Source organism: Ursus maritimus, unplaced genomic scaffold, assembly GCF_017311325.1.
Source record: "Ursus maritimus isolate PB19 unplaced genomic scaffold, ASM1731132v1 scaffold_37, whole genome shotgun sequence".
NCBI lineage: Eukaryota > Metazoa > Chordata > Mammalia > Carnivora > Ursidae > Ursus > Ursus maritimus.
In genome coordinates, this window is record NW_024426341.1 from 171218 (window position 1) to 243306 (window position 72089).

A 72089-nucleotide genomic window follows, 5' to 3' on the forward strand; every position below is an offset into this window, starting at 1 on the left:
GGGGCACCTGGGTGGCTCAGTTGGTTAAGTATCTGCCTTCAGCTCAGGTCATGATTCCAGGGCCCTGGGATAGAGCCCTACATCAGGCTCTGTGCTCAGCGGGGAGTCTGTTTCTCCCTCTCCTTCTGTCCCCTCCACACTCGTGCGCTCGCTCTCTCTCTAGCTTGCTCTCTTTCTCTCAAGTAAATAAATATAATCTTAAAAAATGGCTAGTATAATGTCTTTATTATTGAAAGGGATTATAGGGTAGGCAGTTGTTCTGATCTCTGCAGGGCTCCTCATGAGTCTGAAGTCAGTTGTGACTCTCTACCTTGTGTTTCTAAGGCTGATCCATGAGGTGTGTGTCTGTAGTGCTCTTCCGTCTTGAAACAGTTTATGTCATTTTATTCCTTTCATATATGCAGGCAATCTAGTTACCAAATAAATAAGTTTATCAAATGTGAATTGTCTTCATTTGATTCCACTATTATAATATTCACATGTGAATCTTTGCTTTTTCACAGTTGGAAGGGAGCTCTCCCATCCCAATAGGTGTGACTCACCTACCTGTGCTCCAGGTCTGACCCTGAGTCATGCCCCATTAGAATTTTTATATTCTAATGAATTTACTGGAGCATTATTGCATGTGATAAACTGTACATATTTAAAGTATACAACTTTGGGAATTGAAAGATTCATTGAAAACTCATGGGTACGTACTGCCTGATTCCATTTCCATGGAGCTCATGAAGGTACACAATAAGCTCTCGCTACTTCATTATGCAATTGTTAGTGTGTAATCCCTCCAGCCTTCATTATCTTCTGAACACAATGTGGAATCATAAACATAACTTCAAGGGATGTTGTGAGGCAAGATTAAATGTGTGAAAATACTTGGTGGGTCCAAAGAATATTCAAGACTAAGGGTGTATGTATGTAAATGGATACCTATTCATGTACATATTTATTTCAAGAAAAGACACTCACATGCATGGATATACAAGGACAAGGCTCATAACCCTCCTTATAACTCATAGTAATTTACCTATTGTGTTGAAAGAAAGCTTTAGAGAAATGTGAAGGGTAAAGAAATGAAAAGAATGAGCACGTGCTTTCATGTGGAATGCTGGAAATGTAGAAATTTAGGGAAAACAATGAGAGAACAGGTGGCCTTAATTTTCATAATAGATCTCTTTTCCTATGTAAGTGCCCAGAGGCCTCAAAGACAGAACCACATTGACATTTATACAAGGAGAACTTCTTTGTACCAGCTCCTAAGGCTGAATATCTCCAAACTGACTAGATTTTTCTACTACTTAAGAAAGGTTTTCAACACAAAATGTTCTTACCTAAGGAAGCTAAGTGAATTATTTGAGAGGCTTAAATTCAGTTTCTTCAAAGAAAATTTTACTAGAAATGTCTCTGTCACATTCTTATTGGTGCTATCACCATTTACCATATGAGGCTTAATAGAAACAAATTTATACTCTTCCAGTCCTGGAGGTCAATGCCAAAAATGAGTCTCTTTGGACTAAAATCAGGCAGAACACAGAGAGTGTGAATTCCTGCCTGGTTACATGATTCTGGGTCACAGTTAATTCTCCACAAAAATGAATGTCCTTCCAAACTCTTCTTGGTACCTGAAAAGGATCATTAGAGTCACTCTTTTTCTTTAAGATTTATTTATTTATTTGAGAGAGAAAGAGAGAGAGCAAGAAATGGGGACAGGGCAGAAGGAGAGGGAGAGAGAACCTCCAGCAGACTCCTAGCTGAGCATGGAACCCAAAGTCGGGCTTCATTCCAGGAGCTGGAGATCATGACCTAAGCTGAAACCAAGAGTTGGAAGCTCAACTGAACCCACCACTCAGATGCCCCTAGGGTCACATTTCAAGTTATTCAAAAAAAGCTTGAAAAACACACGATTATGAATGTTGCTGCATAACAAGCCATCTTGGAAGCAAATGTGTTGCTATAATGTCTTTAGTATCAAATGGAATTGTATGGTGATGAGTTGTTCTAATCTCTGTTCATTTCCTCAAGAGTCTTGAGTCTGCTGTATGTCAGCTAGGGGAGCTCTGCTGATCTCTCCAGGGCATTCTAATATAATTGGGGGCTGGCTAGCTAGTTGTGGCTGATCCAGGGTGGCCTTGGCTTGGACAACTGGGCTCTGCTCCACATGTCCTCACTTCCTTCACCATGTGGTTAGAAGACTGGAACCTTAGTTCCCACCCCTTGACCTCCTGGAATGGGAGAGAGGCTGGAGATGGAGTCTGATCACCAATGGCCAATGATTTAATCAACCATGTCTATATCATGAAGCTTTCATGAAACACAAACAAATAATTCAGAGAGCTTCCAGACTGGTGAACACATGGGGACTGTTACAGTGGCATACTTGAAGAAGGCATGGAAGCTCCATTTCCTTTCCTCATACCTTGTCTTATGCATCTCTTCCATCTGACATCATCCCTACCCTGAGGCAGCAAGGCTTAGAGGGCAATACTCAAGAGGGATGCATAAAACTGAGCACGCACAAGGTCACCTACTGAATCCTCATTTGAGCACTTAAGGTCAGACCTGAGATGAGCATGAGGATTCCTCATAGAGAAGGTTTAAAAACAACCCTACCTGACTCAAACACGGAACCACAGCCTTTGTACTCAAAGATTGGTTCACAGACCAGGACTGTTGGCATCTGTAGCAACCGGGAAACAGCGACAATTACAGGATCTCTAACCCTATGTCCTCCCGAATCAAAATCAGAATTTGAAAGAAAAAAAAAAGAATTTTAACAGGATTCTTAAGTAAGTGATTCAAACACATGTTAATGTTGGAGAAGTTCTGGTTTAGAATAGTGTTTCACAACCTCTCCACTGTTGACATTTGTGCTGGATAATACATTATGGTGGGGATCATCCTGTGCATTGTGGTTTATGGGGCAGCATCCCTGGGCTCAATCTAGTAGGTGCCAGCAACACCTCCCTAGTTATGACAACCAAAGATTTCTCCACATCTTTTCAAGTGCTGTCTGGAGGCAAAATCGCCCTGGTTGAGAATCAATGATCTGGAGCATGAGAACTGGAAATATCATGATCGAGTTTAAGTCAAAGCCCATCCTTCCCTCAGATCATAACTCTGGGGAGATCATTTCACACTTCTGAAACTCACTTTTACAAATGTGGATTAAGGTTCATTACAGCACAAACCTTACAGAGTGGACTCTTATAAAAACGAAATAAAATAATCTGTTTAGGATCCTAGCTCAGTCTACAATGTATAAAACGATCCAATATCTTATAATTAATAAACTTTTTAAAATAGAGCACTAAATGGCAGTTCTGAATTTGTGTCATCAGCATGAATCACATGATTGATTAGTCAAAAGCATCATGAAGACAAGGGCACAATATCCATATGTTTATAGCAAATTAACACACCCCTCTCTCTTGTTGAAGAGGGGAATAGCAATTTTCTAGAGATATCAGGAGACTTTCTGTGCCATAAGACAATGCTTTGGAGGTCCATGAGACCTGTTTAAGGAGGTTCCTCAGTCTTAGATTCAGAGAAAACATGAACTCAAAATTGAGATAAGGTACAAAGAGGTTAGAGTTCTGGAAGGCAGGCAAGATCATGGATAAGAAGTAATAAAAACTAGATTCACCTGATTTCTAATCTGTTCTCCTGGGAACAGAGAATTGGCAGGAAAAAAAATTCCTTCCTGTCCAGACCAGTGGTCCACAGGGAAATAATACACTCAGAGGTCGGAGTAACAATAGAAACAGCACTTTATGACCAGACACAGGGAGCTGTAAATATCTTCTCCACTGCAGTCCCTTACCATGGTGCATCCTTGTGCAGAACAGGACATGGTTGCTGCTTTTGGGTTCCCAAATCTGGCTGGGGACCCATGCTTCACTGCTTCCTGCTGTCCTGTCTGGAAACGGAGCTTTGGTTTCTGGCATCAACAATCCAGGGATGAATTTGGACCTCCATATGGACGCTTTCATCTTACAGACCCCACCCAGGTGAGTCTGAGAGCTCAGCAGGTATTTCAGGAAAGTATCAGAGAGAGTGGAACCTGAGAACCTTTACCTGAGGTCACCTGAGAGCCCAGGCAGGCTATCCCAGAGCCAAGGTTTTACATGTTTGTTTGCTGGGTTGACTACTAGGTTTAAAAATAATTTATTTAACATATTTTATTTTTTGAAGGATTTCTTTAATTGTTTGAGAGAGAGAGAGAGAGAGAGAGAGCTTGATGGAGGGGGAGAGGGAGAAGCAGATTACTCACTGAGCAGGGAGCCCAATGTGGGACTCAATCCCAGGACTCTGTGATCATGACCTAAGCTGAAGGCAGGCGCTTAACCGACTGAGCCACCCAGGTGCCCTACTGAATATATTTTAAAAAGAAGTGTTCGTGGGACTCAGCATTACACAGATCATGTTTACAATACATTGTGGAATGAAAATCCAGTTGGGTGAGACAGAGGAAGGACTAGGGAGCATAAAGTGCTTCCAGTGAAATTAGAACATATTCAATACGTTTTTGCAGCTGAGGGAGTAGGAAAACAGAGTATTAGGCTTGGAGGTGTAAGAAGGGAGCAAGAACATTTTTAAAAACTGTTTCAGATGGGGTATACTTAGCTTGTTCTGTATTTATTAGAAGGATCCAGGCCCAAGGAGGGTAATACTACTTTGTGACAGCTGTTTTTGAGACACAGATTACACAGTATCATGTTTCCCATTTGTATTCACATGGGAAAAAAATGTACCTAATATGCATTAAGGGATATGCCAAGGAGGTTCACTTTGCCACTATTTTTTTTAATTTAAATTCAATTAGCCAAGGGATAGTACATCATCAGTTATTTTTTTCAATTCTTTTCTTATTATGTTTGATTCATGTTCAATGATTCATTGATTGTTCAATGATTCATTAGTTGCGTACAACACCCAGTGCTCATCAACACATGTGTCCTCCTTAATAACCAACAGTGGTTACCCTATCCCTCCACCCGCCTCCCTTCTATAACCCTCAGTTTGTTTTCCAGAGTCCAGAGTCTGTCATGGTTTGTCTCCGCCTCTGATTTCTTCCCATTCAGTTTTCCCTCCCTTCCTGTGTGGTCCTCTGTGCTATTCCTTATGTTCCACGTATGAGTGAAACCATACAATACTTGTCTTTCTCTGCTCGACTTATTTCACTTAGCATAATGCCCTCCAGTTCCATCCATGTCGATGCAAATGGTGGGTATTCATCCTTTCTGATGGCTGAGTCATATTCCATTGTATATATGGACCACATATTCCTGTTGTGTTTTTTTTTTCCAATCTTTCAGCAAATAATTGTTATTTTGCCAGTTTTGCTACTTGCCATTTTTCTTTTTTATGTATGTGTAGATGTATTTATTTAGAATGTGTGAGAGTGTATAAATTTTGTGTAGTAAAGTCTGTGAGTTAGTCATAAAATATTCCTCCCACTGCTTTTTCTAGGTTTTTTTTTCTGAAAGAATTGATCTCTCACCTTAATATTCTTCAGTTGTGAATACCTGCCTTCCAAAAAATGAAAGTGAATATTCTTCTGCATACTTACTGCTCATAAATCACCCTTTATACATATTTCCAAGTGGTTCTCATGTCTCTATATTCCCTATTATTCCTATTGGATCTATTTCTAAAATAGAAATGTCATCACTTGGAAGAGATTCTTCTTGTTATGTTTGACCACGAATCACAATTACCTTCCATAAGCACACTTGTCCCATGTCTCCTTATGTGAGATGAAACTAAAACTTTAGATACGCTTCTCTCCACACTAAAAGACATTTTCAAATTCTTTATTCCTGAGTCCATTATAATGGGACCTAATTCCAGATTCATTCAATACAATGAAAAGAGCATCTACTGTGTGCCAAAAATTTATAATTTTTATAATAATACATTATGTATTATACCCTTTATTTAAGTTCTTGGTAGAATTTTATTATTAATCCGTGTTGATTTTGTGGAATTACTGCTCCTACAGTTCGTGTTTCAGTTAGTTCTTTAAACTCCCTTCAATTTTATTGAATATGGTTGTACTGAAACTGCTTTCTTTAACCTTGCTATAGCTCCTCTGTCATTCTTTGTATTTCATAATGTCTCATTTTCTTGAATTTGTTCCGATATAAGTGAATATACATCCACACCCATAAAGAAAAAGATGAGCAGCTCAGGTGAAGTCCCTGCACCTTTGGTCCTTATGTTGGAGTGACAGACAAGAGCACAATGAGATAAATGTGAGTATGAGATAATGTCCTCAGATAAGTCACATAAAGAGTACCCAGAGTTAGAGGATAGATTGCCATGGGGTGTCTAGGATTTTACAAAGTCTGGGGAGGTCTTTGCATGCGGGACAGGGAATAGAACTGTGAGCAGTTGTGCTCCTGACTCTTGTCAAGAAAGTGACTAAAACCCAAAGCCTAAGAATGACAAATAAGCACAAAAAGATGTCACATAAGAAAAGTGATAAATGGACTCCCCTCATTCTCTATTGGACTAAACAAAAACCAGTCAGTCAAATAAATATGGAAAAGGTACAGGAAAAACAAGTCTTCTGCTTTTTGCTATCTGGTAATAAAAACGCCTAATTTTGTGGAGTGTTGATTATTCTCTACTCATTTTTTTCTTGTGATGTTCAATCTTTAAGGTGTTTCACCACAAAGATGTCACTCCCATTTTCTTTTGGTCAATTTACTTTTACTCTTTTACTTACTTAGCTAGATATAAATGGGATGTAACCAGAACTGGATGCCACCAGCACCAAGGAAGCTTTCCTTCCTTACAGTCTCTCTCAGGACAACTGAGCTCATTAGATCATTTTACTCTTTATATCCATCTCATTTCTCCCTCCCTCCATCTCTCTCTCTGTTTATTGAACACAATTATTTATGTTTCATTAGACACAGAACAAAATGTATCCATTTCAAAATGGAGCCTCAAGACAATTTGACCCTGGGAGACTATGAATAGGAATTTCTGGGTACTATTTCTACAGTTCTTATGGGAAAGGCAATATGATGAGTATGCGTTCGTATCCTAAACAGTGCATTGGAGCAAGCGTGGGGTGGAAGGTGAAAAGACATAGAGTAACACACACCAGGAGGAAATAGTGTACTGTGTTGTGTGTATATGGTATTGTGTGTATGTGTGCATGTGTATGTGTGCGTTCGCATGTGTGCAAGAACACCTTGATGAGTGAGTGCAGTCCTCAGAGCAGGGATACATGGATTCCTCTATTCCAAGGTGACCCTTATAATACACAAGCTAAACTCAGTCAACAGATGATACTGGGGGGGGGTGTCAATGGACAGGACGCTATTGCAACCAGATCATAAAGTGCAAGACGTACATAGTGTGGATGAGGAAGTCCCTGTGTCTTGACATTTAAGCAGCTATGAGGCCACTTGATTCTATGAAATTCACTGCCACCACCTCTCATCTCTCTCTATCTCTCTCTTGTCCATTCCCCTCAACACACTGGCTCCCTTCTGACCCTTGATTTTCTGACAGAAGCACTTCCTCAAGACCTTTTGCCAGTTGTTCCCTCTAACAGGTAGACCTCCCATCATGTACACTCTCTTCCATGAGGTGTTTGTTCAAATGTCACCTTCTTAGCCAACCTTGACTGAACACCCAATATAACACCTGACACATTCTCTCCCTTAACCTGCTTCTGATAGGTTCATATCATCTGTCCTCATTTCATGATTATTTAATCTTTATATATGCTTCTATCCTATCACCATCATTGAATTATAGGGACTATTGCTTTTCAGCACTCTCTACTTTATGACTAGAAATTTCTGAAACATGGTTGACATTCTAGATGTCCTCAAATGCATGAAATAATTTCTTATTAAAACTGTTTAATATCTGACCTGTTGGGGAACATCTTATGCTGTGATGGAAATTCCTAATCAGAGAGGAACTGGGGATCCTCCTAAAGGGCCCAGATCCACTCACAAAATATTGAAATTAATTTCCTGACTGGAAAATATACATTGTAGCATTCAACAATGTGAACAATGCCCATTTCTGTCAAAATTAATCATGTTATTCCCCCCTGTAGTGGTAGTCACCTCCACCAATGGACACAAGAAACAATACAGGAATTTCAAAATTTCTTCTTCTGGGATTTTCAGAGGACCCAGAACTGCAGCCCCTCCTATTTGGGCTTTTCCTCTCCATGTACCTGATCACTGTGTTTGGAAACCTGCTCCTCATCCTGGCCGTCAGCTCTGACTCTCACCTCCACACCCCCATGTACTTCTTCCTGGCCAACCTGTCCTTTGTAGACATCTGTTTCACCTCCACCACCATCCCCAAGATGCTACTGAACATCCAGACTCAGAGCCAAGACATCACTTACAAAGGCTGCCTCAGCCAGATGTATTTTTTCCTACTCTTTTCAGGATTAGATGTCTTTCTCCTGACTGTGATGGCCTATGACCGGTTTGTGGCCATCTGTCACCCCTTGCACTACATGGTCATCATGAACCCCCGGCTGTGTGGACTGCTGGTTCTAGTGACCTGGATCATAAGTCTCCTGCACTCCTTGTTAGAAAGCTTAATGGTGCTGCGGCTGTCCTTCTGTACAGAGATGCAAATCCCCCACTTTTTCTGTGAACTCAATCAGATGATCCAACTTGCCTGTTCCGATACTTTTCTTAATAACATGGTGATGTATTTTGCAGCTGTGTTGCTGGGTGGTGCTCCCCTGTATGGGGTCATTTACTCCTACTCTAAGATAGTTTCCTCCATCCTTGGGATCTCATCAGCTCAGGGCAAGAACAAAGCATTTTCCACCTGTGCATCTCACCTCTCCGTTGTCTCCTTATTTTATTGTACGGGCCTAGGAGTGTACCTTAGCTCTGCTGTTACCCAGAGCTCCTACTCAAGTGCAGTGGCCTCGGTGATGTATACAGTTGTCACCCCCATGCTGAACCCCTTCATCTACAGCCTGAGGAACAAAGACATAAAGGGGGCTCTGATGAGATTCTCTGGGATGACAGTTCTAAAAGGGACAATTGTGCTGAGGCTGAAGAAGTGCCCGTGATTTCAGGTCCCAATACCTTTGAGTCTCAAGTTGTGATTTTTTATGCAGAGTGTAGAAGTAGAGCTTGCTTCCTTAATTTATTTCCTGTAATTTCTGCTTTTTATTTGAATGTCTTATACAATACACATAACTTATCTTATTAAGCTTTGTGATATCTCTGATATCCAAGAGATTTTCCCTTTGTCATTTTCCTACTGTCTTCATGTCGTTCCTAAACATGGGTGTGAAATATGCGGACATTCTCACTTATTCAAAGGACTATATGAATGTGTTAAGAATAATTTCTTCTCAAATAAAATATATCACAGTGACTATTTTTTCTTTTAATTGACTGAATACTACTCCTGTGAAAAATCTACTCTTGGCCGCCACAGCTATTTATGTAAGTTTATAACAGGGAAAAGTCTGAAAGACCTTGCTTAATCATTGTGAACATCATTCCTTTGTATCTCACTACCTTCACTGCTCTTCCTGAGAATGCAGACTTTGATGTACTGGTGGTTATAGCTGACCATGAGGATTTTTCTACACATTAGGATCCTGTTGTTTCACAGCTTGTGTCCACCATGCCTCCCATAGTCACTGGCAAAAATATGATAATAAAATACATGCCTCCAGTGGAATTTACATACAAAGAGAAATATGGAAAAAAGTAGATTGACATAATATGGCCCTAGTTCAAACTTGGCCTAAGGATGTTGAAGCAAAATATGAGATCATACATCTATTGCGATGCAAAATATTCCTCCCTCAGGCACTTCATCTACTCATTGAATCATGGAATATCAGGTCCATTTGTAAGGTGTATTCATTAAGATGAAAGACTGGTGGCATTTTTGGGGTTTTATTACATTATTTTCTGGTTGAAAATTTCCAGTGTTACATGCAAATATGATTCCTTCTGTTTTGTTAAATGAAATATCTCCCAGTATGTGAAATTCTGCCATAACCTTTAAAGAGGCAGCAGATGAACAATATCAGTATCATCCATTATATATGATCCTCATAACCACAGGATGACTCACCAGCAAGCCTGGGCTCCTGTCCAGGTGTGATTCAGAGTCACAAGTTGTGGGCACACATGCATGTCCTTCTGACCTTTCCATGTTACCTCAAAGGGGCCTCAATGGAGATGACTCCATTGTAACACAGTTACGTGAAATAAACTTGAAGAACACAGTAATCATGAACGCTACCTTAAATTATCAGAATAAACCCCTAGAAAAAAATCAGATTATTACAAATGTTGTAAGTTCTGCCTAACTTGATTATTATATCAGTTAGCCATTGCTACATACAAAGTACCCTAAAATAAAATGGCTTAGTATAATGTCTTTATTATTGAAGGGGAGTTTAGGGCAGGGAGTTGTTATGCTCTCTGCAGGGCTCCTCATGAGTCCTAGGTCAAGTGGGAATCTCTACAGTGTGTTACTAAAGCTGATCCATGAGGTGTGTGACTGTAGAGCTCTTCTGTCTTAAAACAATTTATGTCATTTTATTCCTTTTTTATATGTAGGTAATCTTCTAGTTACAAAATAAATGAGTTTATCAAATGTGAATTTTATTAATTTAATTCCACTATTTTAATATCCACCTGTGAACCTTTGCTTCTTCACCGTTGGGCGAGAGCTCTCCCACCCCAATAGGTGTGACTCAGCTACCTGGGCTCCAGATCTGACTCTGAGTCATGCACCACTAGAATTTTTAAATTCTAATTAACTTATTGGAGCATTATTACATGTGATAAACTGTACACATTTGAAGTGTACAACTTTAAGAATTGAAAAAGTCATTAAATCATGAAGATATGATTCCATTTCCATAGAATGCCAGAAGGTGCACAATAAGTTCTAATTGATTTGTTATGCAATTGTTAGGGTGTAATCCCTCCAGCCTTCATTTCCTTCTGAACACAATGTGGAGTCATAAAAATAACTTCATGGAATGTTGTGAGGAAAGATGAAATGTGGGGAATTTCTTTGTGGGACAAAGAATGTTCAAGAGTAGGGGCACTTGGGTGGCTCAGTCGTTAAGCGTCTGCCTTCAGCTCAGCACCTGATCCCAGCATTCTGGGATCGAACCCTTCATCAGGCTCCTCCACTGGGAGCCTGCTTCTTCCTCTCCCACTCCCCCTGCTGTGTTCCCTCTCTAGCTGGCTGTCTCTCTGTGTGTCAAATAAATAAATAAAATCTTTAAAAAGTAAAATAAATGACATACAAGAAACTCAACAGATATAAAATGTGCAATATTCTGTATTAAAGTAATCATGCAAAAATTAAGAGTACATACTGCATGAGTCCATTTATATATAATCAAAAAAGTGCACAAAAGGTTTAAATATTTGTTATATAATTGTTAAAAAATGTAATCAATCTGAAACTTCTGTCTCCTTATCTCTAATGCTGGTGGATGTTGTTAGAAATAAATACAGTGTTGGAAATAGTTGGTGAGTCCAAGAAGTCTTTGCAGTACTCCTTAGTATATGAACATGTATGTATGTGTGCATTACTTCCTACAAATAGATTCTTACACATGCATGTACAATGCAGACTCAATAATCCCATCTCTTATGTCGAAAGGAAATCTGAAAGAAATTTGGAGAGGATACAAATAAAAGAATTAATGTTTGAAATAGCATGAAATTAAAAGAATATAGATATTTAGACTCAAAGACTTAAAGTGGGATGGGCAAACATAAATTTAGTTATGAATTCCCTTTTTAAATCTCAAAACAAAGGGCACGAAGTCAGAATTTATATTTTAAAAAAGAGAATTTAGCGACACCTGGGTGGCTCAGATGGTTAAGCATCTGCCTTTGGTTCATGTCATGATCCCAGGGTCCTGGGATCAAGCCCCATTGGGCTCCCTGCTCAGCGGGGAGTCTGCTCCTCCCTTTCCCTCTGCCTGCTGCTCCCCCTGCTTGTACTCTCTCTGTGTCAAATAAATAAATAAAATCTTTTAAAAAATTAAAAAATAAAGAAAGAGAATTTATATTTAAATCTAAAGTCACAGGTTATCTGGCTGGCTTGGTCAGTGGATCAAGCAACTCTTCTTTTTTTCTTTTAATATTTTATTCTTAAGGGATCTCTACAACAGTGTGGGGCTGAAACCCCCAATCCTGAGATCAAAAGTCACCCACTCCACCAAGGAGCCAGCCAGACAGCCAGACAGCTAGAGCAGGCAACTCTTGATCTTCGGGCCATGAGTTCAAGCCCTTCATTGGGTGTACACATTACCTTATTTTTTTAATAATAATTTTTTATTGTGTTATGTTAGTCACCAAACAGTATATCTTTAGTTTTTGATGTAGTGTTCCATGATTCATTGTTTGCGTATAACACCCAGTGCACCATGCAATATGTGCCCTCCTTAATACCCATCACCAGCCTATCCCATTCCCCCATCCTCTTCCCCTCTGAAGCCCTCAGTTTGTTTCCCAGAGTCCATAGTCTCTCATGATTCAATTTACTTTAAAAATAAATAAAAGGGGCACTTGGTTAGCTCAGTCAGTTAAGGATCCGACCCTTGATTTTGTCCTAGCATGAACTCAGGGCATGGATTCAAGCACCATGTCAGCTCCATGCTCAGTGGTGAGTCTGCTTAAGGATTCTCTCTCCCTCTCCCTCTGCCTTTCCCCTGGCTCACTAATGAGTGCACTCTCTTTCTTTCCTAAGTAAATAAATAAACAAACAAACATTTAATTACATAAGTAAATAAGTAAGTAAGTCACATTTACATTTTAGCAATGGAGAATTCACTTTCCCCATTCCATTTCAGCAACTGAGCAGAAGCTTCGAATTGACTTTTTTTTTTTCCAGTTAAGGAGACATTTCAACACAAAATGCCTTTGCCCAAGAGGAAAGAAATGAATTGAGAAATCAAATTCATTTTCCTCCAAAACAATTATATTGGATAGATGTCTCTATTACACTCCTAATTCTGCATTAACAAATTACCTCACGAGAGGCTTGAAAGAAACAAATTTAGGCTCTTACTGTTTAAGAGGTCAGAAGCCTGAAATAAGTCTCAGTGGGCTAAAATCAAGATGTCTACAGCACCTGGTTGCTTCTGGATGCTCCAGGAGAAAATGTTTTCTTTCTTATTGCAGTTTCTAGTGACAACAATCATTCTTTGGCTCATTGTCCTTTCTCCATCTTGAAAGCCAGAGACTTGGTATCTTCACATCTCTCTGATCCAACTATTCTGCCCTTCTCTCCCACATTCAGAGGATGATGGTGATTATGTTAGTTCCACTTGCATAATCTTGGCCAATCTTAGTTTAACATTAGCTGATTAGCAGCCTTATTCTATTTGCTACCTTAATCTCCCTCTTCCTATAAAAAATAATGTAGTCAAATTTTCTATGTATTATCATGTGAACGACATGAAGAGGCTCTTATTCTGCCTACTAGAAAGTCTTTTCCAAAAGTATTTTTTTGTGCCACTCAAGGGTCCTTATATAAAAGAAACAGGCACAGAATTTATCACAGCCCTTAGAATGTCTCTATACACTAGTCATTCAAAATGTTACGCAAATGTGACCTTTGTGTGTGTGTGTGTGTGTGTGTGTGTGTGTGTGTGTGTGTGTGTGTGTGTGTGTGTGAAGAAAACCTAAAACCACCTGTACCTTACTTGATAGCAGAATGACAGTCTTGCTACTCAAAGAGTGGTCCACAGACCACAACCTGCAGCACCGACATCACTCAGGAGCTTGTTAGAAATGCTGAACTCCTGGGCCCACCAGCATCTTCAAAAGCAGAATCTGCATTTGAGCTAGAATCCTAGGTGATTCACATGCACTTTGAAGTTGGAGAAGTGCTGGTCTAGAGTACATTTTCTCACACTCTCAATATGACCTTTGAGGGAGGGTCATTATCTGTGTTGGGAGCTGTCCTGCTCAGTGGAGGTGTTTAGCAGCATTACTCAAACATTGCCAGATGTGCCCAGGGGAAAAGAACCACCTCTGGTTCTGAGCACTGGCAGAAAGCTTGAAAACTGGTAGCAACATGAGAGAATGCAATCAACACTCATCCCCTTCTGCAATGATAATTTTGAGAAGCTCACTAAATTCTTCAAGTCCCCATTTCTCCATAGGGAATGGAGTTCACAGCAGTGCTTCCTCCATTCTTGGACTTCTTGAAAAATTAAATCAGGCAATTCGTATAAGGTGCTAACCTTCAATCATAGTGCATAAAAACTAATCATATCTCTTACATTTAACAAATATTTATAGTGACATTTTAGGTCATATTCCTGAACTTGTGATAGAAGTGTGAGATTCCTAACTGTTTTGGCAAAACTGTCATGAAGCCAAGGAGTGCAGGGCCCACTGTTTTACATTAAAAGAACGAACTTTTCATTTTTGTTGAAAAAAGGAAAAGTAACTTCTAGAGATATCAGGGGTATCATCCACAAGTCAATGCTTTGAAGGACCCAAGGGACCTAGTCAGGATTGATTCCTCAGTCTTAAACAGAAAAAACATTCACTCAAGAGTGAGATAAGGGGCTGCGAGGTGAAATCTCTGAAAGGCAGAAGAAGATATAGAAAAGGGGTAAGAAAAACTGACTACTGGGTTATCACTTGTCTCCTAGTAACAGAAATTCAAGAGGGAAAATGTCCTTTCTGTCCACACAAGTGTCCCACAGGGAAAGCATGTGCCTACAGGTGGGAGGAACAGGAGGGAAATGATCCTAATGAGCAGAACGAACCAGCTGTAAATACTCTTCTGTTACAGCCCCACAGCACAGGCAACCTCGGACTGGACAAGACCTGATCATCTCTTGTGCAGTCCTGAGTCTGGATGGGGCACTGGAGTCTGACCCATTCCTGCTCTCTTGGCTGGACACAGAGCTTCATCTTCCATCATCTACCAACCAGACAGGTACTTTGATTTCCAAGTAGAGACCTTCCTCCCAGAGACGCCATCTAGATGAGTTTTACTGCCCAGTAGGGACTGCAGGAGAAGATCAAGAGAATGAAAGTCAAGAGCATTTACCTGAGGTCACCAGAGGGCCAGTCCAGCCCAATCCAGAGCTGAGAGTTTGCTGTGGCTGTTTGCTGGCTTCATTAAGAAATTTATGTTTTATCATTTACGTATTTATGATTCTAAATGTAGAAGTGAATATTGTACTCATAAATGCAAGGTTCAGTGTTAACAACTAAACTGTAACAATGGAAACCCAATTAAAGGGGACATGGGAAGCATAAAAGTAGAACATGAGACCAAGGATCTTTGCAATTAACCAGAGTAGAAATGTCAAGTATTAGCTTTTGAGGGATATACAGTGAAGTGAGGACCTGTCTTTTTATGTTTAAGATGGGACATATTAGACTACATTTCCATACTGTGGAGTAAAATCCAGACAAAATAATTCTCCCCGGTGCATCCCTGCAAGAGGAGTACATGAAACCTACATATCACATACCTCCTCTCTCTTCAGTATTCAAATGAAATTTTTTACATGGATTGTGTGAAAAAAGATATGCTAATGAGCTTCCTTTATAATTACCTCAGTACCTGTGAGCCTGATCATGGTCTGGCTTAGCTCGCCACCCACTTTCTCTGTTGAAAATTGGCTGTGGGAGTCCTTGGTGTTTGCATAGTGGGGTCGGAGTGGTTTTATTCCTGGTTTTGCTTGTTTGTTTGTTTGTTTGTTTGTTTTAACAATAATTTTTATTATGTTATGTTAGTCACCATACAGTACATCATTAGCTTTTGATGTAATGTTCCATGATTCATTGTTTGCATGTAACACCCAGTGCACCATGGATTACATGCCCTCCTTAACACCCATCACCAGCCTATCCCATTCTCCCACCCCCCTTCCCTCTGAAGCCCTCAGTTTGTTTCCCAGAGTCCATAGTCTCTCATGGTTCATTCCCCCTTCTTTTTAACCCCCCCTTCATTCTTCCCTTCCTTCTCCTGCCAATCTTCCTGCTATTTCTTATGTTCCATAAATGAGTGAAACTGTATGATAATTGTCTTTCTCTGCTTGCCTTATTTCACTCAGCATAATCTCCTCCAGTCCTGTCCATGTTGCTGCAAATGTTGGGTAATCGTTCTTTCTGATGGCTGAATAATCCATTTTATATATGTTTTTTTTTCTTTGCAATCTTTCAGCAAAGCATTGCTGTTTATTTCACCAATTTAGCTACTTGCTATTTTGCTTTTTTATGTATATGTAGACGTATTTTTTAGCATGTGTGAGAGTGTATAAATTTTGTTTGGAAAAGTCTCTGAAAAAAATGAAAGTCTATGTAGTTTTGCATACTTATTGCTCACAAATCACCTTTCATACATATTTCCAAATAGTGTTCATGTCTCTGTAGTCCTTATCATTCCTTGTGGCCTTTTATTATTGGATCTGTTTCTAAAATAGAAATGCCATCACTTGGAAAGCATTATTTTTATGTTTGACCAAGAATCACCTTTACCTTCCATAAGCATACCTGTTCCATATCTCTTTATGTGACTTGGAACTAAAACTTTAGATACTGCTTCTCCCCACATTAAAAGACATTTTTAAATTCTTTTCTGTTTGAGTCCATATATAATGAGACCTAATTCCTGATTCATTCAACACAGCTAAAAAAGCAACTGTTCTGTGCCCAAAATTTCTTTTTTTTTAAATAGGAAAGCATGTTTATTATATTGAAGATTGCTAAAATGAATCCTGTACCTAAGGGTAGACAAATTTATTCTATAAATACATATATAAAGATACATAGACATGAGTGTCTAAGAACTTTATGTGTTATACTCTTGTATATAAGGTCTCGGGGAATTTTCTTATTCATGCATGTTGATTTTGTGGAATTACTGCTCCTGTAGATCCTGTTTCAGTTAGTTCTCTAAACTGCCTTCAATTTTATTGAATATAGTTGTACCGAAACTTCTCTCTTTAAAACTGTTTTTATCTCCTCTGTCATTCTATGCATTTCATAATGTCTAATTTTCTTGAATTCATTCCTATATAAGTGCATATACAGCCACACCCATAAAGAAAAAGATGAGCAGCTCAGGTGAAGTCCCTGCACCTTTGGTCCTTATGTCAGAGTGACAGACAAGAGAGCAGTGAGATAATGTGAGTCCAAGATAAGGTCCTCAGATAAGTCACATGAAGAGTATTCAGAGTAACAGAATAGACTGCCACGGGGTGTCTAAGATTTTACAGAGTCTGGGGAGGCCTTTGCATGGTGGACAAGGAACAGAACTGTGAGCAGTTGTGCTCCTGGCTCTTGTCAAGAAAGTGACTAAAACCCAAAGCCTAAGAATGACAAACAAACACAAAAAGATGTCACATAAGAAAAGTGATAAAGGGACCCACCTCATTCTCTATTGGACTAAATGAAGACCAGTGGGTCAAATAGATATGGAAAAAGGCACAGGAAAAACAAGTCTTCTGCTTTTTGCAATCTGGTAATAAAAATGCCTAATCTTTGAAGTGTTGGTTTATTCTCTTTACTCATTTTTCTCTTGTGATGTTCAGTCTTTAAGGTGTTTCAAAATAAAGATGTCACTACTGTTGTTTTTTGGACAATTTATTTTTGCTCTTTTATTAATTTTGCTAGATATAAATGGGATGTAACCAGGACTGGATGCCACCAGCACCAAGGAAGATTTCCTTCCTTACAGTCTCTCAGGACAACTGAGCTCATTAGATCATTTTACTCTTTATGTCCATCTCATTTCTCCCTCCCTCCATCTCTCTCTCTCTCTTTATTGAACACAATTATTTATGATTCTTTACACACAGGTCAAAAAGTGTCCATTCCCAAATGGAGCCCAAAGATTATTTGACCCTGAGAGGCTAGAAATAGGAATTTCTGGGTACTATTTCTACATTCCTCATAGGAAAGGTAATATAATGTGTAGGCATTCATATCCTAAGCAGTGTATTAGGGCAGGTGGGGGGTGGGGCAAGAAAGACATAGAATAACACACACTGGGTGGACATGGTGTGCTGTTTTCTGTGTATGTGGCAGTGTGCATGTGTGTGTGTGTGCACATGTGTGCATGTGTGTGGGGGGACCATGAAGAGTGAGAGCATTCCTCAGAGCAGGGATACCTAGGCTCCTCTATTACAAGTTTACCCTTATAATACACAAGCCGAACTAAGTCAACAGATGATACTAAGGAGGGATGTTCAATTGACAGATTCATAAAGTGCAAGAGGTACATAGTGTGGACGAGGAAGTCTCCGTGTCTTAAACTTTAAGCAGCTATGAGGCCACATGGTTCTACAAAATTCACTGCCACCACCTGTCGTCACTCTCTTATGACCAATCCGCTCACCACACTGGCTTCCTCCTGAGCCTTGATTTTCTGAACAGAAACAGGTCCTTGGGTCCTTTGCACTGACTATTCACTCTGACGGGAAAACCTCCTGTCTTCCACCCTCTCTTCCATGAGTTCCCTGTTCAAATGTCACCTTCTTAGCCAGTCTTGACTGAACACCCAACATAACACCCCACCCCCCTACTGTCTCCTTTAACATGCTTCTGTTTTTTTTTTTTCCATGACATCTATCTCCATCTCACGATTATTTAGTCTTTACATTTGCTTCTATCCTATCACCATCATTGAATTTTAGGGACTATTGTTTTTCAGCACCTTCTACGTTATGACTAGAAATTTCTGAAACATGGTTGACACTAGATTTCCTCAAATGCATGAAATAATTTCTTATTAAAACTGTATAATCCTTGACCTGTTGGGGAACATCTTATGTTTGGATGAAAATTCCCAATCAGAGAGGAACTGGGGATCCTCTCAAGAAGCCCAGATCCGTTCACAAAATATTGAAATTAATTTCCTGACTGGAAAATATACATTGTAGCATTCCACAATGTGAGAAATGCCCATTTCTGTCGAAATTAATCATCTTATTCCCCCCTGTAGTGGTAGTCACCTCCACCAATGGAAACAAGAAACAATACAGGAATTTCAAAGTTTCTTCTTCTGGGATTTTCAGAGGACCCAGAACTGCAGCCCCTCCTATTTGGGCTTTTCCTCTCCATGTACCTGATCACTGTGCTTGGAAACCTGCTCCTCATCCTGGCCGTCAGCTCTGACTCCCACCTCCACACCCCCATGTACTTCTTCCTTGCCAACCTGTCCTTTGCAGACATCTGTTTCATCTCCACCACCATCCCTAAGATGCTGTGGAACATCCAGACGCAGAGCAAAGTCATCACTTACGAAGGGTGCCTCAGCCAGATGTATTTTTTCATACTCTTTTCAGGACTAGATGTCTATCTCCTGACTGTGATGGCCTATGACCGCTTCCTGGCCATCTGTCACCCCCTGCACTACACAGTCATCATGAACCCCCAGCTCTGTGGACTGCTAGTTCTAGTGACCTGGATCATAAGTCTCCTTCATTCCTTGTTAGAAAGCTTAATGATGCTGCAGCTGTCCTTCTGTACAGAGGTGGAAATCCCCCACTTTTTCTGTGAACTCAATCAGATGATCCAACTTGCCTGTTCTGATACTTTTCTTAATAACATGGTGATGTATTTTGCAGCTGTGTTGTTGGGTGGTGCTCCCCTGTCTGGGGTCCTTTACTCTTATGCTAAAATAGTTTCCTCCATCCTTGGGATCTCATCAGCTCAGGGCAAGTATAAAGCATTTTCCACCTGTACCTCACACTTGTCGGTTGTCTCCTTATTTTATTGTACGAGCCTAGGAGTGTACCTTAGCTCTGCTGCTACCCAGAGCTCCCATTCAAGTGCAGTGGCCTCGGTGATGTATACAGTTGTCACACCTATGCTGAACCCCTTCATCTACAGCCTTAGGAACAAAGAAATAAAGAGGGCTCTGATGAGATTCTCTGGGATGGCAGCTCTAAAAGGGTGAATCATCCTGGGGCTGAAGAACTGCCCTTGACTGCATGGTCCAAAACCTTTGAGTCAGAAGTTGAGAATTTTTATGCAGAGTGTGGAAGTAGAACTTGTTTCCTTAATTTATTTCCTGCTATTTCTATGTTTTTTATTTTGATGTCTCATACAAAATATGTAACTCATTTTATTAAGCTCTGTGTTAACTCTGATATCCAAGATATTTTCCCTTTGTCATTTTCTTATGTCTCAATATCATTCCTGACTTTGGATGTGAAATATTTGGACATTTTCACTTATTCAAAGGACTACATGAATTTGATAAGAATAATTTCTTCTCAAATAAAATATGTCATAGGGAGTATTTTTTCTTTTGATTGACTGAATACTACTCCTATGGAAAATCTACTTTTGGCCACCACAGATGTTTATGTAAGTTTATAACAGAGAAAAATCTGAGACCATGTGCTTCACTCTGGTGAACATCATTCCTTTGTATCTCACTACCTTCACTGCTCTTCCTGGGAATGCAGACTTCAGCATACTGATGGTTTTAGTTGATCATGCAGAGTTTTCTACACATTAGGATCCTGTTGTTACACAGCTTGTGTCCATCATGCCTCCCACTGGCAAAAAAAAAAAAATGATAATAAAATACATGCCTCCAAGTGGAATCTATACAGAAAGACAAATAAGGGGGGAAAATATTGACATAATATGCCCAAATTTGGCCTAAGGATGATGAAACAAAATATTAAGTTATATATTTATTGCTTTGCAAAATATTTCCCTCTCAGGCACTTCGTCTATTCATTGAATGATGGAATATCAGGTCAATTTGTAAGGTGTATTCATTAAGATGAAAGACTGGTGGCATGTTTAGGGTTTTATTAAATTATGTTCTTTTTTTAATAATAATTTTTATTATAGTATGTTAATCTCCATACAGTACATCCCTAGTTTTTGATGTAAAGTTCCATGATTCATTACTTGCATATAACACCTTATGTTCTGGTGCTATTGTAAATGCAATCAATTCCCTGATTTCTCTTTCTTCAGTCTCATTGTTAGTGTATAGAAATGCAACAGATTTCTGTGCATTGATTTTGTATCCTGCCACATTACTGAATTACTGTATGAGTTCTCATAGTTTGGGGGTGGAGTCTTTTGGGTTTTCCGCATAAATCGGCGAAGAGAGAGTTTCACTTCTTTGCTAATTTAAATACTTTTTATTTCTTTCTGTTGTATGATTGCTGTTGCTAGGACTTCTAGGACTATGTTGAACAATAGTGGTGAGAGTGGGCATCCTTGTTGTGTTCCTGATAAGGGAAAGGCTCTCAGCTTTTTCCCATTGAGAATGATATTAGCTGTGGGCTTTTCATAAATGGTTTTTTTATGAAATTGAGGAATGTACCCTCCTACCCTACACTCTGTTGGGTTTAAATCAGGAAGGAATGCTGTATTTTGTGAAATGTTTTTTTTCTGCATCATTTGAGAGGACCTTATGATTCTTGTTTCTTCTCTAATTAACGTGTTCTATCATACTGATTGATTTGAGAATGTTGAACCACCCTTGCATTCCAGGGATGAATCCCACCTGGTCATAATGAATAATCCTTTTAATGTACTATTGGATCTTATTAGCTAGGATCTTGTTGATAATTTTGCTGTCCATATTCACCAGGGTTATTGGTCTGTAATTCTCCTTTTTGATGGGGTCTTTGCCTGGTTTGGGGATCAAGGTAATGCTGGCCTCATAGAAGGAGTTTAGAAATTTTCCTTCTGTTTCTATTTTTTTGAAACAGCTTCGGGAAAATAGGTATTATTACTTCTTTGAATGTTTGGTAGAATTCCCCAGGGAACCCGTCAGGCCCTGGACTGTTGTTTTTGGGGAGGTTTTCTATCACGGCTTCAATCTTATTACTAGATATTGGCCTATTTAGGTTGTCAGTCTCCTCCTGTTTCAGTCTTGGTAGTTTATAGGTTTCCAGGAAGGCATCCATTTCTTCCAGGTTGCTTAATTTATTGGCATATGGTTGTTGATAGTTTTTAATGATTGTTCCTATTTCCTTGGTGTTAGTCATGATCTCTCTCCTCTCATTCATAATTTTATTAATATGGGTCCTTTCCCTTTTCTTTTGGATAAGTCTGGCTAGCGGTTTATCAATCTTATTAATTATTTCAAGGAACCAGCTTCTAGTTTGGTTGATCTGCTCTACTGTATTTCTGTTTTTTAATCATTGATCTCTGCTCTAATCTTAATTAGTTCACTTTTTGTGTGTGGCTTAGGCCTGTCTTCTGCTCCATTTCCAGTTATTTAAGGTGTGAGTATAAGGTCTGTATTTTAGATTTTTCTATTCTTTTGAGTGAGGCTTGGATGGCTATGTATTTCCCCTTTAAGACTGCATTTGCAGCATCCCATAGGTTTTGGACCAATGTGTTTTCATTCTCATTGGTTTTCATAAATTGCTTAGTTCTTATTTGATTTCCTGGTTTATTCAAACATTCCTAAGCAGGATGGTCTTTAGCTTCTGATTTTTCTCCATTTGTTTTTCTTATCATTGAGTTCCAGTTTCAAAGCATTGTGGTTTTGGAATATGCAGAAAATAATCTCAGTCTTTTGGTATTGGTTGAGATCTGTTTTGTGACCCAGAATGTGGTCTGATCTGGAGAAAGTTCCATGTGCATTCAAAAAGAATGAGTAATCTGTTGTTTTAGGGTAGAATGTTCTTTGAGGTCCATCTGGTCCAGTGTGTCATTCTAAGCTCTTATTTCTTTGTTGATTTTCTGCTTGGATGATCTATTGGTTTCTGGTTGAACATTTCCAGTGCTACATACAAATATTATTCCTTCCATTTCTCTAAACAAAATATCTCCCACCCTTCAAAATTTTGCCATAACCTCTAAAGGGGCAGCGAATGAACAATATCAGTATCATCCACCATATATAATCCTTATTATAGCAGGATGACTCACCAGCAAGCTTGGATTCCTGTCCAGGTTGTTATTCAGGTCACAAGTTTTGGGCACACATACGTGCCATTCCCACCTTTCTATGTTACCTCAAAGGGGCCACAATTGAGTCATTTTTAATACATTTACATGAATTAAACTTGAAGAACAGAGTAATCACAAATGCTACCCTCAATGATCAGAATACATGCCTAGATAAAAAGAATTAGATTATTACAAATGCTGTCAGTTCTGCCTGATTTGATTATTATATCAGTTAGTTATTGTTGCATTCAAAACCCCCTAAAATAAAATGTCTTGTACAATGTCTTTATTATGGAAGGGGATTGCAGGGTAGAGAGTTGTTCTGATCTCTGCAGGGCTCCTCACGAGTCCTTAGTCAGGTGTGAATCCATAGATTGTGTTTCTAAGGCTCATCCATGAGGCGTGTGGTTGTAGTGCTCTTCTGTCTTCAAACAATATATGATATTTAACTCCTTTTACGTATGTAGGTTGATCTTCAAGTTTATGAGAAAAAAAGTTTTATCAAATGTGAATTATCTTAATTTAATTCCATTATTTTAATACCCACATGTGAACCCTCGCTTTTTCACAGTTGGACGAGAGCGCTCCCACCATGATAGGTGTGACCCAGCTACCTGTGCTCCAGATCTGACCCTGAGTCATGCACCATAGAATTTTTAAATTCTATTTATTTTATTGGAGCACTATCACATGCAATACTCTACATATTTAAAGTGTACAACATTAGGAATTGAAAGGGTCATTGAAAAATCACTGCATGATTCCATTTCTATAGAATGCCTGAGGTGCACAATAAGTTCTAACTGCTTTGTTATGCAATTGTTAGGGTATAATCCCTCCAGCCTTCATTTCCTTTTAAACACAATATGGAATGATAAACATAAATTCATGGAATTTTGAAAGGAAAGATGAAAGATGAGGAAATACTCTGTGGGATGAAGAATATTCAAGAGTGAAGGTTTTGGATATAAATGTATTTGTATGTACATTTTTGTTTCAAGGAAACACACTCACATGCATGGATGTACATGCACAAGGCTCAGAACCATCAGTATAACTCATTACAATATACCTATTTTGTTGAAAGAAAGCTTGAGAGAAACTTAGAGGGTAAAGAAATGAATAGAATGAACATTTGCATTCACATGGAATCCTAGGAATGTAGACATTTAGACAAAAAAAAAATTAGAGTAGAACAGATAGGCTTAATGTTCACAATGAATTTATTACCTATCTTAACCCCAGAGGCCTCAAAGACAGAACCACATTGACATTTATACAAGGAGAACTTCTCTGTACCAGCTAATAGGACTGAAAATCTCCAAACTGACTAGATTTTTCTTGTACTTAAGACAGGGTTTCAACACAAAATGCCCTCACCCAAGGAAGCTAAGTGAATGAATTGAGAGGTTTATTTATTTTTTTAAAAGATTTTATTTATTTATTTGACAGAGATAGAGACAGCCAGCGAGAGAGGGAACACAAGCAGGGGGAGCGGGAGAGGAAGAAGCAGGCTCATAGCTGAAGAGCCTGATGTGGGGCTCGATCCCATAACACGGGGATCATGCCCTGAGCCGAAGGCAGGCGCTCAACCTCTGTGCCACCCAGGCGCCCCTGAATTGAGAGGTTTAAATTAGTTTCCTCAAAGAAAATTTTATTGGCAAAATGTCTTTGTCACTTTCTTGTTGCTGCTACGACAAATTACCACACTGAGGGTTTAAAAAAAAAAAATTATACTCTTCCAGTGCTGGAGGTCAAAGCTGAAAATGGGGCTCATTGGTCTAAAATCAAGATGTCTCTGCAGGACACAAAGAGCATAAATTCCTGCCTAGTTACATGACTCTGGGTCACACTTTAATCTCCACCAAAATTCATGCCTTTCCAAACTCTAGTTGGCACCTGAAACAGATACTCATTTGAGTTACTTTTTTTAAATTTAAGATTTATTTATTTATCTATTTATTTATTTACCTGAGAAATAAAGACATACAGAGAAAGAGAGAGAGAGACCAAAGACAGGTGTGGAGGGGCAGAGGGAGAGAGAGAAAGAGAATCTCAAACAGACTCCCTGCTGAGTGTGGACCCCCCCACAATGTGGGGCTTGATCCAACAACCCATAGATCATGACCTGAGCTGAATCAAAGAGTTGGATGCTCAATTGACTGAACCACCCAGGCACCCCTAGAGTCACTTTGTTAGAGTTATCCAAAATAAGCCTGAATAACAGAATGATCATGAATGTTGCTGTGTAGCAAGTTATCCTGAAAGCAAATGGTTTGGTATAATGACTTTAGTAGAAAGTGGAATGCATGATAATGAGTTGTTCTAGTATCTGTTGAACTCTTCAACATTTTTGAGTCAGCTGTGGGTCAGCTTGGGGAGCTCTGCTGATCTCAACAGGGCATTCTAATATAATTGGGTTTGGCTAGCAGTTGTGGCCGACCTAGGTGGCCTTGGCTTGGACAAATGGTCTCTGCTCCACATGTCCTCACTTCCTCTGGCAGCCCACCCAGCTTAATTCACTTTTTGGAGACAGAGTTCCAAGACAAAGCAGCAGAAATACACCAAGGCTCTAAGGTCCACTGTCACTCCCATCATATCCTACTGGCCACAGCACATAAAATACACTGATCTAGCCCATATCCAAGATAGAAGAATATTCTCCACCACCTGATGGAGGGTGCTGCACGCACTGCCAAAGACATGGCTACAGAGAAAGAGAGGGATGTGGGGCCATCACTACAGTCTACCACTGGTGTAAATTTTAGTTTGAAAGTTTTCATGTCCATGTCCACCTTCACTAGTGGAATGATCTCAGAGAAGACAGTGAGACTGAATTATGTGTATGGGGCAGTTATGGAAATTCTACTCCACAGAGTTAGGCTTTCCTTCAATGGTAAATATTTCCTCCCCACCCCTTGCCTATAGATCACCATTCTTAGTCTAAGAAAAGATGAAAGAGGATTGCTTAATCAGACTCAGGTGAGTGTGAACAGGTAGCTAGATGGTGAACATATTTTGAGGGGAATTCAATGCCAACATCTGAAGTATTTGCTATGTTGGATTATGAGCAACTTTGGAGTTAGGAGTAGGGGACCCTTTTCAACTGGTCCCCTGAATTTAGCTGGATATCTACAAAACCATTCTGAACACCCACAAAGTCATCCTGAGATGTAAGAATATACATCTGGATCTCTATAAGCAGAAAAGCACTGCCTGTTGTGAGGTAGGAAGGGTGGAGTTGTTAATCTGCCAGGAGATAACAGAAGATAAACAGAAGAGGGAGGGAGCCTCCATAAGCCGGCTCCTGGAAAGTGATATAACACCGGAGTGCAAAAGTGTCCTATGCAGGGGACTGGGCAAAAACTCTCAGAGCAGTAGTAGCGGAGAAAGGGCTTTAGAGTAGCACGCAGACAGGATCTAGGTGCTGCGGGTGCGTGAGCCCACAGCCACTTGTGGTTTTAGAACCACAAAGAGCAGGGACATGCCTGGGCACCTGGGACAACCTCTAAGAGAGTCCCTGTGGGCACGCACCATGGGAGGCTGCAGTTTTCAGTGGCATATACAGAAATGGAGACTGTTTGTCCAGGAGGGTTTAGTGAAGAGAACAGACTGTTCTCTTCACAGACTGTGAATTCTCTGCTCTGGTTTGGGTGCAGCCATTTTTGCTCAGACCCACGGAAGAGGCAAAACCTCAAAGTCACCAGAGAACAAAACCTCAAAAAACTGGTTTCCAATGAGGCCATCCCGATTGGGGCAGGGTAACTCTGCCCAAAGAGGGTTGCCTGAGAAACAGAATGGATGGAGAGATAAAGAGCTTCCAGAATCTGCAGAATCTGAAAGAATATGTGACCACCAAGCCAGCTCTGCAAGAAATATTAAAGGGGATTCTGTAAGCGAAGAGAGACCCCAAGAGTCACATAGACCATAAATTTACAGAGACAATGTATAGAAACAGGGACTTTACAGGCAATATGATGGCACTAAACGCATATCTTTCAATAGTTACTCTCAAAGTGAATGGCCTAAATGCTCCCATGAAGTGGCACAGGGTTGCAGATAGGACACAAAGACATGACACATTCATATACTGTCTACAAGAGACTAATTTTGAACCTAAAGACACCTACAGGTTGAAAGTGAGGGGACGAAGGACCATTTATCATCCCAACAGACCTCAAAAGAAAGCTGGGATAACAATTCTCATATCAGACAAATTAGATTTTAAGGCAAAGACTATAGTAAGAGACGTAGAGGGACACTATATCATACTTAAAGGGTCTATCCAACAAGAACACCTAACAATTGTAAATATATATGCCCCCAACATGGGAGCATCCAACTACATAATCCACCTGTTATCCAAAATAAAGAATCATATGCTTAGAATGACACATTGGACCAGATGGACTTCATAGATATTTACAGAACATTCCAACCTAAAACAACAGAATACTATTTTTTTCTCAAGTCCGCATGGAACTTTCTCCTGAATAGACCACATACTGAGTCAAAAATCAGGTCCCAACTGATACCAAAAGACTGAAATTATTCCCTGCATGTTATCAGCCCACAATGTTTTGAAACTGGAACTCAACCACAAAAAAAAAAAAAAAAAAAAAAAAAGGAAGGAATTCAAACCTTTGCAAGCTAAAGACCATCCTGCTAAAGAATGATTGGATCAACCAGAAAATTAAAGAAGAACTTAAACAATTCATGGAAACTAATGAGAATGAAAATATGTCTGACCAAATACTATGGGATACTGCTAAGGAGGTTCTAAGGGGGAAATACATAGCCATCCAAGCCTCACTCAAAAAGTGGAAAAATCCCAAATGAATAAGCTAACCTTACACCTAAAGGAACTGGAGAAAGAAAAGGATATAAAACCTAAACCAAGCAGGAGAATAGAAATAATGAAGATTAGAGCAGAGATCAATGAAACAGAAACCAGAAAAACAGTAGAACAGATCAACGAAACTAAAAATTGGTTCTTTGAAAGAATAAATAAGATCAATAAACCTCTGGCCAGACTTATCCAAAAGAAAAGAGAAAGGCTCCAAATCAATAAAATCATGAATGAAATGGAAGAGATCATGACTAACACAAAGAAGATAGAAACAATTAGAAATTATTACCAGCAATATATGCCAACAAATTTAGCAACCTGGAAAAAATGGATGTCTTCATGGAAACTTATAAACTACCAAAACTGAAGTAGGAAGAAGTAGACAATCTGAATAGACCAATAACCAGCAAGGAAATTGAAGCAGTAATCAAAAACCTCCCAAAAAACCCCCCAAGAGTCCAGGGCCAGATGGCTTCCCAGGGGAATTCTACCAAACATTGATTTTTTTAAAAAAAATTTATTATGTTATGTTAATCACCTTCCTAGTTCTTGTGCATAAATGAGTGAAACCATACGATAATTGTCTTTCTCTGCTTGACTTATTTTACTTAGCATAATCTCCTTCAGTCCTGTTCATGTTGCTGCAAATGTTGGGTAATCGTTCTTTCTGATGGCTGAGTAATATTCCATTGTATATATGGACCACATCTTCTTAATCCATTCATCTGTTGAAGGGCATCTTGGCTCCTTCCACAATTTAGCTATTGTGGACAATGCTGCTATGAACATTGGGGTGCATATGGCCCTTCTCTTCACTATGTCTGTATCTTTGGAGTAAATACCCTGTAGTGCAGTTGCTTCTACCAAACATTTAAGGAAGAAATAATACCTGTTCTACTGAAACTTCTTCAAAAAATAGAAGCAGAAGGGAAACTTCTAAACTCTTTCTATGAGGCCAGCATTACCCTGATCCGAAAACCAGACAAAGACCCCATCAAAAAAGGAAAATTATAGAACGATATCCCTATGAATACAGATGTCAAAATACTCATGAAGATCCTAGCCAATGGGATCCAACGGTACATTAAAAGGATTATCCATCATGACCAGGTGGGATTTATTCCTGGGATACAAGGTGGCTCAACATTTGCAAATCAATCAATGTAATAGAGCACATTTACAAAAGAAAAGACAAGAACTGTATGAACCTCTCAATTGGTGCAGAAAAAACTTTTGACAAAATACAACATCCTTTCCTGATTAAAACTCTTCAGAGTGTAGGAATAGAGGGAACATACCTCAATATCATAAAAGTCATCTATGAAAAGTTCACAGCAAATATCATTATCAATGGGGAAAAGCTGAGAGCTTTTCTCTTAAGGTCGGAACACAACAGGGATGTCCACTCTCACTATAATTGTTCAACATATTATTAGAAGCTCTGGCCTCAGGAATCAGACAACAAAAGAAATAAAAGCATTCAAATAGGCAAAGAAGTATTCAAACTTTCTCTCTTCTCACAGATGACATGATTCTTTATGTGGAAATCCCAAAAGACTCCACCCCCAAATTAGTAGAACTCATACAGTAATTCAGCAATGTGGCAGGATAAAAAAATCGATGAACAGAAATCAGTTGCTTTTCTATACATTAGCAATGTAACTGTAGAAAGAGAATTTAAGGAATCAATTCCATTTGCAATAGCACCAAAATCCATAAGATACCTAGGAATAAACCTAACTAAAGAAGTAAAGGATCTGTACTTAGAAACTACACAACACTTATGAAAGAATTTGAAGAAGACAAGAAGAGTTAGAAAAATATTTCATGCCCATGCATTAGAAGAATAAACATTGTTAAAATATCAATGCTGGCCAGAGCATTCTATACTTCCAATGCTATCCTTAATACAGTATCATTGGCATTTTTCCAAGAGTTGGAACAAACAATCCTAAAATTTGTATGGATCCAGAAAAGACCCCAAATCACCAAAAGAATGTTAAAAAAGAAAAACAAAGCTAAGGACATCATGTTGCCTCACTTCAAGCTATATTACAAAACTATAATCAGGAGGACACATGGTATTGAAACAAAAACAGACACATAGATCCACATAGATCAATGGAACAGAATAGAGAGCCCAGAATGGACCCTCAACTCTATGGTCAACTAATCTTTGACAAAGAAGGAAAAAATATCCAATGGAAAAAAAAAAGTCTCTTCAATAAATGGTGCTGGGAAAATGGACAGCCACAAGCAGAAGAATGAAACTGGACCATTCTCTAATACCATACACAAAGATAAACTCAAAATGGATGAAAGACCTCATTGTGAGACAAGAATCCATCAAAATCCTAGAGGAGAACACAGGCAGTGACCTCTTTGACCTTGACTGCAGCAATTTCCTGCAAGACACATATCCAAAGGCAAGAGAAACAGAACTTTGGAACTTCATCAAGATAAAAAGCTTCTGCACAGCAAAGGAAACAGTCAACAAAACTAGGTGGCAACCCACAGAATGGGAGAAGATTTTTGCAAATGACATTACAGATTAGGGCTGGTATCCAAGAACTATAAAAAACATATCGAACTCAACACCCAAAAACCAAATAATCCAGTCAAAAAATGGACAGAAGACATGAAAAGACACTTCTCCAAAGAAGACACATGAAAAAATGCTCAATATCACTAGCCATCAGGGAAATTCAAAACAAATCCACAATAAGATACCACCTCATACCAGTTAGAATGGAAAAATTAACAAGGCAGGAATCAACAAATGTTGGGGATAATGTGGAGAAAGGGAAAAGAAACTTTGTGCCACACTCTTGGTGGGAATCAAAGCTGGTACAGCCACTTTGGAAAACCATATGGAGTTTACTCAAAAAATTAAAAATAGAGCTACCCTATGACCCAGAAATTGCACTACGAGGTATGTATCTCAAAGATACAGATGTGATGAAAAGAAGAGGCACATGCACCCCAATGTTCATTCAGCAATGTCCACAGTAGCCAGACTGTGGAAAGAGTCAATATGCCCTTCAACAGGCAAATGGATAAAAAGATGTAGTTTATATATACAATGGAATATGACTCAGCCATCAGAAAGGATGAATACCTACCATTTCCCTCGACATGGATGGAACTAGATGGGATTATGGTGAGTGAAATAAGTCAAGCAGAGAAAGACAATAATCATATGGTTTCACTCATATGTGAAACATAAGGAATAGTGTGGAGGATGACAGGGGAAGGGAGGGAAAACTGAAGGGGGAGAGATCAGAGAGAGAGACAAACCATGAGAGACTATGGATTCTAGGAAACAAACCGAGGGTTTCAGAAGGGAGGGATGTGGGGGGATGGGGTAGCCAGGTGATGGGTATTAAGGAGGGCACGTGTGGTGATGAGCACTGGGTGTTATAGGCAACTAATTAATCATTAAACGCTATGTCAAAAACTAATGATGTAGTATATGGTGGCTAGCTGAATGTAATAAAAATGAAAAGAAAAGATCAAAGAAATAAAAGTTTTCTTGCTTTTTTTTTTTTTTCCCAGACGCCTCAGAGACACCAGGGACCTTGTATGTAACTCACTGATTGATGGAGCTAAGAACTGTTGTATCACAGCTGCCGTCTTCATGGCATCCTTAATGTAGATACTGTTTTCCTGTTGATTGACTCTCCCAATGACATATTCAAAATAGTTTTCATCCTGATAGTTTTTTAAAATTTTTATATGGGGAGGGTTCTGCTGGAAGGAGGCATTATTTGAAATGCAAGTAGAAGAAGAGACATAGGAACATTTCCCCTCAGTTTTACAGATTTATTGAAAGGTAATGATATATAAAATTGTGATTGGTGATTTCATGTGCATATACATTGTGAAGTGAGCATCACAATAGTTCAGTGAATTCGTCCATCACTTCACAGAGTTACCATTTCTTTTTGTTCTAAGAACATTTACTATATACTCCGTTAGTAACATTCAATATATAACACAATAGATTTAAGCATAATGACCATGTTGTACATTAAGTTCCCAGAACTCATTTATCATATAACTGAAGGCTAGTATGTTTGTAGGTTTTCACCAGCATCTTCTCATTTCCCCAAACCCCAGCCACCAGGAAATATCAACCTACTCTCTGTTTCTATGAGTTCAGATTTTTGTATTTAACATATAAGTCAGATCATAAAGTATTTGACTTTTTCTGTCTGTCTGTTTCACTTTGCATAACGCCCTTGCAGTCCATACATTTTAGCAAAGGAAAAGATGTCTTCATTTTTTAGTGCTGAATTCCATTGTATTGTTATGCCATCATCATCAATTCGTCTGTTGATGGATACTGGGCTATTTCCATGTCTTGGCTATTGTGAATAATGCTGCAATGAAAGAAAGGGCACAGATATGTGAGATATTCAAATATGTGGGAATTAAACCATGCCTGCCATGAACGAATGATGCATGAAAGAACAAACCAAAAAGGAAATTTAAAAATCTTGAGCCAAAAGAAAATGGAAACACAGCCTATCAAAACATATGGGATGTTGCAAAAACAGCTCTAAGAGGGAAGTTTATAACAATGAATGTCAACATTAAGAAAAAATTTAAAAACCTTAAGTAAATAACTTAATTTTATGATTTAAAGACCTAGAAAAACAAGAACAAATTAAGTCCAAAGCAGCAGAGGAAAAGAAATTCCAAATATTAGAGCATACAAAATTTATACATAGACCAGAAAGCCAATAGAAAACATTAACAAAGCTAAGAGTCAATAATTTGAAAAGCTTAGCAAAACTTACAAACCTTTAGTTAGACCAAAAAGGGGGGGGGCACTGCAGAAGATGGAAATAAATAAAATCATCAGCAAAAGATGGTAACTTACAACCAATACAATAGAAATACAAAGAATCATAGAAGACCACTATGAACAATTTCACTCCAACATATTGGACAACCTAGAAGAAATGGATAAAACCTAGAAAGGGGGTGCCTATGTGGCTCACTGTGCTAACCATCTGCCTTTGCCTCAGATCATGATCCCAGGGTCCTGCGATCAAGCCCCAATTCTCACTCCCTCCTCAGTGGGGAGCCTGGTTTCTTCTCCCTTGTGCCTCTCTCCCTCTGACACTCATGCTGGCGTGCTGTCTCTCTGCACTCTCTCACTCAAATAAATAAATAAATTCTTTAAAAATACACCCCAAATGTGAGAACACAGCCAAGATTAGCAGAGTACTTCCAGCTGACCCACAGTTGACAGCAACCTCATGGGAGACCAGCTGAGACAAGAAGAATTCTCCATCATAGACTCCAATGTAATAAAAAAGAAAAGCATTATCTTATATTGTTTACTTTTGGCATGGCTTGTTATGCAGCAATAGCTGACTGATACAATAATTAATGTAAACAGAACTGAGAATATTAAGAATAATCTCTTGCTTCTTATTTTTGACATTTCTTCTGATATTTGAAAGGACTATTCATAGTGGCCTGGTTATTCACACTTATTTTAAACAACTATACTAAAAAGTGACCACCATTGAGATTCCCATCCAGGCAACTGGTGGAGGTTGGGAAAAAATCTATGTTTCTGCAGGAATAACTTGTGGGACCCTCAGTCACAAGTTTCCATTCTCAGAGCATTCTTGTACAGGAATTCCAGCTCCTGTCTGAGTCATCCTTTGATCATAGGATTGAAGAGAGCTTAGAGCATAAGAACAAAGAATAAAGAATTAATGACAGAGTGAATACACTTATTGTTCACTCCTTCACATTATAATATTTATGACAGCATTTTTAAAGGAGGATATATTAAGTTTTGGGCAACGGAAGGGGTAATATTTAGGCAGGGCTTGAACTTTTCAAAAAGAAACAGCAAAATCATCCAATTAAATAACCCCAAATCTGCCATTAAATTCTCCATTCGAATTAATAAAACCCTTTACACATGGACACCACACATCCCACACTTTAGTGAGTAGATGTACATCAATGAAAACACATATTCCACAATAAAATATTGTATGATTGAAAAGTTTACTTCATCGTATTTTGATTCTTCTCTGATACTGAGCCCCTATTAAGTCATTTGGTTTATGCAAATTTGTCTTTTTGTAGATTATGCTTGGAGGGTGTTTTTATAAGCAATTTTCTTCTTACTGTTCTGTGCCAGGGATACTGTGGATGCTGAGCTGATGAGAACAGGACCCTAAGGAGGATCATAAAACCCCATGACTAGCTACAAGACAAACTAGTACACTAAAATCTGTATCACCAAGAAGAGGGTTTAAAGTAGTAACATGGAAAGGAATAGCAGGCACAGATGAAAACCTGTGATCTCAGAATTTCTTATACAATAAAATTATAAATTTTGGCCTCAGTGGCCAAATGCAGTTTATTTAATAAAATGATAACTATACATATTATAGGAATAATCAGTTAATAACTATAGGATAATCATTATATACCATTCATCAGTATATGAGGCAAATGTGAATCTCCAAATTGTTTCTGATTCAAGGTTGGGACTAACTTTGAAAATTAAAAAAAAATAAAATAAGAAGGAAAAACTGTTGGCTATCCAATGCAGAAAGTTTAACAAAGGAACATATTTGAAATCAATGAAGCAGTTGAACTTAAGAAAATTGAAACTCCAGGATATAAATAAAGGGATTAAGTGCTTCTTTCAAAATAGAGTGAAAGAATTATAATTTCTTGCTGTTAGGCACTAAGCTGGAAATCACAGTTACTTGTTGAAAAATGGCCCTTTTATGGTTTCCCTCTGAAAAATACATTTACAGCCCCCTTTATGTCCTTGTTCCTCAGGCTGTAGATGAAGGGGTTCAGCATGGGGGTGACCACCGCATACATCACTGAGGCCACTGCACTTGCGTGGGAGCTCTGGGTAGCAGCAGAGCTAAGGTACACTCCTAGGGCCGTACAATAAAATAAGGAGACAACTGAGAGGTGAGATGCACAGGTGGAAAATGCTTTACACTTGCCCTGAGCTGATAAGATCCCACATATGGACGAACCTATCCTAGAATAAGAATAAAGGACCCCAGACAAGGGAGCACCACCCAGAATCAAAGCTGCAAAATATACCACCATGTCATTAAGAAAGGTATCAGAACAGGCAAGCTGGATCATCTGATTAATTTCACAGAAAAAGTGATTGATTTCCACCTTTGTACAGAAGGACAGCCGCAACACCATTAAGGTTTGTAACAAAGAATGCAAGATGCTCATGAACCAGGACACCAGAACAAGCAGTCCACAGAGCTGGGGGTTCATGATGACTGTGTAGTGCAGGGGGTGACAGATGGCCACAAACCGGTCATAAGCCATCACAGTCAGGAGGAAGTTGTCCAAACCTATAAAAAGTAAGAAAAAGTAGATCTGTATGATGCAGCTGTCATAAGTTATGACTTTTCTCTGTGTTTGTGTATTCACCAGCATCTTGGGGACGGTGGTGGAGGTGATGCAGATGTCTACAAAGGACAGGTTGGCCAGGAAGAAGTACATGGGGGTATGGAGGCAGGAGTCTGAGCTGATGGCCAGGATGATGAGCTGGTTCCCAAGTACGGTGGCCAGGTACATGGACAGGAACAGCCCAAAGAGGAAGGGTTCCAATTCTGGTTCCTCAGAAAATCCCAGAAGAAGAAATTCTGAAATCCGTGTATCATTCTCTAGTTTCATGTCATCGATGTGACTACCAAAATAAGAGAAAGAGCAGGACACAATCATGCATTACTAACCTGGCAGGTGCATTATTGTTTATATTCTGCACTCAAGGGATTAATGTTTATATTTGTGTGTGGAATATGTGATAAAAACACTGAAAACTAGGAATAGAGGAAAACTATCTCAACATAAAGCCATTTATGAAAAACCCACAGCAAACATGGTGCTCGCTGGGGATACAAGGAACATTTTCCTGTATGATCAGGAACAAGGCAAGGATGCCCGGTTTCCTGACTTCTACTCAACATAACACTGGAAGTTCTACCCAGAGCAATTAAAGAAAGAAAAAGAAATAAAAGGCATCCAAACTGGAAAGGAAGAAATAAATTTATATCTGAAGACGGTGTGATCTTATATGTATATAATCCTAATGAAACCACAAAAACAGTAATAAAACTAGTAGATTATTCCAGAAAAATCATTAAGTAGGAAGCCAGTCCTCAAAAATCAGTTGCATTTCTGCGTGCAAACAGTGAATGATCTGAGAAGGAAATAAAATAATTCCATTTATGTGACTTCCAAATGAATAAAACTATCACCTCACAACAGTCAGAATGGCTAGTATAAAAAGACTAGAAATGACAAGTGTTGGTCAGGATGTGGAGAGGAGGGAATCCTTGTGCACCTGCTGGTGGGAATGCAAACTGGTGCAGCCCCTGGGATACAGTACAGAGGTTCCTCAAAAATTAAAAAGAGAAATACGACATGATCAAGTAATTCCACTAATGGGTACTTACACAAAGAAGACAAAAACACTGATTAGAAAATTTATACGTACCCCTTGTCTATTGCAGCATTGTTTACAATGGCCAAGATACAGAAGCAGGGCAAATTTCCATCGATAGGGGAATGAGTAAAGGAGAGCTGGTATGTAGAGATAGATATAGATTTTGATAGAGATATAAATAAGGATATATGCAACAGAATATTACTGTGCTATAAAAAAGAATGAGGTCTTGCCATCTGCAACAACATGGATGGAACTGGTGGGTATTGTACTAAGCGAAATAAATCAAAGAAAAATACCATATGATCTCACATATATGTGCAATCTAAAATACAACAAATGAACAAACAGACAAAAACAGAGAACAAACGGGTAGTTGACAGAGGGTGGGTGGGGGTGGAGTAGATAAATGGGATTAAGGGTACACTTATCATGATGAACACTGAGTAATGCATACAATTGTCAAATCACTATATTGTACACCAGAAGCTGATATAACACCACATGTCAATTATACAGAAATTAAGGGGCACCTGGGTGGCACAGCGGTTAAGTGTCTGCCTTCGGCTCAGGGCGTGATCCCAGCGTTATGGGATCGAGCCCCATATCAGGCTCCTATGTTATGGGCCTGCTTCTTCCTCTCCCACTCCCCCTGCTTGTGTTCCCTCTCTTGCTGGCTGTCTCTATCTCTCTTAAATAAATAAATAAAATCTTTAAAAAAATAAATTAAAAAATAAATTAAAAAAAAAAAAACAAAAAATCCCCCAAACTCCTTAAAATTACAAAAAAAAATCCCCAAAATTAAAAAAAAAAAACATAAATCTACAAGCAGAACAATCTGAATTAAGGCAAGAAACTGAGAAGGAAGAAGTTCTTCATTAAGTAATAGACTTTAAAACATCTTATGGCCATAGTATCTCCACAGAATTCAATAGAGAAACAGTAATCTGTAGGGGTGCCTGCATGGATCAGTTGGTCAAGCATCTGACTCTTTATTTTGGCTCAGGTCATGATCTTGGGGTCATGAGATCAAGCCCCAGTGCTGGGCTTGGAATCTGCTTAAGATTCTCTCTCTCCCTCTTCTTCTGCTCCTCCCTGCTAGAACTCTCTCTCTCTCTCTCTCAAAAAAAAAAAAAAAAAAAGGAACATGAGAGAGAGAGAAACAATAATCTGTAAAAATCATTTGAAATGCTGACAGTTATAGAAACTCAGCATATAATATATGGGTATATGATAATAATGGGCAAATCATCATGGTGACAGAATATATGAATTTTGCTCCAACTCACTAATCATTTACGAAAACAACAAGAAATCTCTTCCACACCCAGCAGCCTGTAGAAATTTTAAAGTGTTGTCACATCGATTAGGATTGGAATTTTTAAACAGATAGTAAAGTGGTACTGTCTAATTTTCATTGCAGAAATGTGACCGGCATCGACTTGGATGGAACAGGAGGGTATTATGCTAAGTGAAATAACTCAATCAGAGAAAGACAATTATCATATGGTGTCACTCATATGTGGAACATAAGGAATAGTGCAGAGGACATTAAGGGTAGGGGGGGAAATCCGAATGGGAAGAAATCACAGAGGGAGACAAATAGAGGGTTGTGGAAAGGGAGGTGGGTGGGGGGATGGGGTAACTGGGTGATGGGCATTAAGGAGGGCACGTGATGTGATGAGCACAAGGTGTTATACTGAACTGATTAATCATTGAATATTTTATCAAAAACCAATGATATACTATACCTTGGCTAATTGAATTTAAATTTAAAAAAAAGGAAAAAAAATAAATGTGACCTGCTATAATGTTTGGAGAAAATAATTGGAAAACAACTATAAGTATTAAAAATATAGATATGCATTATTTCCTCGGGGTTCCTCATCTCAGCACTATTGATATTGTGGCCCAGGTAATTCTCTGAGGTGGGGTTTGTCCTGGGCCTTGTAGGATGTTTAGAGCATCTCTGGTCTCTAGCGACACCTCCCCAGTCTGACAGCCTAAAATGTCTCTGGAAATCGCTCAATGTCCCCTAAAGGACAAAATTGTCCCTGGTGGAGAATCAGCATTTTAACTCAAAATATTTTTGTATAATTGATAACATAGCAACTTAGTGAGAAGGAATATGAAAATCCTCCAAGTATAAATGACACAGCCACATCCTGAAATATTCTGCAGTCACTGAAATAATGAATTAGCATTATACCGGTTGATGCAGACAAGATTGTCAGGTGCTATTGAGTAACACAAGCTATTAAAAAAAAAAAAAAAAAGACTGCACCTGAGCATGTTAAAGACCATTTACAATGAGCATAGGATTCTATTCATGAATTTGTATAAAAGTGTGTTAATATTTGTGTGTGCATAATATAGAAATGTAAATTTTAAAAGAAGCTAAGAACTTATGGAACAAAGGATAGCAGTGAGAGTAGGAATAGGTTAGGCATGGAGCTATCTCAAACAACTGTTTGAAACACAATGACAACCTAAAACTAACTTTATAGAGGTTTAAATGGTATTAAAGTCATGACATCAAGGTAGGTCACTAATTCAAGAATTAAAGTGCTAAAGACTTGGGAACAGGGCAGCTTGGCTGGCTCAGTTGGTAGACTCTTGATCTTGGGGCTGTGAGCATGAGTCTCACATTGGGGTAGAGATTACCTTAAGAAAACATAAAAATTGGGGTGCCTGGGTGGCTCTATCAGTTAAGTGTGACTTCAACTCAGATCACTATCCCAGGGTCCTAGGATTGAGTCCTGCATTGAGCTCCCTGCTCAGCAGGGAGTCTGCTTCTCCCTCAGCTCCTCCCCCCAGGCTTGTGCTCTCTTGCTCTCTGAATCTCTCTCAAAAATAAATAAATAAAATCAATTAAAAAAACACACATACAAATTGGAAATAAAAGAATATAACCAAAAAAGTGGGTAGGAAGCATTATCTAAAGTGATGCTTTCATCTCATATAGAGATATATTAATTCATATTTGTTTAGGAAGAAAAGGTGAACGTTAGTCAAATAATAAAGAATGCTTCCACATGATGGCTGCAGATGAGGTGACTTTGAGAAATAGATCTAATCACAAAAGGCCAAAAGTATAATAAGGAATAACAGAAATGTGAAGACAGCTTGAAAATATGTATAAAAGGTCATTTATCAATTCAAACGATGCAGAAGAACTTTCTACACTTAAGCAAGAAGGGGGAAGATAATATGACTGACTGATAGGTTTGAGCACACAATGCATTAACTTTCTTACTCCCCTCTAACTCATCCACACATACATAAAGGAACTGAAGGTCAAACAGCAAAGTTGGTGGAAAAACTCCAATTCTTATGTTTGAAAAATGGAATCCAAAACAGGAATATAAACACTTCCAACCCACCAGACAAAAGCACAGAACTGGCACAGACAATTTGCAATAAAGAAAGCAAATGTCTAAGAAACCACATCCTTGCCAGTAAGGAAGTAATTGCAGCATAAAGCTTTTTTAGTATACCCCCTTTCACCTATTAATTTTTTTTAATTGATTGGAATGCCCAGCCTGAAAAAGGACACTGTGAAATGTATGTCTCATGATCCATTGGTGTGGATCTTTCTCACCAATATGAGAATATACTCAAATTATCTCTGGCTTAAAAGAATAAAAAGAATGCCCTCACTTGACTGCATATCCCTCATAGCTAAAACCCTGCATCTCTATTCCCCTTAATTGCAAAGATTCTTGGAATTGTGTTCTACTCTTATTGGGACCATTTTATGCTACCCATCACTACTCTTCCATCTGCACTAATTAATCCTCAACAATCTCCCCTGCATGGCTGATTTCAATGTTTACTTTTCTTTTTAGGATCATACGTACATTTATTCATTAGTTAAGGAAGCCAACAGCCACAGTGATATCCCAGTGCTGGGCTAGGCCAGGTTGTCTCTCAGGTGGCTTCAGGTAAATGTTCTCACCCTTCTATGCTCTCTGGCCCTTTCCTGCAGTACCTGCTGGCTTTTCAGACTCACCTGTATGGGGATCTTTACATGGATGTCTGAATTCCTACCTTGATGGTTGATGATGGAGATTAAAGCTCTGTTCTCAAACGATGCAGCAAGAGTCTCCTAGTCAGACTTAGGACTCCGGAAGAAATACCCATGTCCCATTCAGCCCAAGGTTACACCTGCTGAGGGACAACAGCAGAAGAGATAATTACAGCTCCCTATCTGCTTCTTAGACATATTCCCCTCCTGTTATTCCAACCACTGGGCACATTATCCCCCATGGGACATTGCACAGATAGGAGTATTTTTTCCTATAGTTCCCTATTCCAAAGAGACCAACTTATGAGTCAGGTGAATCCAGTTATCACTCTTCCCTGAACTCACCTGCCTCCCACAGAGATAGCCTCCTAGCTCCTTATCCCAACCCTGAGTTAAAGATTTCTCCAAATCTAAGAGTGAAGAATTTTTCTTTACTAGGCTCCTTGGGTCTCGCAAAAGTTGACTCATCATGAGACACAGCATTGCTATATCCAGAAGATTGTTATTCCCCGCTTCAGCAAGGTGAAGAACTGTATTGCTTTGATATAAAAACATGAGGACTACAGTCCTTGGCTTCCATGACCCTTTGCTAAAACAGTTAAGAATTCAATGTTTTAGGACAAATTAAGAGCTGTTGTTTTGTCTAAATTTATAACAATGAAGTCATAAATATGTCTTTGTGTGTACACATGTGAGTGAGGTTATTTGAAAGTAAAATGTAATTGGGTGATGGGCATGAAGGAGGGTACGTGATGTAAGGGTGATGTACTGGTGTAATAGGCAAGTGATAAATTATTGAACTCTACATCTGAAACTAATGATGTACTATATGTTGGCTAATTGAATTTAAATAAAAAATGCATGCAAACACACACATATCCAAGACACAACCATTATCCTCAAACGTTTCTTTGAGGTAAAAAAGGAAGTTCCAACCATTTTATTCATTCCAAACAATGTCCATATGAAGTAATGTATAGTATCCCACATTACCTTTAGAAATAGAGAAAATGATGCTCAGTTTGCTTAAATTTTTAGTAGTTACCTACCAAAGCAGTTAAAACTCATGTGACAGTCTCAAATTACACACAAATAGAAACTTACACTACATACGCTTCATTTTTGTGGAGGTCCTTTAATTCACCAGAGTTATTTCACGTAACAATTGAGAGAGTCATAGCAGGCAGCATTGGAAGTTTTCAAGTAGAAACAGGAAGATAATTCAGTGGCAAAACTTAGAAGACAGTAAACAATCCTTCACTGCAAGAAATAAACCCCCTCAGTTGTGGACACCAGTCTTCCATGTTTCCACAAATACATGCACAGCATGAAAAAGAAATATTTTAGATAGTAATAATATGGGTGGTTTGAAATGTTGAATCCTTGTATTTCTAGAAAGCTTTTTTAAATTACTTTAACTTCCATGTAATTAACATACAGTGTTATATTAGTTTCAGGTGTACAATATAGAGATTCAGCAAGCCTATACATTACTCAGTGCTCATCATGATAAATGTACTCTTAATCCCCGTCACCTATTTCACCCATCCCCCCACTCACCTCCCCTCTGGCAACCACCAATTTTTTCTCCATATTAAAGAGTGTATTCTTTTATTGGTCTCTTTTATTCTGTTTGTTTTATTTCTTAGATTTCACATATAAGAAAATCATAGGGTATTTGTCTTTCTCTGATTGACTGATTCACTTAGCATCATAGCCTCTAGATCCAACCGTGTTGTAAATGCTTACACAAAAATAAAAAGCTTTTCCACAGCAAAGGAAGAAATCAACAAAACAAAAAGATGATCTTCTGAATGGGAGAAGATATTTGCAAATGATAAGGGGTTAAAATCCAAAATATATAAAGAACTTATACAACTCAACACCAAAATAATAATAATAATAATAATAATAATAATAATAATAATAAATATCAATTCAATTAAAAAACGGCCAGAATTTCATGAATAGACATTTCACTAAGGCAGGCATACAGATGACCAACAGACACATGAAAAGATGCTCAACCTCACTCATCATCAGAGAATTGCATTCAAAACCACAAGGAAGAGTAAGTGTTGCTGGGGATGTGGAGTAAGAGAAACCCTTGCACACTGTTGGTGGGAATGCAAACTGGGGTAGCCAAAGTGGAAAACGGAATAGAAGTTCCTCAAAAAACTGAAAATAGAAGTATCATATGGTCCAGTAGTTACCCTACTGGGCATTAACCCAAATAAAACGCACCCTCATGTTTATGGTCATCTCTGACACTGAGAACATAAGAGGTCACTCTATTAATTCAAATATTTCTTTCCATGTAGACCCTACTGGGAGATACATATTTGTTAACAGGTTTTGCCAGTGGCTATGGTGGGCATTCTGGACACCTAGGTGAATAATAGAATAAAACAAGACTACTTATAAAACACAGAATCATGTTTGTAGAGTTAAGAGCCTGACGAAGCTTTTCATTTCTGAGGCATCCATTTCAAGGACAACCATGTCGAATAAACACACTGTCAGGTATGGGACACTATTATCAGATAAGCACTCTGACTATCCCCAGCCATGATGTATCTCTTCAGAAAGCCCTGGGTCACCTCCATACAGACACATGAGTGACCCTGATTTCCATTTCTGTGTCAAAATTTCACTCTTATGTTTTAAAATTTCAATGAAGAGTGAATCTAGTAACCCTTAGCCACTCTGCCCATGGAACCCAATAAAAGCAGGGCCCCCAGTTGTGGACTTCCTCTTTCTCCCTCTGAATCTCGACACCCTCTCCCCAGACTTTTCTGCCTCTGCCTTCCAAGACCTGTGAGGAATAGACCTGGTTTTGTTAGAGTTCTCTGATGGGTGTTGCTGATGCATGTCTTGCAGTCACAATGAGAACCCAAGGGCTGGTGCAGCCACAGCAGAGGCTCTGGTCAGGGAAGCATCTGTGGGAATGTCCACAAAGACATGGGTACAGGGGAGTGTCTGGGCTTTCCTAGCCTGAGCATCCCTGTCAGGAGCCTAGGATTTAAAGGGAACAATGTTAGAGTCTACATTATCAGGAAGAGGCGTGAAGGTAGTGATGAAAAAGATTGACAGACTCGAGGTGAAAACCGTAGTTTTATATTTTCCTCTGCAATAAATTTATATGAAGGGCTTAGTGGCCAGGTACCGTCTTCCGTAAGAAGAATATAACTCATGATTATTCTTGAGGGAAATCTAGGGAAAATTTACATGGCATGATATAAATCATTTAAAATGAAATTATTTTTAAGAAATCTGACTTGCCCCATGTAAGATATCGAAATTTCCAGGCATTTGTGCCCAAGCTTGGGGAAAATATTGGGATTGTATGAAAATGGACAATGGGGAAACTGTCCATATATCAGAGCAGAAGATTAGTAAATTGAGTTACTTTAATGTATAAAGAAGTGGAATTGAAAGAAATGGAAATGCCATGGAATAGACAGAAGGAGCCAATACTACTTCCACAGCCTGATCAAAGAATAGCAGTTCCTCGCTCTGGTCCTGGCTCATAGCCCTGCAATCCTGGACACTTCTTCAGCCCCAGGATGATTCACCCTTACATCACTGGAACCCCCATGATTCTTTTCAGAGCCCTCTTTATGTCTCTGTTCCTCAGGCTGTAGATGAAGGGGTTCAGCATGGGGGTGACCACCGTGTACATCACCGAGGCTATTATACTTGTGTGGGAGCTCTGGGGAGCAGCAGAGCTAAGGTACACTCCCAAGACCATACAACAAAATTAGGAGACAACTGAAAGGTGAGATGAACAGGTGGAAAATGCTTTATACTTGCTCTGAGCTGATGATACTCCACATACAAAGGAAACTATCTTAGAGTAAATGTAAAGGATCCCAGCTAGAGATGCATGACCCAACAATCCAGCTGCAAAATGCATCACCATGTTGTTAAGAAAGGTGTCAGAACAGGCAAGTTGGATCACCTGACTAATTTCACAGAAAAAGTGGGAGATTTCTACCATTTCCATTGTCTTTCTCTCGCTTGAATATCTCACTTAGCATAATACCCTCCAGTTAGATGTGATTCATATATACAATGGAAAAATTACTCAGCCATCAGAAAAGTATTGCCTTAAAATCATTTGGTGAAATAAGTCAATCAGAGAAAGACTATTATCATATGGTTTCACTCGTATGTGGAATATAAGAAACAGCACAGAGGATCATAGGGAAAGGGAAGGAAAACTGAATGGGAAATCAGAGAGGGAAACAAACCATGAGAGACTCTTAATAGTAAACAAACTGAGGGTTGCTGGAGGGGAGGCAGGTGAGGGGGATGGGGTAACTGGGTGATGGGCATTAAGGAGGGCATGTGATGTGATGAGCATTGGGTATCATTTGCAACTGATGAATTATTGAACCCTACGTCTGAAACTAATGATGTACTATATGTTGGCTAATTGAATTTAAATAAAAAAATATTTGGAAAAGTTTTTTTTTTATTATTTCATCTTCAAAAATCACCTTCTATTGTCACACATTGTATATTTTCTGTTGTAAATTGCACGTTTATTCCCTCTGCACATTTTTGTAGAGGGATATTCAATCAGTAAACTGTCTTGACATAAAAATATCACTCCTTTCTTGTTTAGATATACTGCTATTTCCTGCTTTGTTAATTATCCTGGGCAGCAAGGGGATGTGGACTGGGGCTGGAATACTGCCAGAACCAGGGAAGCTTCCTGCCTGCCAGTCTCTCAGGGATCCCCTGAGCTTATTAGATCTCTTTTACCCCTTGTGTCCATTTCTTTCTGTGTTCTTGGAACCTCTTTTTTATGTTTATCTAAATATAGGACACAGTGTGATTACATTAAAATGGAGCCCTGTGTTTCCATGTCCATGGGAGGCTTACTAACTAAAGTTTAATTATTATTTACACAGTCTTCAGGGTAGAGGTAATCTGATGCTGAGTTTGCCTTCTATCATTCCTTTCAACATTATTGTGGCTGGGGGCAAGAAAAGCATGATAGTAACGCACTGCCAAGAGGCAAGGCACACTTTGTGTGTGTGTGTGTGTGTGTGTGTGTGTGTGTGTGTGTTGTGGGGCATAAGCAGTCCTCAGGGCAATGGTACTGGAGTTCATGTAGTTCAATATATAACCTTTAAATGCCAGAATGTTCACCAACAGATGGAAATAAGGAAGGGATTTATCTCTATTCACAGAATACCTTGGAACAGAATTAATAAGATGCAAAGAACACCATGTGAAGGAAAGACTCCCGGGTCTTGAAGTCCCATCAGTGGCAGGAAAGCCCCCTCGGTCCTCAACATTCTCTGCCACCACCTCTCATCTCTCCCTCTTGCTCATTCCCTCACCGCACTAATGCATGTTGAGATCTGCAGATCTGCAGTAAGTGCCTTCTGCAGGGCCTTTGCTCTGCTTTCCCTGAAGGGCACCCACCTCCCCCAGATATCCTCCTGCTTCCTGCTCAGTTTTTCTGGAGCCTCTGTTAAAATGTCACCTTCTTTGCAGGTCTCCCTGAACTCATATTAAAACATAGCACCTCTGCATCCACTCCTTTTTATACTGATTTTTTTTCCTTCATAGCACCCATCACTGTCTGACATGGTGTATGATTTCTTTTTTTTTATTTTAAATTCAATTAGCCAACATATAGTACATCATTAGTTTTTGATATAGTGTTCAATGATTCATTAGTTGCACATAACACCCAGTGCTCATCACATCACATGCCCTCCTTAATACTCGTCACCCAGACACCATCCCCCACCTATCTCCCCTCCAGAAAGCTACAGTTTGTTTCCTATAGTTAAGAGACTCTCACAGTTTGTCTCCCTCTCTGATTTCTTACCATCTTACCATTCAGTTTTCCCTCCCTTCCCCTGTCGTCCTCCGTGCTATTTCTTAGCTTCCACATATGAGTGAAACCATATAATTGTCTTTCTCTGATTGACTTATAATAATACCCTCTAGCTCCACCCATGTCGATGTAAATGGTAGATATTCATCCTTTCCCATGGCTGAGTAATGTTACATTGTATATATGAACCAAATCTTCTTTACACATTCATCTGTTGGCGGGCATCTTGGCTCCTTCCATAGTTTGGCTATTGTGGACATTGCCGCTATGAACATTCTTTCTTCATCATTGGATTGTATGGACTAATTTTTTTCTCTAAGTTTCTATTTTAATTTCGGTTATTGCATGTGTGTGTGTGTGTGTGTGTGTGTGTGTGTGCGTGTGTGTGTGTGTAATAGATAAACAGATACGGATATAATGGATAAAGCAGATTATAATTGCATATACAATCTGCTTTATCCATTCATCTATCAGTGGACATCTGGGCTCTTTCTGTACTTTGGCTATTGTGGACATTGCTGCTATAATCATTGGGGTGCAGGTGCCCCTTCAGATCACAACATTTGTATCTTTTGGGTAAATACCTAGCAGTGCAATTGCTGGGTCATAGGGTAGCTGTATTTTTAACTTTTTGAGGATCCTCCATGCTGTTTTCCAGATGGCTTTGCCAACTTGCCTTCCCACTAACACTGTAGGAGTGTCCCCCTTCCTCCACATCCTCGCCAACATCTGTTGTTTCTTGTCTTGTTAATTTGGGCCATTCTAACTCGTGTGAGGTGGTATCTCATTGTGGTTTTGATTTGTATTTCCCTGATGGCAGGTGATGTGGAGCATTTTTTCATCTGTCTGTTTGGCCATTTCTATGTCTTCTTTGGAGAAATGTCTGTTCATGTCTCCTGCCCATTTCTTGACTGAGCATCTTTTTATGGAACTTTTGGCCATTTGTATGTCTTCATTGGAAAAATGTCTATTCAGATCCTCTGCCCATTGTTTAATCAGATTATTCGTTCGTTTGTTTGTTTGTTTTTTGTTTGTTGCTATTGAGTTGTATGAGTTCTATATATATTTGGGATATTTACCCCTCATCATGTATATGATTTGCAAATATTCCCTTCCATTTCGGAAGTTGCCTTTTATTTCATTGGTGGCTTCCTTTGCCATGTAGAAGTTTTTAGTTTGAAGGAGACACTGTTTATTTTTTGCTTTTGTTCCCTTGCTTTTGGTGTCAATTCCTAAAAATTATTGTCAATACCAAGATGTGTTCTTCTAGGAGTTTTATGGCTTCAGGTCTTACATTCAAGTATTTAATCCATTTTGAGTTCATTTTTGCCTATGGTGTAAGATAGTCGTCTGGTTGAATTCTGTTGCATGTGGCTCTCCAGTTTACCAAACACCATTTATTGATGAGACTGTTTTTAACTTAATGTGCATCCTTGCCTCCTTTGTTGTAAACTAATTAAACACATATCTGTGCATTTATTTCTTGGCTCTCTATTCCATCTCATTGATCTGTGTTTTTTATGCCCATATCAGGCTGTTCTGGGTACCACAGCTTTGTGATGTAGTTTGAAATCAGGGAGCATGATGCCCAGGTTTTGCTCTTCTCTCTCAATATTGCTTTGGCTACTTGGGGTCTTTGTGATTTCATACAAATTGTAGGAGTGGTGGCACCTGTGTGGCTCAGTTGGCTGAGCATCTGCCTTCAGCTCAGGTCCTGATCCCAGGGTCCTGTGATTGAGCCCCACATCAGGCTCCCTGCTCAGTGGGGATTTGGCTTCTCCCTCTGCAACTCCCCCCACTCATGCTCTCTCTCTCTCTCTTTCCTCAAATAAATAAATTTTTTTTAATTGTGGGAGTGTTTGTTCCATTTCTATAAAATACGTCATTGGTATTTTGACAGGGATTACACTGAATCCACAGATTGATTTAGATAGTATGGAAATTTTAACAGTATTAATTCTTCCAATCAATGAACACGGAATATCTTTTCATTATTTGTGTCATCTTCAATTTCTTTAGGCAATGTCTTATAGTTTTCAATGCACAGGTGTTTCACCTCCTTGTTTAAATTTATTCTTAGGTATTTTGTTCTTGCCAATGCAGTTGTAAATAGGATTGTTTTCTTAATTTCTATTTCTGAGAATTTCTTATTAGTGCACAGAGTGGTGACCAATATTTGTGTATTAACTTTATATCCTGCTGAGTTCATTGATTAGTTAAAACAGATCTTTTTCTTTTAAACAATTGATTGAAATACAAAGACATACAATAAAGTAAACAAATTTAAAATGCAAAATTTTCTGAAGTAAAGTAATCATACAAAAATTAAGAGTACATATTGCATGAGTTGATTTATATATAATTTAAGAAAGTGCATGAAAGCTTTAAAGATTTGTTATATAATTGTAAAACATGTAACCAACCTGAAACGTCCATTTACTTATATTGAATTCAGGTGGATGTTGTTAGGAATAAATACAGTGTTTGGAAATGGTGAATCCAAGAAGTCTTTTATGGGTAAGGAGCTCAGATATGTATGTGTGGATTCGTACATTACTTCATACGAATACACTCTTACACAAGTATGTACAACACAAACTCAATAATCCCATCTTTTGTGTTGAATGGAAATTTGAAAAAAAATTAGGAGAGGATAAAAATCAAAAGCGTGAATGTTTGAAAAAGTATGAAATTAAAAGAATATAGACAGACACAAAGATTTAAAAAAGAATGGGCAAACAATTTTAGTAATGAATACTTTTTAAAATCTTAATGCACAAAGGGCTCAAAGTCACAATTTATATATAAAAAAAGAATTTATATTTACATCTTAAGTCACGGGGAACCTGACTGTCACAGTCAGTGGACCAAGCAACTCCTTTTTTCTTTTTAATTTTATTTTTAAGTAATCTCTACCTCCAATGGGGGGCTCAAACCCACAGTCCTGATATCAAGAGACGTGAATTCCACCAACTGAGCCAACCAGGCAGCTTGGGCAAGCAACTCTTGATCTCAGGATCATGACTTCAAGCCCCACATTGGGCGTAGAGATTACTTTAAAAATAATAAATATTTCTTCCTGTTTCACTCTTGGTAGTTTATAAGTTTCCAGGAAGGCATCCATTTCTTCCAGGTTGCTTGATTTGTTGGCATATAGTTGCTGGTAAGATTGCTAATAACTATTTCTATTTCCTTGGTGTTAGTCGTGGTCTCTCCCTGTTCATTCATGATTTTATTAATTTGGGTCCTTTTGCTTTTCTTTTGGATAAGTCTAGCCAGAGGTTTATCAATCTCATTAATTCTTTCAAAGAACCAGCTTCTAGTTTTGTAGATCCGTTCTACTGTTTTTCTGGTTTCTATTTCAATGATCTCTGCTCTAATCTTTATCATTTCTCTTGTCCTGCTTAGTTTTGTTTTTATGTGTTGTTCTTTCTCCAGGTCTAAGGTTAGCTTGCATATTTGGGATTTTTCTAATTTTTTGAGAGAGGCTTGGGTGGTTATGTATTTCCCCCTTAGGACCGACTTTGCAGTATCCCATAGGTTTTGGACCAATATGTTTTCATTCTCATTGGTTTCCATGAATTGTTTAGTTCTTCTTTAATATCCTTGTTGACCCAATGACTCTTTAGCATGATGCTCTTTAACTTCCAAGTGTTTGAATTCCTTGCAAATGTTTTCTTGTAGTTGAGTTTCAGTTTCAAAGCATTGTGGTCTGATAACATGCAAGGAATAATCTCAATCTTTTGGTATCTATTGAGACCTGATTTGTGACCCAGTATGTTGTCTACTCTAGGGAAAGTTCCATGTGCACTCAAGAAGAATGAGTATTCTGTAGTTTTACGGTGGAATGCTCTGTATATATCTATGAAGTTCATCTGGTCAGGTGTGTACTTCAAAGCTCTTGTTTCTTTGTTGATCTTCCACTTACATGATCTGTCCATTGCTGAGAGTGGAGTGTTGAGGGCTCCTATTATTAATGTGTTATTATCAATATGATTCTTAATTTTGGTGAACAGTTGGCTTATGTAGTTGACTGCTCCCACGTTGGGACCTAGATATTTACAATTGTTAGATGTTCTTGTTGGATAGACCCTTTAAGTATGATATAGTATGATATATCTCTTATTACAGTCTTTGCCTTAAAATCTAATTTTTCTGACATGAGAATTGCTACCAGCTTTCTTTTGAGATCTGTTGGCATGGTAAATGGTCCTTCACCCCTCACTTTCAATCTGGATGTCTCTTTAGATTCAAAATGAATCTCTTGTAGGCTTGTCTTGCCAACCCTTTTTGGCTTGCCAGGTCTCTGTGGACAGGTCTGACTTTATTCTGATGTTCCTGCCTTCATACTTAAGAAATCTCTTCCCTCTAGCTTCTCTCATGATAACTTCCTTGGCCCTAAGTTTAGAAAGTTTTACTATTATATGTTGGGGTGTTGATCCATTTTTATTGACTTTGTGAGGGGGCATCTCTGCCTCTTGGACACACACAGAAGAATGAAACTAGACAGTTCTTACACCAAACAAAAAGATACTCAAAATGGTTGAAAGACCTCAATGTGAGACAGGAATCCAACAAAATCCTAGAGGAGAACATAGGCAGCAACCTCTCCGACATCGGCCGCACTAACTTCTTTCAAGACATGTCTCCAAAGGTGAGGGAAACAAAAGCAAACATGAACTTTTGGGACTTCAGCAAGATAAAAAGCTTCTTCACAGCAAAGGAAACACTCAACAAAACTAAGAGGCAGCCCACGGAATGGGAGAAGATTTTTGCAAATGACATTACAGATAAAGGGCTGATATCCAAGATCTATAAAGAACTTCTCCAACTCAACACCAAAAAAACAAATAACCCAGTCCAAATATGGGAAGAAAACATGAAAAGACACTTCTACAAAGAAGACATTCAAATGGATAGCACACATATGAAAAAAATATTCAACATCACTAGTCATCAGGGAAATACAAATCAAAACCACAATGAGATACCACCATACACCAGTTAGAATGGAAAAAATTTAAAAAACAGAAAAAAAATGTTGGCAAGGATATGGAGAAAGGGGAATCCTCTGACTCTGTTGGTGGGAATGCAACCTGCACAGCCATTCTGGAAAACAGTCTGTAGGTTCCTCAAGTTGTTAAAAATAGAGCTACACTACGACCCAGCAATTGCACTACTGGGTATTTACCCCAAAGATGCAGATCTAGGGGAAAAAAGGGACACATTCACCCTCATATTCATAGCAGCAATGTTCACAATAGCCAAACTGTGAAGGAGTCAAGATGCCCTTCAACAGATGAATGGATAAAGAAGGTGTGGTTCATATATACAATGGTGAATATTACTCAGCCATAAGAAAGGATGAATACCCACCATTTGCATCCACATGGGTGGAACTGGAGTGGGTTATGTTAAGTGAAATAAGGCAAGCAGAGAAAGACAATTATCATATGGTTTCACTCATATGTGCAACATAAGTAATAGCAGGGTGGACCACAGGGAAAGGGAGGGAAAACTGAAGGGGAAAAATCAGAAAGGAGATAAACCATGAGAGACTATGGACTCTGGGAAAGAAACTGAGGGTTTCAAAGGGGTGGAGGCTGGTGGGTTGAGGTAGCCAGGTGATGGATATTAAGGGGAGATGGGGTTGTGATGAGCACTGCGTGTTGCACGCAACTAATGAATCATTGAACACTACATCAAAAACTAATGATGTACTATGCAGTGGCCAATTGAACATAATAAAAAAATAAGAATAAATAAAGTAAATAAATAAATAACCAGCTCCTTGTTTCATTGATCTGTTCTACTTTTTAAATTTTATTTCTATATCTTTTATTTCTGCTCTAATCTTTATTATTTCTCTTCTCCTGGTGGATTTAAGCTTTTTTGCTGTTCTTTTTCAAGCTTTTTTAGGATTAAGGTTAGACTGTGTCATGGATTGGGAGAACAAATAGTGTTAAAATATCTATGCTACCTAAAGCAATCTACACATCCAATGCAACCCATACAAAAGAAAGAAAGAAGAAAGAAAGAAAGAAAGAAAGAAAGAAAGAAAGAAAGAAAGAAAGAAAGAAAGAAAGAAAGAAAAAGAGAGGAACATTTTTATTTTAGAAAAGAATTCACTTTTTGCATTCCATTTCAACAATGGGGCAGAAGCTCCAGAGAGATTATAATATTACTATTATTATGACACTTAATATTGTATTTCAACACAAAATGCCTTAACCCAAGAGAAGAGAAATTGAGAGATTAAAATTCACTTTCCCCAAAACAATTTTGTTGGATAAATGTCTATATTACATTCCTATCTCTGTTATAACAAATTACTACACCAAGGGCTTCAAAGAAACAAATTTATGCTCTTACTGTTTTCGAGGTCAGAAGCCTGAAGTAAGACTCAGGGGGCTAAAATCAAGATGTCTCAGGCCCTGGATCCTTCTGGATGCTCTAGTAGAGTCTCTTTTCTTTTCTAGCACAGTTTCTAATGACAAGCATTCATGGCTCATTGGCCTTTCTCCATCTTCAAAGCCAGTGACATGGCATCTTCACATCTCTCCCTGATCCAACTATTCTGCCTTCCTGAGCCACATTCAGAGGACAAGGGTGATTATGTTAGTTCCACTTGAATGATCTTGGCCTGTCTTAGTTTAAGGTCACCTGATTAGCAGCCTTATTTATTTTGCCACCTTTAACTCCCTCTTACTATACAAAATAGCATATCCCAAGTGTTCATGAGTTGCAACTTGGACCAGTTAAAGAGGTTCTTATTCTGCCTACTAGAAAGTCTTTTCTAAAAGTATTTTATTTGGGGGCGCCTGGGTGGCTCAGTCGTTAAGCATCTGCCTTCATCTCAGGGCCTGATCTCAGGGTCCTGGGATTGAGCCCCGCATCGGGCTCCCTGCTCTGCTGGGAGCCTGCTTCTTCTTTTCCCACTCCCCCTGCTTGTGTTCCCTCTCTCTCTGGCTCTCTCTCTCTCTCTCTCTCTGTCAAATAAATAAAATCTTTTAAAAAATAAAAATAATAAAAGTATTTTATTTGGTTCCCATCAAGGGTCCACATATAAAAGAAATAAACACAGAATTTGTCACAGCCCCTAGAATGACTGGATACATTTGTTACTCAAAGTTTTATGCAAACATTTTTTTTTAATGAAGAAGACCTAATACCACCTGTCCCTTACTCTATCACAGGATGACAGCCTTGCTATTCAAAGAGTGGTCCACAGACCATGACCTATAGCATCAACATCACTCAGAAGCTTGTTAGAAATGCTTAACTCCTGGGCCCACCAGCACCCGCTAAAGCTGAATCTGCATTTCAGCAAGAATCCTAGGTGATTCCTATGCAATTTAGTTGGAAAAGTGCTGGTCTAGATTGTGTTTTCTCACATTCTCAATCTGACCTTTGAGGCAGGGTCATTATCTGTGTTGGGAGCTGTCCTGCTCAGTGGAGGTGTTTAGTAGTGTCCCTCAGACATTGCCAGATGTGCTCAGGGGAAAAGAACCACCTCTGATTGGGACCACTGGCACAGAGATTGAAAACTGGGAGCAACCTGACAAATGTAATCAGCACCCATCTCTTTCTGCAATGATAACTTTTTGAAGATCACTAAATTCTTCAAACCCCATTTCTCCATGGGGCATGGAGTTCACACTAGTGTTTTACCACAGAATGGACTTTTATAAAAACTAAATCAGGCAATTCCTCTAAGGTGCTAAACTTGGATTATAGTGTGTAAAATATCTCAATATATGTGTTATAATTAGCAAACATTTTATAATGACATTTTAACTGCTCTGAATTTGTGATAGAATTGTGAAATTCCTAATTGTTTTGGCAAAATTATCATGAAGCCAAGGAGTGTAGTGTCCAAGAATTTATATTAAAGGGACAAACTTTTCATCCTTGTTGAAAAAGGGAAAAGTAACATTCTAGATATATTAGGTGTTGTGTCTCCACCACAATTAAGTCAGTGCATTGAAGGACCCAGTGGACCTAGTCTGGATCTATTCCTCCGTCTTAAACAGGAGAAAATGTTCACTCAGGAGTGGGATAAGGGGCTGGGAGTTTAGATCTCTGAAAGGCAGAAAAAGTTATAGAAAAAGAGTAAATTACACAAGTAATGAATCATGGAACTTGACATAAAAAACTAGGGATGTACTGTATGGTGACTAACATAATATAATAAAAATATTATTTAAAAAATTCTAAATAAAATAAAATTTGACATAGTACTTAAAAAAAAAAGAAAAGAAAAAGAGTAAAAAAAACAAAACAAAACTGACTGCATCTGGCTTATCACTGGTCTCCTGGGAACAGAACTTCAACAGGAATAATGTCCTTTCTGTCCACACTAGTGTCCCGCAGGGAAATCATGTGCCTACAGGTGGGAGGAACAGGAGGGAAATTATCCTAATGAGCAGACCGAACCAGCTGTAAATACCTCCTCTGTTGCAGTCCCGCAGCTCAGGCAACCTCGGACTGGACAGGACCTGGTCGTCTCTTGTGCAGTCCTGATTCTGGGTGGGGCACTGAAGTTCAGTCTCTTGCCTGGAGACAGAGTTTCATTCTCCATTATCTACCAACCATACAGGTATTTTGATTTCCATGTCGAGACCTTCCTCTCAGAGTCCCCATCCAGGTGAGTTTTACTGCCCAGTAGGTACTACAGTTGGTCTGAGAATGAAAGTCAACTGCATTTACCTGAGGTCACTTGAGGGCCATTCCCACCTAGCCCAGAGCTAAGAGTTTGCTGTGGCTGTTCACTGGCTTGATTAAGAAATTTATGGTTGATTCATTTATGTATTTATGATCCTAAAAATAGAAGTGGACATGGAACTCAGAAATTCAAGATTCAGCATTAGCTAGTAAATCATAATCAGGGAAACCCAATCTTTTGAGGGATGGGAAGGGTAAAAGTAGAACATGAGACCAAGGATCTTTGCAATTAACCAGAGTAGAGAACTCAAGTATTAGCTTTTGAGGGATATACAGTGAAAGTGAAATGAGGACATGTCTTTTCTTGTTTAAGATGGGACATATTAGGCTACATTTCTCTACTGTGAAGAAAATCAGGACGAAAAAATATTCCCAGGTACATCTATGCAAGAGCGGTCCATGAAACAAACATATCACAGTACCTCCTCTTTCTTCAGTATTCAAATAAAAATTTGTATATGGATTATGTGGAAAAGAGTCTGCTAATGAGCTTCCTTTACAATTACCTCATTACCTGTGAGCCTGAACATGGTCTGGCTTAGCTCGCCACCCACTTTCTCCTTTGAAAATTGTCTGTGGGAGTCCTTGGTGTTTGCACAGTGGGGTCGGAGTGGCTTTTTCCTGTTTTTTATTGCATTCTTTCAAGCAAAGTATTGCTGGTTTTTTTTCACCAACAGCTACTTGCCATTTTGCTTTATTCTCTATGTGTAGATGTACTTGTGCAGCATGTGTGAGTGTCTGAATTTTGTGTGGAAAGTCTATGAGTTACTCATAATATATTCTCTCCACTGATTTTCTTTTTTTTTTAATTTTTTTTATTTTAATATTTTTTATTATGTTATGTTAGTCACCATACAGTACATCCCTGGTTTCTGATGTAAAGTTTGATGATTCATTAGTTGCATATAACACAGTGCACCATGCCATACATGCCCTCCTTACTACCCATCACCAGTCCATCCCATTCCCCCACCCCCCTCCCCTCTGAAGCCCTCAGTTTGTTTCTCAGAGTCCATAGTCTCTCATGCTTCGTTCCCCCTTCTGATTTCCACCCCCCTTTCTTTATCCACTGATTTTCTAATTGTTTGTTTGTTTTTCTGGACAAATTGATCTGTCACCTTAATATTCTTCACTTGTTGAAACCTTTTTTTCCAAACACTGAAAGTGCATGTCCTTCTGCACACTTATTACTCACATATCACCCTTCATACATATATTCCAAGTAGTGTTCACATCTCTGTATACCTTACTGTTCCTTTTGACCTTTTATTATTGGATCTATTTCTAAAATAGAACTGCTGTCATTTAAAAGGGATTCTTCTTTATGTTTGCCCAAGAATCACCTTTACCTTCCATAAGCACACTTGTCCCATATCTGCTTATGTGAGATGAAACTAAAACTTTAGATACTGCTTCTTTCCACAATAAAAGGCTTTTTCAAATTCATTTATGCCTCAGTCCTTGGCAATCTAATTAAATTTGGACCCATGTCAATTTCATTACTGTATTACTCTTTTAAATTGTTTTCTTCGAAGTTGGTTTGGGGTCTTCCGTCAATTTCATTTCAGACAGTTGTTTTGAGCCACTCTGCTTAAAATAAGTGCATTTTCACTGTTCTTTCTTTTAAAAGTCTTCATTTCTTTTAAAACTTTCTGTGTTGTGCACACATACACATTCACACCCTTTCAGTTTGAATGTATGAAAAGGCACCTATGCATATCATAAGTACTCTTTATGTTCTGGCACACCCTTTTTTCCTAGCTTTTCTGCCCTAGTCCTTTTGACTCAGGAGTACCTTATACAAGACCCTCTAGTCATCCAGTGTAATCCTGAGTCATTATTTTAGTGCCTGCATAATAATTCACGGTGTGGCTGTGCCATTTACACTTTTGATGATCTTTTGCCTTTTCCTCATTAAATTGTTATTTAACGAGAAATATTATTAAATATATGTGCCACAAAAATACTTTTTAAGTAGTTAAAACTATTTTTCTCAACCAAAGGTGATTTTGTGCCCAGGGCACATTGAACAATATTCAAAGTCATTTTGGGCTGTCACACTGGGAAGGGGTGTTTGGTGACCAGGGACCCTCTAAACAGCCTATGGTACACAGGACACAAACCACACCACAGAGAAGAAACTACCCCAAATGCACATAGTGCACAGATCGAGAAACCCTGAGTTAGAAGCATATCTGTATTTTTTTAATATTAATTTTGTAAGTAATCTCTACACCCAACATGGGGCTTGAACTTACAACCCCAAGCTCAAGAGTCCCATGCTCTATTGAATGACCCAGCCAGCCACCCCAAAGAACATCTGATTTTTGATATTTGTGACTGTCTTCAGAGCTTCTCCAAGACATTGTAACACTTCACAATTGTGACAGCAAAGTTAGACAATAGGAATTTGCTTACTCGATTTAAAATACCAACCCCAACCAGTGTGACAGCTCTTTGAATGTTTTCTCAGGGTTCTGGGTGTGAATGTGATTTCTCTTGATTTTTTAAGCTATTAGGGAGCCCCAGCAAAGATTCATGTATTTGATCACCATGTTCATGTATCTATTATCATTATATGTCCACATATTATATGCCTATTAATAATTATCAACATTTCAAATAATTGTTGTAAATCAGAGTTTCTCTATTGACTTTTAATCAGATATTGTTGGCCATAAAATAGTTTTAAATTTTATGTATTCAAATGTATTTATCTTCTTACTTCTGAGACTTTTGCCTTAATTATGATGCTTTGTCCATCTGTGGATTTTATTTGTATTTTCTAGATGTGCATCTAAAATGGAACGGTTACTGTTCCACTGAGGGTTTACTCCTTCTGATTGTTGTGAGATGTGTGAGATGTGGAACCACTGACATTCCTTCTATGTAGGAAGCTGTCTGAGCCAACTTCCGTTCAACACTCCAATCTTTCCAACTACATCCAAATGCAGCTTTGTCATGTATTAAATGTCCATATATAAAGAGACCGAATTCCTGATTCATTCAACATACACTAAAAGAACATATGCTATGTTCCAAAAATTTCCAAGAACTTTGTATGTAATATGCTTTTATTTCAAGGTTGTGGGGAATTTTAATTTTTCTCCATGTTGATTTTATACAGTTACTGCTCTTGTAGATCCTGTTTCATTTGGTTCTCAAAAGTCCCTTCAATGTTGTTTAATACAATTGTACATAAAATGCCACCGGGTGTGTAGGATTTCACAGAGTCTGGGGAGGGCATTGCATGTTGGACTATGAACAGAACCTTGGGGCAGTTCTGCTCATCGGATTTGTCAAGAAAGTGACTAAAACCCAAAAGCTAAGAAGGGGGCAAATAAAAAACAAAAAGATGTCAAATAAAAGTGATAAAGGGGCTTACCTCATCCTCTATTGAACCAAAAAAAAAAAAAAAAAAAAACAATGGGCCAAACAAATATGGAATAAGCAGGGGAAGAAAAGTCTTCTCCTGTCTGCTCTCTGGCAATGAAAATGCCCAAATTCTGTGAAATGTTGATTTTTTTTTCCTCTTGTGATGTTCATCTGTAATGTGATTCACACCATAAAGATGTCACCATTTTGTGTTGTGAACAAATCTGATTTTGCTCTTATTATCTTTGCTGGGTATAAATGGTGTGTAACCAAGACTGGATGCCACTAGCCCCAAGGAAGCTTTCCTTCCTCACAGTCTATCGGAACAGCTGAGCTTATTAGATCATTTTAGTCTTTTTGTCCATCTCATTTCTCCTTCCTTCTGTCTCTTTGTATTGCTCTGTTTATTGAACCCATTTTTTTTGCTGCTGTTTTTTATTTTTTTTATTTAAATTCAATTTAATTAATATATAGTGTATTGTTAGTTCCAGAGGTAGAATGTAATGATTCGTCAGTTGCATATAACACCCAGGGCTCATCCCATCAAGTGCCCTCCTTAATGATCGTCACCCAATTATCCCATTCCCCCACGCAACTTCCCCCGCAACAACCCTCACTCTCTGTCCTATAAGCAAGGCTCTTATGGTTTCCTCCCTCTCTGTTTTTATCTTATTTATTTTTCCTTCCCTTCCCCTATGTTAATAACTTTGTTTCTTAAATTCCAATTATGAATGAAATCATATAGTACTTGTCTTTCTCTAACTTATTTTGTTTAGCATAATACATACTAGCTCCCTACAGATCGTTGCAAATGGCAAGATTTGATTCTTTTATGGCCAAGTAATATTGCTCTGTGTATATATACCACATCTTCTTTATCCCCTCACCTGTGGATGGACATCTGGGCTCTTTCCATATGTTGCCTATTGTGGACATTGCTGCTATAAACATTGAGGTGCATGTGCCCCTTCGAATCACTGCATTGTATCCTTTGGATAAATACCAACCAGTGCAATCTCTGTGTGGTACAGTAGCTCTTTTAAAAAATTTTTAAAACTCCATACTGCTTTCCAGAGTGTCTGCATCAGTTTGCATTTCCACCAACAGTGTGAGAGGGTTCCCTTCTCTCTGCATCTGGCCTAACATCTATTGTTTCCTGAGTTGTTAATTTTAGCCATTCTGACTGCTGTGAGGTGGTATCTCGTTGTGGTTTTGATTTGTTTTTGCCTGATGATGAATGATGTAACCAGTTTTTAAGGTGTCTCTTAGCTGTTTACAATTGTGTCAAAACCCATAAGGTATCTAGGAAAAAACCTAACCAAAGAGGTAAAAGATCCGTACTCTGAAATGTGTAGAACACTTATGAAAGAAATTGAGGAAGGCACAAAGAGATGGAAAAACATTCCATGCTCATGGATTGGAAGAACAAATATTATTAAAATGTCTATGCCTCCCAAAGCAATCTACACATTCAAATTAGTCCTTATCAAAATACCACCAGCACTTCACACAGAGCTGGAACAAATAATCTAATATGTGTATGGAACCAGAAATGACCCCAAATGTTGAACACAATTTTTTATGTTTCTTTACACACAGGTCAGAAAGTGGCCATTCCAAAATGGAGCCCCAAGATGATTTGTCCCTGAGAAGCTGTGAATAGGAATTTCTGTGTACTATTTCTACATTTTTTATGGGAAAGGTAATATGATGTGTATGCATCCAAATCCTAAACACTGTTGGAGGGGGTTGGGCAGAGGTGGGAGGCACATAGAGTTAACACACACCAGGAGGACATGGTGTGCTGTGTTGTGTATATGTGACACTGTGTGTGTGTGTGTGTGTGTGTGTGTGTGTGTGTGTGCTCGTGTGGGTGAACATCTTTATGAGTGAGAGCAGTCCTTAGGGCAGGGATATACAGGGTCCTCTATTTCAAGATGACCGTTATAATACACAGGCCAAACTCAATCAACAGAAGATACTAAGGAGGGATTTTCAATGGACAAGATGCTGATTGCAACCAGATAACAAAATGCAAGAGGTACACAGTGTGGAAAAGGAACTCCCTGTGTCTTGAACTTTAATCAGTTATGAGGTCACATGATTCTACAAAATTCACTGCCACGACATCTCTCTCATCACTCTTGTCCATTTCCCTCAACACACAGGCTTCCTTCTGAGCCTCAATTTTCTGACCAAATTACTTGTTCAGGGCCTTTCCACCAGCCTTTCCCTCTACCAGAAAGACCTCCCTTCTTCCACCCACTCTTTCATGAGGTCTCCTTTCAAATGTTGCCTTCTTAGCCAACTTTGACTGAACACCCAACATAACACCTGACACATTCTCTCCCTTAAGCTGCTTCTGTTCTGTTCATATCATCTCTCCCCATCTCATGATTATTTAATCTTTATATATGCATCTACCCTATCGCCATCATTGAATTGTAGGGACATTTGCCTTTCGGCACTCTATGACCAGGGTTTCCAAAACATGTTTGAGGCTCCACATATTCCTCAAATGCATGAAATAACTTCTTACTGACACTGTAAAGTACCTCACCTTTTGGGGAACATCTGATGTTGCAATGAAAATTCCTAATCAGAGAGGAACTGGAGATCCTCTCAAGGAGCCTGAATCTATTCACAAAATATTGTAATTAGTTTCTTGACTGGAAAATAGAAATTGTGGCACTTTCACAATGTGAGCAATGACAATTTGTTTGAAAATTAGTTGTGCTATTTCTCCCTATGCTGCTAGTCACTTCCAACACATGGAGTCAGGGAACTATACAGGAATTTCAGAGTTTCAGCTTCTGGGATTTTCAGAGAAACCAGAACTGCAGCCCCTCCTATTTGGGCTTTTCCTCTCCATGTACCTGATTACTGTGTTTGGAAACCTGCTCATCATTCTGGCCATCAGCTCAGACTCCCACCTCCAGACCCCCATGTACTTCTTCCTGGCCAACCTGTCTTTTGCTGACATCTGTTTCACCTCCACCACCATCCCCAAGATGCTGCTGAACATCCAGACTCAGAGTAAAGCCATAACCTTTGCAGGCTGCATCACACAGATGTATTTTTTCATACTGTTTACAGGATTAGACATGTTCCTCCTGACTGTGATGGCTTATGACCGCTTTGTAGCCATCTGTCAGCCCCTGCATTACATGGTCATCATGAACCCCTGGCTTTGTGGACTGATGGTTCTGGTATGCTGGGTCCTGAGTGTCTTGGATTCCTTGTTACACACTTCCATGGCATTGCGGCTGTCCTTCTGCACAGAGGTGGAAATTCCCCACTTTTTCTGTGAACTCATTCAGGTGATAAAACTTTCCTGTTCTGACACCTTTCTCAATAATATGGTGATGTATTTTGCAGGTATGTTGCTGGCTGTTGGTCCCTTCATTGGGATCCTTTACTCTTACTCTAAGATAGTTTCCTCCATCCTTGGGATCTCATCAGCTCAGGGCAAGTATAAAGCATTTTCCACCTGTGCATCTCATCTCTCGGTTGTCTCCTTATTTTATTGTACGAGCCTAGGAGTTTATTTTAGCTCTGCTGCTACCCAGAGCTCCCACGCAAGTGCAGTGGCCTCAGTGTTGTACACGGTGGTCACGCCCATGCTGAACCCCTTCATCTACAGCCTAAGGAACAGAGAAATAAAGGAGGCTCTGATGAGATTTTCTGGGATGGCAGCTCTAAAAGGGACAATCCCCCAAAGCTGAAGAAGTGCCCACGATTCCTGGGCCCAAAGCCTGATCCAAAATTTGAGATGCTTTGATCATTGTGGAAGTGGACATACCTCTTTTATTTTTTTCCAGGAATTTCTATTTTTTCCCCTCTCAGCATAATTTACATAACTCACTTGAACCTTTGTGATAACTCTGACATCCAAGAGATTTTCCCTTTGTCATTTTCCTACTCTCTCAGTGTCATTCCTAATCTCAGATGTGAACTATTTGGACAGTCTCGCTTATCCTAAGGATTATATGACTCTATTAACAATAATTTCTTCTCAAAGAAAATATTTCATACGGACAATTTTTTTTCTTTTGTGTGACTAAATAACACACCTATGGAAAATCTACTCTTGGCCACCACAGCTGTTTATGTAAGTTTATAACAGAGAACAATCTGAGACCATGTGCTTCACTCTTGTGAGCATCATTCCTTTGTATCTCACTACCTTCCCTGCTCTTCCTGGGAATGCAGACTTTGGCGTACTTGTGGTTATAGCTAATATCAGGAATTTTCTACATGTAGGATCTTGCCCTGTTATGCAGCTTGTGTCCAGTATGCCTACCATAGTCACTGCAAAAAATAAATAAATAAATAAATAAATAAATAAATAATAATAATAATAAAATAGATGTCTCCAAGTGCAATCTACCGATAAAGACAAATATGAATAAAATAGAGTAACAATATATGGCCTTAGAATCGACCTTTGCTTTAAGTACAATAAGGCAAATATTAACATACACATTTATTGCTATGTAAAATATTTCTTTCTCAGGTGCTTCATGTATTCGTTGACTTATGGTATATCAAAGTCCATTTGTAAAGTGTATTCATTAAGATGAAAAACTTGGCATGTTTGGGTGTTCTATTAAATTACTTTCTGGATTCTGGTTAAAATTTTCCAGTGCTACGGACAAATATGATTTCTTCCATTTCTCTAAATGAGGAATCTCCTACTATTCAAAATTTTGCCATAACCTCTAAAGGGTCAGTGAATGAACATTATCAGTATCACCCATTATATATGATCCTCATAACCACAGGAGAACTCACCAGCAAGCTTGGATCCTGTCCAGGATGTGATTCAGAGTCACAGGTTCTGTGCACACATGCATGTCCTTCCAACCTTTCCATGTTACCTCAGAGGGGTTTCAATGGAGTCGTTTTTATAATACAGTTACATGTGATAAACTTGAAGAACAGAGTCATCTTGAAAGCTAATTTCAAGTGTCAGAACAAACGCCTAATAAAAAGAATCAGATTATTACCAATGTCATGTGCTCTGCCTGATTTGATTACTATATCACTTAGCTATTGCTGCATACAAAACATCCTAAAATAAAATGGCTTAGGATTGGGGTGTCTGGTGATTCAGTTGGTTAAGCATCTGCCATTGGCTCAGATCATGATTCAGGTGTCCAGGAATCTAGCCTCTTATCAAAATCCTTGCTCAATGGTGACTCTGCTTCTCCCTCTCCTTCTGTCCCCATCCCGCCACTAATGCTTTCTGCCTAGGTTGCTCTCTCTCTCTCATTCATGTAAATAAATAAAATCTTAAAAAAAATGGCTAGTATACTGTCTTTATTATCAAAGGGATTGTAGGGTAGGCAGTTGTTCTGATCTCTGCCGGACTCCTCATGAGTCTGAACTCAGTTGTGACTCTCTACCTTGTGTTTCTAAGGCTGATCTATGAGGTGTGTGTCTGTAGAGCTCTTCTGTCTTGGGCCAATTTATGTCATTTTACTTCTTTCATATATGTAGGTAATCTAACTACAAAATAAATGTTTCTCAAATGTGAATTGTCTTACTTTAATTCCACTATTTTAGCATCCACACGTGACCGAAGGTTTTCCACAGTTGGAAGAGAGCTCTCCCACCCCGATAGGTGTGACCCAGCTACCTGTGCTCCAGATCTGACCCTGAGTCATGCACCCCTTGAATTTTTAAATTCTAATTATATTATTGGAGCATTACTGCATGTGATAAATCGTACATATTTAAAGTGTACAACTTTGGGAATTGAAAGAGCCATCGAAAAATCATGGGTACGTGCTGCATAATTCCATTTCCATAGAACTCAAGAAGGTGCACAGTAAGCTCTCACTACTTCATTGTGCAATTGTTAGGGTGTAATCCCTCAAGCCTTCGTTATCTTCTAAAGGCAATGTGCAATCATAAACCTAACTTCCAGGGATGTTTTAAGGCAAGATGAAATGTGTGAAAATAATTTGGTGGGTCCAAAGAATGTTCAAGACTAGGTGTTGTGTGTAAGTAAATGTATGTATATTCATGTACATTTTTATTTCAAGAAAACAAACTCTTTACAATTTAATGGAACTTATGTAAATTATTTGAATTTCATTCCACTGTTCTTACTTTCATAATTAACACTTGCTTTCCTTCCTTGTTAGAAGACTAATATAACAAAATAAAAATTATTAAAAAAGAAAAAGAAGAGCTATCTTGCAAACCTTCAATGGAGAGTCAGCTACCTGTGCTCTAGATCCTACCCTTATACATGTGCCATAGATATTTTCCCACTTAATTCAATATTGGGATATAATGACACACAATAAACTGCATATTTAAAGGGTAGAATTTGATGAATTAATGGAGCTACCCCAAAATGAAGAGCACCTAGAGCAAGTTTCCATGTATGTATAATTAAGACTGTTGCATAAACTTGAACTGTTTTGTTAGGTAATTGTTTAACATTTCAAATCCATGTGCCATAGATATTTTCCCACTTAATTCAATATTGGAATATAATGACACACAATAAACTGCATATTTAAAGGGTAGAATTTGATGAATTAATGGAGCTACCCCAAAATGAAGAGCACCTAGAGCAAGTTTCCATGTATGTATAATTAAGACTGTTGCATAAACTTGAACTGTTTTGTTAGGTAATTGTTTAACATTTCAAATCCCTGAGCCTCTTTTCTTATTTATGAAGGCAATGTGCAATGCTAAACAGAAAATCATATGAATGTTGTAAGAAAAGAATGAAATGGGTAGAAATCAATTTTTTACTCCAAAGAAAATAGTCAAGTGTAGTGATTGTGGGAAGAATGAATGTTTAATCAACATGAAAGAAAAGGATGCAGAAAAAAACAAAAAACATAAAAAAGAAATATAGGCGCAAAATTGTAAATGACAATGGATGACCTTAATTCAGATCATGAGTTTCTTTCCTATGTCAGTGTCTCAAAGGCCTCGTAGTCAGACCACATGTACATTTAAGGCAGGAGGAATTCATTGTACCAGCTGATGGGACAGAATATCTCCAAATAGATTAAGTTTTTTATCTACTTAATGTGGGTTCTGTATTGCAAATTGCCCTTATCCAAATGAAGCTATGAGTGAATTGGAAGACCTAAAATCTGTTTCCTCAAATAATTTTATTGACTATGTGTATATGAGATATGAGATTCCTCTTGCCACTGTAAAATATCCCCACAGTAGTTGCTTAAATATATATATGTATTTAAGGGAAGACATATATCTTACTTTTCTGGAGAAGAAGCATGGAAGGAATCTCATCAGGCTAATAGCAAGATGTCTGCAGGGCTGAGTTCCTTCCAACTCCAATCTCTCCTGCTGGCTGCCTGCATTCATTGCTCATGGATTTTCCTCAACCTTCAGAGCCAGTATGTCCTACTCTCTAACACCAACTCATTTATCCCCTTCCTGAACATTCAGAGGACTATTGTGATTATCTTTGTCAACCTGGACACTCATGGCTAATCTCTTTATCGTAATGACAGTTGATTACCAACCCTGTACAATCTGCTACCTTAACTCGTCTTTGTTATAACAAGTAACACATTAAAGGCCCTGGATATTAGGACCCGGTAATATTTGCGAGGGCGGTATCCTGCATACTACAAAGTCTTTTTCATATGTGTATTATTTTAGTCACTTATAAAAGCAATAAACACAGACTTTACACAGCTTGAAGAATGAGTGAATACAGGTTTCCATCATAATTGCATGCAATGGCCATGTCTGGTTCAAAAGACATAAAACTCCCTACACCTATCTCTAACCCAGACTCACAGCTTTGCTGATAAAGAGTGATCCACATACCAAGATCCGCACATCAACATCTCCCAGGAGCTTGTTGGAAGAACAGACTGCCTGGGCCACCCTGGACCTATGATAAGATCCTGCATTTATAACGGGATCTGTGTGGATTCACAGGCAAAGATTGGAGAGATACTGGTCTAGATGGGTTTGGCAAGTTTTATGGTTGACATTTGTGGTAGGATAATAATAATGATAATATTTTGGGAGTGCTCTCCTTTGGATTGGAAGTGTTCAGCAGCTTCCCTTCAGACATTGCCAGACATCCCCAGGGACCTGGTTGAGAACCACAAGCCCAGATCTTGAGAGCTGGAAGTGTCCTGACAAAATGACACTCAAGGCCCACAATATATGCATATATTCAATGTGGACAGATTACTAGACACCACCAAGCACCATTTCTACAATGTAGATTGGCATTCATTAATGTACTTCACTTACTCAGGGATAAGATTTTTATAAAAATTAATCAAACAATCCCTGTGAGATACAAGCTCATGTTATACTACATAAAATGACCTAAACACGTCTGTTAAAATTACAACCATTTTATGACAAAGGGCTAAGTGACAGCTCTTTACTTGCTATAAAGTGGGAAATTCCTAACTGTAATGGCAAATGTATCTTGAAGCCAATGTGTGTAGTGGTCAAGACTTATTATCAGAACTCACTTCTCTGCCTTATTGAAAAGAAGAATAGACCTTGTCTGGAGACAGCCGGGCAGGGTCCCCACCACATGTCAATGCTTTGAAGATAAAGAGACCTAATCCAGGTGGCTACAGGGTCACAGACTTGGAGAAAATTATAACTTGGAGCTGAGGTAAGATGCTAGGAGATTCACATGCCAGGAAGGGACAAGTTCAGGGAAAAGGACATTAAAAAAAAGAAAAGAAAAGGAAAGAAAAGAAAACTTGATTTCACCTGACCTCTAACCTAGTCTTTTGGGAACTAAGATTCATTAGGAAAATATCCTTTCTGTCCAGAGGACTTCTTCACTTGGGAATCATGTGCATAGAAGCTGGAGTCACAAGAGGGAAATGTGCTAATGAGCAAACACAGGGAGCTGTAAATACCTCCTAGTCCCCAGCCCATCAGCCTGTGCAACCTTGGATGGGAAGGGCCGTGCATTTTGTCTGTTTTTTCCAAGTCCTAATTTTGACTGGGGGCCAATGCTTCACTCCATCCTGCTGTCTCGGCTGAGGTCAGAGCTTTAGTCTCTATCATCTGCTGTCCAGGGAGGAATTCAGACTTCCACAGACACCTTCCTGTCACACACCCAGCCAGGTGAGTCCAACACCCCAGTGGCTCATGGATGACAGGGTCAGAGAGAATGGAAGCCAAGAACATTGACCCATCACCACCGGAGAGCCAATTCAACTTAGCCCAGAGCAAGTGTTCCCTCTGTTTGTTGGTTTGCTTGATTAAATAATTAATGTAATATTAGCACTAATGTCAATTTCACCGAGTGACTGCTACTCACAGGTTTGATGGTCTTTAGTATTCTTTATTATTAAACTGCTTTATAGCGATGCTAGAAAAAGTATGTTGAGCTTGTTACACTCATTGTGTGGTTCTGATTGGGTGTGATTTTGTCCCCTGGGGGGGTCACTGATCACTGTCTGGAGCCAGCTTTTCCTGTCGTATTGGAGAGGGGTGCATGGAGACAGGAATGTCTAAACATCCTACAATGCACAGGACACCCCACACCCCAGGGAAGGCTCTGGCCAGAATGTCCATGGCGCAGAGACAGAGAAGCCCTGGGGTGAAGACCATCAGTATTTGGAGCACAGCTGCCTTCAGCTTCTGCCTTCACCCTTGTAACACTTACTTCCTGCAGCAAATTCACAGTAACCCCTTGGCTACCTGTTTAAAAGTTTTAACCACAGTGGTACCTGGGTGGCAAAGGTGGTTAAGGATCTGCCTTCAGCTCAGGTCATGATCTCTAGGTTCTGGATCAAGCCCCACAGAGGGCTTTCAGCTCAGCAGGGAGTCTGCTTCTCCCTTTCCCTCTGCCTCTCCACCTGCCTGTGCTCTCTCTGTCTCTCTCTCTCTCAAGTGAATAAATGAGATCTTGAAAATAAAATAAGTTTCAACCACAAACAATATAACAGCTCTGTAAGGTTACCCCCCCCCCCAGGCTGCTGGTGATCGAGATGTTTCTTGTTTTCTTAAAGTGTCCTTGTGGTTCAACCAACCTCATATATTTGATGGCTATTCTGATTGGCCTTTATCATTATATGACTATATGTTATTTTCTCTCTCTTTCTCTTTTATTTTTAAAACATTATCAGTATTTCAAATGATTTCCTCAGATCATTGTTTTTCAATTGACATTTGGAACATATTTAGACCATATATAACTTTATATTTTATGTAAATATATCTACCTTCTTTCTTCTGAGTTTCTTGCTTTCTTCAGTGGTTTTGCCCACCTGTAATTTTTATATGTAGTTTTGTTGCTATTCTACTGTATTGTCTGGTTACTCTTACCCTGATGTCATAAGCCCTCTGGGATTTTTTGTAAGATCTGAGGGAGGGGACAGGTTTCATATTCTTGCAGACAGATATCCCTTTATGCCAGCATTTATTGAGAAATTCAACCTTTTCCAACAAAACTGAAATACAGCCTTCCCATGTGTCCTATACATTGAAACCTAATTTCTAACTCATTTAACAAATAAATACTGAGTATGCAAGGAACATTATATATTATATTTTTTGTGTCTAGGACTTTGACAGTTGAATTATTGATCCATGTTGATATCATTAATGATTGCTATTTTATATGCTATTTTAGTTCATTTTTGTTTTTCATGCAATTTTACCTATAACAGGTGTTTTTTTTTAAGATTTTATTTATTTATTTGACAGAGATAGAGACAGCCAGCGAGAGAGGGAACACAAGCTGGGGGAGTGGGAGAGGAAGAAGCAGGCTCCTAGCAGAAAAGCCTGATGTGGGGCTCAATCCCAGAACACCAGGATCACACCCTGAGCCGAAGGCAGACTCTCAACGACTGTGCCACCCAGGCGCCCCTGTAACAGGTGTTTTGAACCACCCAATTTACATTCTCACCTGGTTTTGTAACTCCCTCATTCTGTTCAACCTATACCTATCCATATTCTTAGGGCTTTTTTATTAAAAACATATATTCACAAAACTGGGTGAAAACAAAAACAAAAACAAAAGGAAGTGAAGTCCCTGCACTTTTAATTCATGAATCATAACAGTGAGGACAGAGCACAATGTAATAAATATGTATATGAAACAATATCCACAGACAGAGTGATATGAACTAATTATTGAGTACAAAAAGATAGAATTGTCATGGTGTGGGCAGTATTATAGAGCATGGCCTGTGGACCACTTTGCACATTGGGTGAAATCCAGAATGAGGATTAGAGTGTGCCCACTGGGTTTGTAAAAGAGAGATCAATACCCAAAGGTCAAGAATATCAATAAAAGATGCCACATAGAGAAGGGAGAAAGGGACTAACCTCATCCCTATCAGACCACATAGAATGAATTGGTAAAAAATGATGCAGGACGTACAGAAAAAATGTCTTCCATGCTTGATATAAAAATGCCCAACTTTTGTTGTTTGTGGACATTTCCTTTTGTGAAGTGTTCTTTAACCCATTTGTCAATTTTTGGGATATCTATATCTATACCTATATCTATATCCAAATATTTAAATATATTATTTGCCCATGGGAGGCTTAAGAATTGCCAATTCTGCATTTTGCAGAGGAAAGGTCACTGATCTGACCTACATGTGTTGGATCCATTCCTGGTATAATCAAGATGTAGGGGAGAGAAAGACAGGGGAATAACAACCCAGGAGAGGATGGTGTCTTACATTTGTGTGACTGTGGTGTGTAAGCAGTCCCCACAACAGGGTGCCAGGACTCATAAATCCCAAGGTGACACAACACAGGGAGCAGAACTCGATCAAGAGAGGCCACTAAGAATGAGATATGGTTCAATTCATGGGATGCCTTTGTAACACAATGAACGCAGAGGGAGAGGAAGTGTGGACAAGGAAGTCCCTGTGCCTTGAGGGTTCAGAGGTAGAAGAGAGGCCACTTCCCTCCTCAGCATGTCTGACAGTGTCTCTCCTCAGTCTCCCTCCTGCTCATTCCCCTTGCAGCACTGACTTTGTTTCTTTGAATTGAACCTTGGAAACAGGTATCTTCCTCGGGGCCTTTGCACTGGTCATTCCCTCTGCGGGGCACGCATTTCCCCCATAATCCTTGATCTGTTTCCATCTCTTACTTGTGATTTCTGTTCCAATGTCACCTTGTTCACAGAATTGGCCTAAATACCCATGAAAATAGCATGCCGTATTCACTCTCTGCTTTATCCCTATTTTCCTTTTCTTCATACCACCTGCCATGATCTGAAATGCTATTGATTTTCTTATTTGTTAATGTATTCTGTCTCCATTATTGAATGTTAGGGACTTTTTTTCTCTACCATCCTATATTCTCCTTGCCTAGATGATGGCAGGACTTGAGCAGGACTTAATTTGTATTTCTGGAATTTGATATAATTTTTATTTAAAAGTGTGGAATACATGGCCTTTTGCAAAAAAAAAGTTATTAGAATAAAAATATCATAACGATGTTGGTGCACGCGATCCCCTGAAATGGACCATATCCATGCACAAAATAGTACAATGAAAGGACTACAACATTGAAAATGTAGTATTTTAAATCTGTGAGTAATACAAGTGTGTGTAAATTAATCATGCTATTTGCCTCTGTCCATGAAGTCACTCTACCACATGGAACCAGGCAATGATACACGAATTTCAGAATTTCTTCTTCTGGGACTATCAGAGGAACCAGAACTGCAGCCCCTCTTATCTGGGCTTTTCCTCTCCATGTACCTGATCACTGTGTTTGGAAACCTGCTCATCATCCTGGATGTCGGCTCAGATTCCCACCTCCAAACCCCCATGTACTTCTTCCTCCCCAACCTGTCCCTTGTAGACATTTGTTCCACCTCCACCACCATCTCCGAGATGCTAATGAACATACAGACAGAGAGCAAAGTCATAACCTATGCTGGGTGCATTACTCAGATTTATTTTTTCATAGTCTTTGCCGTGTTGGACGTCTTTCTCCTGGCTGTGATGGCTTATGACCACTTTGTGGCCATCTGTCACCCCCTGCACTACATGGTCATTATGAACCCTCGGCTCTGTGGACTGCTTCTTCTGGTGTCCTGGGTCATCTGTATCCTGCATTCCTTGTTACAAAGTTTAATGGCGCTGCGGCTGTCCTTCTGTACAGAGGTGGAACTCCCCCACTTTTTCTGTGAACTCAATCAGATGATCCAACTTGCCTGTTCTGATACCTTTCTTAATAACATGGTGATGTATTTTGCATCTGTGCTTCTGGGTGGTGGGGCTTTTGCTGGGATTCTTTACTCTTATTCTAAGATTGTTTCCTCCATACGTGGAATATCGTCAGCTCAGGGCAAGTATAAAGCATTTTCCACCTGTACATCTCACCTCTCAGTTGTCTCATTTTATTGTACGATGCTTGGTGTGTACCTGAGCTCTGCTGCTACCCAGAGCTCCCACGCAAGTGCCGTGGCCTCGGTGATGTACACGGTGGTCACCCCCATGCTGAACCCCTTCATCTACAGCCTGAGGAACAGAGACATAAAGAGGGCTCTGAAAGCATTCTTTGTGACAGAGATGCAACGTGGCCAATTGTCATAGGACAGAACAAGTTCCGAACATTGCTTAATCTCAGTTTCCTGAGCAAAATTTTATTGGATAAATGTTTGTATTCAACTTCTAATGCTAATGTAGGATGACTGTGTTAGTGCTTAAGACACATTTATGCTCTGAAAAGTCACAGAGTCAAAAGTCTGAAATGGTTCTCATTGGGCTAAAAAGACGTCTGCAAGACTTGGTTCATTCTGGAAGCTACAGGGAAGAATTTATTTACTTTTTTATTCCAAGATAATAAAATAGTGCAAAAAAATTCTAAATGTATTTCTTACTATTAACAAATGCGTCACAATAAGGGACCAAATG

The 72089-nt window shown here is 38.9% G+C and overlaps 5 protein-coding genes across 5 annotated transcripts; 4 read left to right on the forward strand and 1 right to left on the reverse strand.

The window, feature by feature from the left end:
* Positions 1-7507: 7507 nt before the first annotated feature.
* On the forward strand, positions 7508-9070 carry LOC103681609 (olfactory receptor-like protein OLF4). The gene has a single exon (XM_008711182.2). It carries the CDS (start codon positions 8102-8104, stop codon positions 9068-9070), a length of 969 nt encoding a protein of 322 aa, XP_008709404.1. The 5' UTR covers positions 7508-8101.
* A 9995-nt stretch (positions 9071-19065) lies between these two features.
* LOC103681608 (olfactory receptor 7A17-like) lies at positions 19066-19929 on the forward strand. The gene is made up of 2 exons (XM_040620918.1): positions 19066-19437; positions 19723-19929. The coding sequence occupies exons 1-2, from the start codon at positions 19090-19092 to the stop codon at positions 19927-19929; spliced, it is 555 nt and encodes a 184-aa protein (XP_040476852.1). The 5' UTR covers positions 19066-19089.
* Positions 19930-34416: 14487 nt separating this feature from the next.
* LOC103681565 (olfactory receptor-like protein OLF4) lies at positions 34417-35560 on the reverse strand. Its single transcript, XM_008711158.1, has one exon. The coding sequence runs from the start codon at positions 35500-35502 to the stop codon at positions 34525-34527; it is 978 nt and encodes a 325-aa protein (XP_008709380.1). The 5' UTR covers positions 35503-35560; the 3' UTR covers positions 34417-34524.
* A 25414-nt stretch (positions 35561-60974) lies between these two features.
* Positions 60975-61937, forward strand: LOC103681606 (olfactory receptor-like protein OLF4). The gene has a single exon (XM_008711180.2). It carries the CDS (start codon positions 60984-60986, stop codon positions 61935-61937), a length of 954 nt encoding a protein of 317 aa, XP_008709402.1. The 5' UTR covers positions 60975-60983.
* An 8886-nt stretch (positions 61938-70823) lies between these two features.
* LOC103681605 (olfactory receptor-like protein OLF4) lies at positions 70824-71768 on the forward strand. The gene has a single exon (XM_008711179.1). It carries the CDS (start codon positions 70824-70826, stop codon positions 71766-71768), a length of 945 nt encoding a protein of 314 aa, XP_008709401.1.
* Positions 71769-72089: the final 321 nt, after the last annotated feature.

What these genes read in the sequence shown, in the direction of transcription:
- LOC103681609 (XM_008711182.2), top strand. Translation starts at nt 8,102, where the DNA reads ATGGACACAAGAAACAATACAGGAATTTCAAAATTTCTTCTTCTGGGA.
- LOC103681608 (XM_040620918.1), top strand. Translation starts at nt 19,090, where the DNA reads ATGTACCTGATCACTGTGCTTGGAAACCTGCTCCTCATCCTGGCCGTC. An exon ending in TGCTAGTTCTAGTGACCTGG is followed by an intron (nt 19,438 to 19,722) that starts ATCATAAGTCTC and finishes TGTACCTCACAC; the next exon opens with TTGTCGGTTGTCTCCTTATT.
- LOC103681565 (XM_008711158.1), bottom strand. Translation starts at nt 35,502, where the DNA reads ATGATTGTGTCCTGCTCTTTCTCTTATTTTGGTAGTCACATCGATGAC.
- LOC103681606 (XM_008711180.2), top strand. Translation starts at nt 60,984, where the DNA reads ATGGAGTCAGGGAACTATACAGGAATTTCAGAGTTTCAGCTTCTGGGA.
- LOC103681605 (XM_008711179.1), top strand. Translation starts at nt 70,824, where the DNA reads ATGGAACCAGGCAATGATACACGAATTTCAGAATTTCTTCTTCTGGGA.